At 36.7% G+C, this 72,089-nt stretch overlaps 1 protein-coding gene across 1 annotated transcript; it reads right to left on the minus strand.

Annotated features, from left to right (window-relative positions):
* Positions 1-12,946: 12,946 nt before the first annotated feature.
* LOC105036198 (transcription factor EGL1) lies at positions 12,947-31,556 on the minus strand. Its single transcript, XM_073245479.1, is given in 9 exon segments — positions 12,947-13,222; positions 13,316-13,756; positions 14,390-15,126; positions 15,129-15,366; positions 15,454-15,510; positions 27,314-27,328; positions 27,472-27,568; positions 29,338-29,592; positions 30,609-31,556. Coding segments are annotated over 9 exon segments (2,040 nt in total). The 5' UTR covers positions 30,737-31,556; the 3' UTR covers positions 12,947-13,150.
* Positions 31,557-72,089: the final 40,533 nt, after the last annotated feature.

A 72,089-nucleotide genomic window follows, 5' to 3' on the forward strand; every position in this document is an offset into this window, starting at 1 on the left:
CCATCCTCCAGTTTTCATTCTTCACTGCTTCTTCAAAAGAGATTACATCCTCATTAGCATATAAACAAATGAGATTAAGGGGACTCGTCACCTCATAGAGATCTTGAATGCTTCTTGTCTTTCTGGATTCTTCATTTGAAGATGGAGATCTCGTGCTAGGTGATGAAGGTAATGTGAGATCTTCAACTTGAGCCTTCACTTGTTCTTCTTCTTCTTGCACCTCTATCATGTTGGTGCCCCAATTCCAGATTTCTTCTTCATTGAATTTCACATCACAGCTTATGAGGATCTTCTTCGCCTTTGGATCATAAAGTTTGTATGCCTTGGATCTCTGATCATATCCTATAAAGATGCAAGGATAACTCTTGTCATCAAGCTTGCTTCTCCTTTGATCTGGGATGTGTGCATAGGCAATGCAACCAAATACTCTCAGATGAGATACATCTGGCCTATATCCATTCCATGCTTCTTGAGGGGTCTTTCCTTCAAGATTCTTTGTTGGGCAGCGGTTGAGAATGTATACCGCACAATTCACAGCTTCCGCCCAAAACTCTTTTGGCATTTCTTTCATCTTCAACATGCTTCTCACCATGTCAAGAATGGTCCGATTCTTCCTTTCTGCTATGCCGTTTTGCTGGGGTGAGTATGGTGCAGTCAAAGTCCTCCAAATACCTTGAGATTTGCAGAACTCCTCAAATGCCTTCGAGGTGAACTCTCCTCCTCGATCTGATCTCAAAGCTTTGATTTTGCACCCGGTTTGGTTCTCCACAAGAGCTTTGAACCTTTTGAATGTCTCCAGGGCCTCACGTTTCTCCTTCAAGAGATACACCCAAGTTTTTCTGCTAAAATCATCAATAAATGTTAGAAAATAATGACGACCTCCAAATAAGACCGGTGTGATGGGACCACAAATATCCGTATGGATGAGTTGCAAAGGTCTTCGGGCTTGATGAAATGACTCTTTTGGGAAGCTAGCTCTTGAGTATTTTCCAATAATACATCCTTCACATATTCCTTCAGGGGTATCCTCAATGAGAGGTAATCCCTTCACCATCGCCTTTGAAGATAAGAGTTTCAAGGAACCAGAGTTCACATGCCCGAACCTCAAGTGCCATAGCCATGTGTCATCCTTCATGCATGCACTCAAGCACTTTGTCATAACATACTTGATGTTCAATATAAACATTCGGTTCTTGGTCATAGGTACTTTTGCAATCAGCTGATCATGTTTTCTTAAGTAAAGATATCTACCTTCCATAACAACATCAAATTCTTTTTCTAATAATTGACCAAGACTTAAGATATTTGTTTTCATATTAGGCACATAGTAAACATTAGAAATAAACTGTTGAGAACCATTCTTGAGTTGAATTAGGATTTTACCTATCCCCTTCACTTGAACTTTTGAGGTATCACCGAAAGAAACATTGCCTTCCACTGTCTCATATAACTCTTTGAACATGTGTTTGTATCCGCACATATGATTGCTTGCGCCGGTATCCAAGTACCAAATATTTTCATTGGAAGCTTCTTCTCCCTTCTCTGCTAGTAGCAAGATACCATCTTCTCCTTCCTCCTTCTTTGCATAGTTGACCTTCTCATGCACTTGGTTATTCTCATTATGGTAACATTCTGAGGAGTAATGACCATATTTACCACAAGTATAATATTTAATTTTACTTTTGTCATACCTTCGTCCTCCTCTTGAGAAACCTCGTTGCCTTCTTCCGCCAAGGGACCTTGTGTGCTTTCTTCATTAGGTAAGACTCCTGTGCCTCCTCTTCCTCTGCCATGTCCAAAGGAACCTCGTCCTCGTCCACGGCCTCGTCCATGACCGTATCCGCGGGTATAACTATGACCGCGATTTATTTGACTGCTTTCGCTAGTTGGGCCATCCTTCTTCTCATTGATGGTGAGCTTGCACTTCAAGGGTTGCTCCAAGGATTCTTCTTTCCGCATCAAGATCCTTTGCTCATGGACTTGTAGAGAACCCATGAGTTCATCAACTGTCATAGTGTCCACATCTTTGGACTCTTCAATTGCAGCTACAACATAGTCAAACTTCTGATCCAAGGATCTTAGGATCTTCTCCACCACACGCTTATCCTCTACATTCTCACCATTTCTTTTCATTTGGTTTACATTAGAAAGAACCTTTGTGAAGTAATCCGAGATGGATTCTCCTTTCTTCATCTTCAAAGTCTCGAACTCGCCTCTCAACATTTGGAGGCGCACCTTCTTCACTTTCTCAACGCCCTTATGAGCGTTCTCAAGGATCTCCCAAGCTTGTTTTGAGTTGGTGGCACAAGCAACCTTCTCGAATCCGGCTTCATCTAGCCCTTGATAGATGAAATAAAGGGCCTTCTTGTCCTTTTTTCTTTGATCGACAAGCGTCGTTCTTTGTGCCGCCGTTTGTGCACGGTCATCTTGGGGTTCTTCATATCCCTTTTCAACAACCTCCCAAATATCTTGAGAGCCTAGCAATGCCTTCATTTGGATGCTCCAATTCTCATAATTGGTGGTGGTGAGTCGTGGAATGGGGAATTGCATGCTGTTGGACATATTTCCAACCTCCGGACTCTGATACCACTTTGATAGAATATGTAATGGTGGTGGAACATACAACAATAGTATGAGAAACTATATAAAACAATGGAGCAATACAACTTTTTCTATCATTTAGAGTCCTCTAATAAATTTATCATTTACACTCCCCTAAGAAATGACCTTTTGACTCCCCTAATAAATTTATCATTTAGACTTCCCATGTGACTCTTAGATTTTCCATGTGACTCTTGGCTTGTCCATGTGACTTTTGGTTTTTCCATGTGACTCTTGATTTTTTTCACTTCAATTAAGTTTACAAAATGACCTTTCGATTTCTTCAAATACATTTAATATTTGCTTTTTCCAACAGAAGCAAGGTCTTTCTGCAAATCCTAAGAGGCCTTTTGTATACCTCCATAGCTTGGACCCACTTCTCAACAGAAGCCATTGACCACTCATTGCTTTTTAGCCTTGATAATCTAGAGCCAAGCTACCTCATACTGGGTCTGGAAGCAATTTAGCTCCGTGGTGGTGGCCATTAGTTGGGCCTTTAGCTCATCCATTCTCTTCTTTGCCCGTCTCACTCCTGCTCCACCTACTAACATGTTGTTGGAGCTGATGATACCACTCATGAAATAGTGTAGTACAAATAGTCCTCTAGAAAAAAAAAGGTAGTTGTCAGTGATGAAATTGGTCAATAGAAAATTGATAGGACATAAGATGATGTTAACCTCAATAGCAACTTGGAAAGCCCCATCAAAAAGGCACTCTACATTCCCACCCTCTGGCTTCTTCCGATCAATGGGGAGAACGATCCCCTTAATCAGCTCCTAGGCCACCTTCAGTTTTGTCAAAGCTGAGGCATAAAATTTCATGATCCAGTCGGATGGTGGATCTCCTATTCATGAGCTGGACATGAAGGAGGTGTTGATGCCTTGAGAAGAATGGACCAACAAGTCCGACAAGATCTCCATATTGAGCTCCACTTGGGGGGCTCAAGATGGAGCATAACTAGCTTGAGAGGTCAGAGTAGTTGCAACTGCATCTATGCCCGACTAGGAGGCAAAGTCTTGTGTGGCCTCTTGGGGAATACTAACGAGCCACTCTCCATTATTGCCTTACGCTATGCGATGGTCACCTTCCTCACCAAAGATTTGTCCATCACGTATACAAAGATAAAAATAATATCAATAAAAGTTAGTAACAAGTTGAAGAATCGAAAATTAAAAAAACTCTTATCTTAAAGTTGAGTAGGGCTCAGACCAACATTAAGCAAGATTTGCTTGGCCAACAGCTCCCAAACAGAAGGAGCCTTGATGCTATACCAAGACTCCAAGATGTACCACTTAGCATTGGAGACGATCATCAATTTCTGGCCGTATTATAAATTTCTAGCCATCGGATCATCAATGAAACACTCAGATCTGTCCAAAATTCATCGTTTAAATCCTTATCAGGGTCAGAATCAATATTAGCCATTGGATCGCATCTCAGATGAGTTCTGGACCGTCGATCAGTGCCTTTTATCTCCTATTCAAAGTTGGGAAGAACCACAGCCGTCGGATCGGATGATAGATTGAATTTCGGCCATTTAATCATGCATTTTTTTCTACCTCACCCATAGACCGTGCTTATGGACCGTGAAACTATTTTATGAACCATACTCTTGCTTCTATGGACTGAGCGGTCGGTCCATCGTGCATCGAAAGTAATAAAATTTATTTTTTAAGATATTTTTGCTCGATTTTTGCTTCAATTTTTGTCTGAAAAATTTTAAAAAAATATGTATTAAATTTTTTAAAAATTTTTCATTATTTTGATGCTTAAATTACTCAATTAAATCAACATCTATTTTCATAAAATATATTCTAATTTTATATTTTTTAAAATTATTTATTTTTATAAAAAAAATTAATTTATTTATGAAATTAGATTTTTTAGAAGATGTTAGCATCATAAATTATCAAAAATATATAAAATAAATATAAAAATATGTCACTTATCACACCTTCCAACTTGAACTTTGCTCATCCTCGAATAAAGAAAGAATTTAGAATTAAGTACCGTTTAACTTAAAGTTTTGAATTTTACCAAATAATTTTTAAAAAGATCACTGATGACCAATAGAGCATGAGTGAGGTATGTTATTAGGATATTAATATTAATCAATGTGGGAGTTAAGCTAAAAATACTAAATTTTTTCTGAACTTTTTAAATTATTCCTATCTTTATCTCCAAATCATTAACCTTCATATGAATAAGTATATTGTTACTTCCATTCTTTATTTATTGATTATTTTTTTTTAACATTGTACTGCTATTGAGTGTCTTAACCCCTTAAGCTTTCTATTTGACCTATGTAGCAAGTTTTCAACCAATGACTCTCGAACCAGATAGCTTTAGGGTACTAAGTATAGAATATCTCTCGGATTTACTTGTTTGAATCAAACAGGCTACGAGTTAAAACTAGCTTTACAACAAGCTTTTTTATCCTTCATATCTTTTGACGTGAAACTCAATGCTTGCTTAGATAAAGAGGCCCAGTTACTCAATATGAAGTACTTGAAAACTCTCCTTTTTTTATATATATATGAAGAAATGTATAATTACCCTACACAAGTCCATAAGAAGTAAACTCTTCTTTGATGCTGATAGAAAAATTTAGAAATATTCAAAGAAAACTGTTTAAGTTCTAAACTTAACTCTTTATTGAGTTTTCTTAATACTTGATCCTTCGATATCTCACAAACTCTCTAATCTGTATATTAATTTTTTTTTAAATACTTGGTTTAACCCGATTTTTAAGTGTAATTAAGTGCTTAAATACTAAATACTAACTTGAGGACTTAAAAATTTTTATATTATTCTCTTCTCCTAACTTAATCGACATTGTCCTCAATGGAGTAGAAAAAATGAAGGATGCATATAAAGAGAAAGAAAAAGGAGAGATGCTACCTGATCAAGATATTTTTTTAAAATTGGTTCTCCCCCCAACTTAGCCAATATTGTCTTCAGATCCCTACAAAAGATACTAAGTAAGACTCGATTAATCTAAACAAAATACGAAAGATAACAAAAAACTAAAAATTAAAAACTGGATTGCCTTCCAGGAAGCATTAAGTTTACCATCTTCAGCCAGACCATGTCGATTCTTTCACCTACCCCATGTCAAATATTGGATTGACAAATTTCAATAGTTTTGGATTGCCAAGCTCAGGAAGATGGTCTATGATAAATTTTAGTATTTTATTATCAATCTTCAGAAAGTATTTTACATCTCTGTTCTTAATTTTAGAAAGATAATTCACAAACCCATTCACAGACCCTTGTTTGTTGAGAATTTTTTCTATTTATTCTTCTAAAATGCTCATGAATTGAGTTTTTGGATTAGGAGTTGAGTTTGAAGCACTGGGTGCTGAAAAGATATCACTTGATTTTAAATATATATACTTAGATGTGATCAAAGATGATTTCAGTTCTGGAGGAGGTGATGATTCTAGAGAAGAAGAATCGACTTTTAGGACTGAAAAAAATGGACTCTTGGTGAATTAGGTTAGGGTTAATGCAGGATGCTGGTTGGTTATTTTTGGGCTAAGGAAAGGTGATGAAATCTCCACCTTATCTTGTTATGGGTGTTGCCTTTAAATTGATTTGAGATAAATATACACAACCAATTTCAAATAAGGGGTTCTATGCAACTAAATTAGATGCATGAAATTAATGAAACTTGAAAGCTTACCTTGTCTCCAACGATTATAAAAAAAATCTAAAATGATGAATGCTTCTAACAATTAAGTTTCTACTCTTATCATGCAATTTTTATTAAGTTTATGTGGGTGAATTTTAGGTTAATTTGAAAAAAAAATAATAATTAATACTAAAAAAAATAGTTAGGGTTAGGGTTAGGATTGATCTCACCAAGCAAAAGTGAAAATTTGTATCTCTTTTTTTTTAATTTTTTTCTATAAAAAAAATCAAAAAGTTAGTAAGCTATATTTACAAGAAAATCAAAGAAATCAAACATTAAAATTGATGCCTTCCCGATAATGGCATCAAAAATTGATATGATCGCGATGTTGTCATTAGGACACTATGATTATCAATCTAATTCTGACTTCGATAAAAATTAAAAATATGTAGAAAATAGTGAGTCGATTGAATCCACAAAGAAAGCAGAATTTTGATTTGAAATCTTTGATTTTATAAAAATAAAATAAAATTTTGATGAAAGTAATTTAAGTCAAAAATAGAAATTAAAAGTGTAAAAAATAAATCTAGTACTAAGATCTACTATTTAGATCCTAACTTTTACTTGTAACAAAAATAAATAAAAAAATTTAAAATGCATAAAATAAATTGATACTAAGATCTACTAATTAGATCCTAGTATCTACTTGCAATAAAAATAAAATACAAGAATTTAAAGTGCAAAAAAATAAATTTTATATTAATTAAAATTAAAATTTAAGTATAAAAAATTTAATAAAATAAAAATAAAACTATAACAAAGATCTGAAGTTAATCAGTCTAGCCTCGTCGGAAAGATGGTTGATGATCTCTCCGCCTTCTTCGTACTCTGTAAAGCAACCGACTTTTCTTCTTCTTCCCTTTGGATTTTTAAAACTATATTATTTTTTCTTCTAATTTTTTCTTGCATTCTACTATTTTTTCTTCTCTTTAGATTTATTTTCGGATCTCCTATTTATAGATAAATTTTTACCTTTTTTTGGTAGCAAAACAAGTCCTAAACCCCTTAGAAAATGTATTATACTCGTATCATAAATTCTTGACGTCGAATCATCAATAAACCACTCAGATCAGCCCAAAATTCACCGTTTAAATCCTTATTAGGGTCGAAATCAATGCTGGCCATTGGATCGCACCTCGAATGAGATCTGGACCATCGATCAGTGCCCTTCATCTCCTATTCAAAGTCGAGAACCACCACAGCCATTGGATCGGATGATAGATTGAATTTGATCGTCCGATCGCATATTTTTCTTCCACCTCGCCCGTAGACCGCGCCTGTGGACTGGAAACTATTCTGTGGACTATGCTCTTGCTTCTGTGGACCGAGCGGTCGGTCCACCGTGCACCGAAGGTAATAAAAATTATTTTTTAAAATATTTTCGCTCGATTTTTACTTCGATTTTTGTCTAAAAAATTAAAAAAAATATGCATTAAATTTTTTAAATTTTTTTATTATTTTGATACTTAAATATATTCTAATTTCATATTTTTTAAATTATTTATTTTTACAAGAAAATCTAATTTTTTTTATGAAATTAAGTTTTTTAGAAGATGTTAGCACCATAAATTATCAAAAATATTTAAAATAAATATAAAAATATGTCACTTATCAAAGTCTTAACCTAGTAAGTCTTCTCATGAAGGCTAACTTGAATAGAATGACAAATATTTGCTCTCTCCTCTACCCAAGGCAGTCTCAAGAAAAAATCGATAGGAATATGACAGCATACCTGGAATTCGTCTAAATCATTTTAGTTCAAGACATATTTCTTAGCACTGAAATACTTCTTGAACCAAAGGTCACTAGCTCAGCACCACCAAAGCCATCAAAATGCTGGGATTATGCTACCAAAGTTAATCGATTGGTAGGGAGTTCTCCAATGATGCAGCCATGGTAGCCAAGGGAGATAGAGAAGAAAAGAAAGGGAAAGTGCTAAACTATGGAGGTTCACTAGAAAGAGCGATTAATGAAAGGAGGCTAGAGAAAGCAAGAAGAAGAGAGCCGAAGCTTCCGCCATGTGGAGAACCTCAAAAGATAGAGAAGCACTCACCAAATAGAGCAATTTGACTCAGGCTTCCACCCCTTGTATAGAGCTCTGAGCAGTGGTGATCACATTGCCTATTCAATTATCTGTCCATCAGCCACTGTATGTACATTTAGCATTTGGCGGTTAGGATACAATTATGAGAAGAAATGATTGTAGTGGCAAGAATCCTGCCTGTACACGTGATGCTTCGAAAACAGAACCAACTCTATGAAAACTTGTCAATTATTAAATGCAGCTTCTAGAAACATTGAGAGCTGATCTGATAGCTTGAATTTAGCTCGATTGGTTCACCAATGAGTAATGGCTATTTTCTTCGTCCAAGCCGAGCTAGCAAGCTCGAGCTCAAAAATAGAGGACAAATGATATATAGCTCGAATTAATCATCCGTAAAATCTTGGCTAGCTACTTAGCTTGCCAACTAGACAATGACATATGTCCTACAAAATTAACAGCTAATCAAATCTTTAAACAATCAATGCAAGTGATTACTGCTCAATGTGATCTTAATGTGCTCAAAAAGGAATACGTAACCGACCAAATCAGTAGATATGGAAAGTACCCAATCTTGGCATACCTAAACAAAATATCTTAACCACTTTGATCTATAGATAAGAAAAGAGCTCAACTATTCATCCACAAATGTATGATCCTAACTGCATAGATTTGCACCCTCTTTTCTATAAATACCGGATACGAAGATCCCCAAGTATGATAAGAAATTCTAAATGTCATACTATCATACTTCAATCTCTCTTTCATCTTTTCTGTTTTATCTCGAAAGTTTGCCTGAAGGATCCTTAATTGGACATGTTTCAATGACACTCTGATCATTTTCTATGATTGCATATTGCATATCAATCCAGCACTATACAATGCTCTTCCAACCCAACCGAGTAGGGCAGCCTCACTCATCAGCTCGTCCACCAATCACATTGGATTTTGAGCGGTAACAACGTTCATTTTTAAATTATACCTACTTTGATCAGCACTAAGCTCTTCGATGAGGCCAACCTATCTGTCTGATCAATGGCTGTTAATGAGCTGAATCCTTGTCCCCCTGTTTGATCGGTGGCTGATCATCACTACATTTTTGTCCAAGGCTTGTTGTTAGCCGCCTGGTCATCTAGATGGTACCAGCAAGTGGCTAATTCAGCCAGTGGAATCCTCACATGAGCCCACTGTTTGACTGGAATCCCAGGCTGGCATGGAAGACAAACATTTAGTCTATGCCTGTATGGTGGGGTGCCTTCTTAAAATATCTTCATTTAAGCTTGATGATAATAGAAGCCAATCATGTAGAGGAAGAATCCAGGAGCTCTGCATTGATGGCAATGAAGACTTCCAATGCACCACAAAATTATTTGTAGACCAAGTTAATTAAGCCACAGACTGTTTATAGGCCAATGCAACTTGTCCCATCAACATGATATTTCAGTATTAAATTTCATTTCTAGGAGCCAGACTGAGGAAAATTCCATGATCATGCCTTTCCTTCCCGTGGTAAGTTAGAAATGTTCAAATGGTTTGCTCACATGGACTAAATGTGTTTAACGAGGCATTAAGAATAGTTAATATATGAGGGGTTGGTTAGTTGCATAAATACTTGATGCCTTGTTGGTCAAGTTGAGGCATCCTTGCATTTGAAGGCACAAAGTTGAATTTTTTGGGAGCCCATGTGAGGAGCGGGCATGCATGTGTGAGTCCCTAGGTAAGAATGTTGACAAGGTTGTTTTCAGCTTTCAGCTCATGGGACCAATAAAGTAGGAAGCTTGGCAACTTGGTACTAGAGTTTTGAAGTCAAGGGCTGTTTGGTTGTCAACTTTCATCAAAAATAGGTTTACATGAAACCTAAATTAGTTCAGTGTTATGAAGATGCTTCTTTTGTTGATTTTCCCAAAAAAAAAGGTATTGAAAATCTGATCAGTCGTAAAATCAGAAAAATGAGTATTATGAATAACAAATATCTCCATTTCCTGGTTAAGCATGTTTTGTGTAAAGTCAATTTTAAGATTATCTATTAATACAATTCACATTCTTTTTGATACAATTGATATCATTCACATTACAAATTAGTCATGGACAAAGCTTTGCTCCTCAGGCAGGTGCCAAACCACACTAAAAGTTGTCAAAACCAAGCAAGTTATGTGCCTTCAAAAGAAGAATAGCTCAGGCATTTCACAGAGTTATTTGCATCCATAGCTAACCTAGTTAGGATGTCATGTGGCTTATAGTCCATGGCACTTAATTTTGGAAGTGTTGTGTCGATAATATTTTTTTAATTAAATTCCTGAGATCAGTTACCAAGTCCATTTGGCTGACATCATCTGATGGTTAATGGAACAGGCAAACAAATTAATTGCCTATTTCAAGGAGCACTTGTAAGGAGTTTATCTATAGCACCCTTTCCTTCTCACACTATAAGCCCTCAAGCTACTTTACATTGACTGAAACAAAGAGAGGAGAAGATTTAGTTTGGTAGTGTCTTGCATATCCATCATCAGATTGTCATTTCCTCTACGATAGCTATCGAGTTACACATGCCCACCGCATCAGATGTTCTATTTCCTTTTCATCTTTTTATATGTATAAAGAATTTGAGTTCCTTTCTCATGTAACTGAATAATCCAATTTCAAAATGCTAGCATCATCGGTCTAGCTGTTCAAATATGGGTGCTTAGAATTTTAATTAATTTTATCACAAGTTTTGTGAGGAACAAGTGGTGTGTTTGCTACTGCTAAGGTATGACAGTCAACATCTTTCATGCAAAGAGGGACACCAACTTATTGTCAATCAGAAAACTAGTCAAAAGATTATGTGATGTAAATCCTAAGCTGTCTCTAGCATTTACATCAGGCATGGATGTAAATCCTGATTTGATTATGATTTTTTTAATTTACTGATTTAATTTGAAATCTTGATGTGATTAAAATTTTCTTAGTTTGCTGATTTGATTTCATTTAATTTTTTTTATTTATAGAATTTTATATTTATTTTAGATATTTTCTTATTTTGTTGAGATATATTGCTTAATTTTACTACTTTCTAATTGTAAAGCTATAAGTCTATAAATACAAGCTTATAAGATATTATTGACATGTTTTGATTGATGAAAAATTAAATTAATTTTATAAAATTTTCTATCTAACTTCTCTCATCGCTTGTCCCTAATTTCTTCTCTTACCTATGTTCTCCCATCTATCTTCTTTCTCTTCTTCTTATGTTCTGGTTCGGCATCATTATGCCACCATATTATCCCTTTCCATTCTTTAAATCATGCTAATGGAGAGGAATTAAATATGCATTTAATTATATAATATGAATAGTTTGTTTTGCAAAGAGAATTGGATGTACCTTAAGATGCCGGTACAAGAATCTCCTTTACATGCTTATTTGTATGAGTGTGTAATTCTAGTATGTACATGTATGTTATAAAATATAAATGAATTTGATTGTGCATAGAAAGTTAGAGCATGTTGGCGTGTTCCATTAATAAAGCTGAGACTTGTAATTTGGTTTCAATGCCAAATTGAGGATACTTGGCAAGAATGTCTCCTATTGTTGAAACTTTTTGAACCATTCTGCCATGAATTTGTTGGAAAAAATCATGTTTGACAATCACTTCCAACAGCAATAATTGACTTCAATTTAAGCAGATGAACATGGAGTATTATTGGTTACTTGGGAATCAGTCATCAATAGATAATTAATGTGAATAAATCTCTGGGTTCTTAGAGAAGGAAAGCAAGCCAAATAATGACTGACCTGACATTAACATCTTGTGCACTCTCAAAAGAACTCTTTCAAGCTTTATTTATCTTTTTCTCAATAACAATTATTGAAGCACTTCTCTTTCAGTGGAAAAATACAAAGAAGGCAAGAGCAATGCAACAACCTAAACATTTGCTTCAGAATGTTTGAAACAGAACACTAACATTACCCCCCATGAGTCCACAAATTTGATAGAGTTAATAAGAACTAATATGCCAATGAGCAATAAACAGGTTATGCATGCCATTAGCACAATATTTCCAATTTAGCAAAATTCTTTGTGCACCGCATGCGGTGTAGGTTGGATCATGCGCCGGGCTGAGAGACGACAGGAAAAAAGGAAAAAAAAAAAAAAAAAAAAGGAGGCCAGGCCCCATGCATGATCCAATTACTGCGGTCTTCTGCACCGCGCATGGTGCACAAAGAATTGCTCTTCCAATTTAAAGCTGTCACAATTTTGGCATAAGTTTCACAAAGTTCCCTTCACTCGGTACAATTTTGTGAGAACCTAGTTGTCGGTCTGAAAATGGCCTACAGTGGTACACTGCCTCGCAAGCAATAAAGATATTCTTACAGATAACAGATTTCATAATCACAAACGTACACTGAGACATGAATCAAATTTGTCAGTGACAAGGCCCTGGGAAGTTTAGACTATGGATTACTTTGAAATTCTTATAGGTTGGGCCTGGATTAGTTATTCTGGCCCTTTCAAAGCCAGAGGAGTTTGGAACTATACTGCATGCTGATGATTATGGCTAGTTCTGCAAGCAGTGAGATAAGGATCAGATCAAACCGAACACCATGTTGAGAACACATGATAACCGTTACAGGTGTCCAGGCAAATATAGCTAAAATCATCAATAGAGGAGCAGAGATTAGTTACTGACAAAACAGCTGGAAGAGATTGCACAAAGTCCCATACATGTTAGCCAGAGAATGTTCTCACGGCTCACCATAAATTTAAATGTATTCTACAAGCTCAAGATTAGCTTACCTTGGTGATTAGTATATGGCCTACCAAAATAAACTATCCTCAACTTTTACCTACAACTCTCTGAAGTGTCCACTTGATCATTCCTGGCGATGCTACAACTGAACCCTTAAACTGCAGCCAATTTTGAAAGCAAGAATGCAAATTAGTAACCCCAGAGAGAGAGAGAGAACAATCCATCATGAAATACTGTCAAGTGATCCAAACCTTGGCTTTTATTGTCACTGCAAGATTGTTATCAACAGTGGATGACTGCACAGAGAGAGGATCTAAATGGAGGTTGCTTATCGCATCAACTATCTCAAGAAGCAAACATTCCCTCCATGGACACTGCAGCTCTAGGAGAACCTCTTTCTCAATCACAGTAACAATAACATCAACTGGACCATCCTTTGATAAGACACAATGACGTTCGACCTCTGCTTCATCGATGTCGCGAACCTTCCTCTTGTTTGCACAAGGCCATGTGCCATTTGCAATCTTCTTGTTGCCATAATTATCAGATGTCCTCTCTGCAATATCAGGATGCGTCCTTCTTCCTCTAGGTTCCGGCTCCCCTAACTCCCTGCAAGATTCCAATTCCTCTACCCTTCTCTCAAGTTCTTTCAGATACTGTATTGTGTCACCAAGGATGGATGCTTTGTCAACCTGAAAGAAACAGGTAGCCCTATGAAGAATTACAATGATTCAACATTTCTTTCTTTGAGAAAAAATAGTTTAGCATTAAGGTAGAGAAGTAGGAGAGAAAAAAGAACAACCACAGGAACAACAGTTCCAACTTTCACTCAAATAAAGAAAAAAGAAAGTTGAAAGAAGGAAAATAGAAGACCAATATTCCCGAAATAAAACACAAAAGAACTCATGGCTTCATTACAATCTTTCTGAAGTTTTGATATCTTTGTGTAAGAGTGTCACATTTCCTAAACTCAGGTGTACAAATATGACAAGCTTCACTGACAATTACCAAATATTAATATTCAGATTATTGTCAAAAATCAATTTTTCAAACAAGATTCTAGTTAGTCTTTATATAAATGATGAGAAAATGAATTTCATTTTAAATTCAAGAAATCACATCTGGTGACTCAATTGTTATACTAACACAACATCAAAGTTATATTTTATAGAACTATGCAATTCTAGTTGCCATCTCCAATGGAGAACTTAAAGAAGGCCTTTCCAGATTCTCCAAGTAAATAATTTTTTTGAGGATGTAATGTTACATCATTCTGCCATGACGATGGCAATAGCCCTGACAGCTAAAACTGCAAATCCTGTTACCTTGCTAATGAAAGGAACCAGTGATCTGAGTGCAAGGAACTTCTCATTTAGCTTTTCTCGTCTCCTTCTTTCTGACAACACATGACTTGCACTAGCATCATCTCCTTCTGATTTCCACACTTTGTGGCAGAACCCATCTTCTTCTTGGGGTTTCAGTGGCTGGCCACCATGCATCCACACAGTATCGACCAAAATTTGCTTCAACAACCTCTGTGAAATGGTGTAGAGTGGTTTTGGAGTGTTCAAACTTCTCCTCCAAACCACAAAACTGGATTCACGTGCACCACTAGGAAAGCATGGTATTGATGTCGGCTGCTTGGAGTTCATTAAGATGGCAGCAAGTGTCTTTACATAGTGTGACTCTTCACCATCAAGATCCAGTGAGATGAGCTTCGTGTAATCTCCTTCCTGTAGGCTATCAAGGACATGATTCTTTATTCGCTCACCTGCTGGACAGGAGAGGAACCTTCGAGGATTCACAAAGGACTGAGATATACAGTCATTTGAGTTCAAAGAACCATGTAAACCATTGCTGATGTCATCATCCATCAACCACCCATTCTGCACTTGAGATGTGCCATTCAGTCCCTCAATTCTAAATGAATCATTAGTTTGTTGATTGGCACAACACTCATTTGAACTGTCATCAGGAGAACCTATTTTAAGTTCTTTGCAGATATTTGTGTGTGGTTCCTCAACCTTATCCTGGATTAAATCATTCTCTTTGTCAGGCCATAAGAATGAATACCAAAAGGGATAGCTGCTGTCCCACTCTCCAAAGGGACCAAACAGTCAGCCATTAAGTGATGATCCTCCAAAGTCGTATCAACAATGTCATGATCAAGATTAGGGCACAAGATATCTTCATCCTTTTCTGCCAGTGGAGGACTGGATATAGATTGCTCAGAGCAAACAGAGATAGGCAGTTCCCAGAAGGAAGTCGTGATTTGCTGTAGGAGTGCAGGATCCTCCAAAATCTTAAAATGATTTAAACAAGATTCAAAACCTTTCACAGTATAAATGATTTGATTTATATCCATACATATGAATGATAACGAACTTACCAACTCAGTTGTACCTAGCTCTAGCACACCACCGATATATGGAATGCCCACCACAGTCTGCATTTATTAGTAGTAAGCATGAATGCTGTAGATTTTTAAGCTACTATTTCACCTTGACATACAAAGAGGATGTTGAGATTCAAGTAAAATTCAGCCAAGGAAAAAGTTCATAATTTAGCCAAAAAAAAGGAAAACAAATAATAAATGTTAGATATGTTTGATGTTGAATTTAATGCAATGCACACTCTTCCATAGCCACTCACAATCAAACAGAGAAAAATTGATGAATAGCTTAAGAATCTCTTCATGACTCAATAGACTGTGAATGTGTGCTCCAATTATGGGATGTGTTATCTTTATTTTTGGAGGGGAAAAAAACTATGTACTCTACCATCCCTAAAATAATAATCAAATAAAATAATAAACAAATTGAATGACTCTTTTAGGTTCTATCCAAATCAGATAAGGGATTGGTGGTGTCCATTTTGAGATGTCTTCTTGATCGCTTTTTTGTGATTAGCTACTTCCTTTTGTTAGTTTGGTCAATAAACAATGGAATTTTCTAGATTAAGAATGTATAGAAACTCTCATATGATTATTTAGTGTAAATAGCTTAGAGTTTCATGTACCTTATTTAGGGACTTCTAAGTAAAATGTAATGATAACCAGGAGAAGAAAGCATTACCTAACCTGAGAAATGACAAAAGCTCCTCTTTCTGTAAGCCTTAGCCTTCATTTTTGTAGACTATTGTTTTATGGCAGTCATTTTCTTATACTTAATCTAGAAATTGTACTAAAATTCTCAACAATAGACCTTTTAATAAATACCTTCCGTGATCTCCAACTTTACTGTTCTAACATCAGTTGTCTATTCAAGTTACATAATCACTTAAAAGATATTGTGCATATGTAATTGGTTTCACTTACTTTCAAATTTCAAATTTATCCTTATTCATTTTTTTCATTTTTGAGAGAAGGAAGGGAGATCCACCTGCACTGTAATTACCTTGGTCCAGATTTTTTGAGATGCATCATCCAAGAACCACATACCCAGAACCTCTAGTTGTTATGGTTTTTTGCTTTTGGTAAAACAGAAAGATTAAACCATATATTATAAATACACCTCTGAAAACAGAATATTCAAAAATTGAGTTGGAAGATCAATTGTGGAATCCCATAATATAGTACCAATATGGTTGACCACATAAGCTGCCATCCAGTTAGCTGCACTATTAGCTTCCCTATAAATATGCGAAGCTTGAAAAGAGAGAAATATGCATATCATTCGCCAGCAATCCTATAGAAGGAGATGGGTTTTGGCCGTAGTAGATGGTGAATCTATAGTTGTTATGGTCTTTTAAATGACAGAATAAATTTAGATTACCAAGTACTTTAGTTGAGAGCTTTTGTATTGTACTTAAAATATACTAGCTTGCCTTTCCAGGCAATTATGCATGGTATTATGAAATAAGAGGGTTCTACATCATACTCAAGTTTTCCCTCAAAAAAAAATTGTTGGATGTATGCCCTAGAAGCCAATCTTGGCTGACACATTTCATATCTCTAGGACATAATTTTATACTTATTGGCCAGTTATATTACCATTCATGTCTACATGTCCATGAATCATCCAAAAAATTAACAAGATGATGACACATATTTTCAAAGAATTGAGAATTTGAAGCATGTATCATTGATGGTTGATTCCTAAATTACTCCTGATCATAGGATCATCATGGGGATGGTGATTGATCCGGATAGACCAGTGCACGGATCGCTTCCTTTAGACAGATGGATATTGAGTCTGCAGTATAGAGATATTAAAGCGAGAGTGCAGGTGGTTGTTAGAGAACAACTAGCACTGAGCGTGAGCAACACGAGAAGCACATGGATGTCTGCTCACTCGTTAGTGACTTTCTCGATGCTGCAGTTGTATGACTGGTCCTTTGACCTGAGATGACACTACTGCTCGCAGTGAAGCTGCTGGAGTTTGACTGACACATCAACATGGATCTCTAGGAGCCCTTGTAGTGGATGTTGGCAAACAATTAATCCACTGTAGGAGTGGGGTGTGCATCAAGATGGGATCTATCGATCCTAACAGAAGGGAGTAGTCCTGTGGGATTTAAGAGGCTGAGTCCTTAAGTCTGGCTATAGCAGTGTGATTGATGGAAAAGAGTTTTCATAGAATCACATATGGACTTAAGCTGATTAAATCTATCACATGACCGATGTTAAGGTTTGACGATTTATCCATGACCTGCCATCTAGTCGGGACTCACAATAGAGGGACTGAATCATACGTTAACTACACCTAGAGATTCATTTCATTCTACTGGGTTGCCACTACATACTGCTAGGTACCACTAGTGGATTGTGAGAGCTCACTAGGATTGTTCTAGATCGACAATCCTTGTTGAGTTAGAGTAAAATTATTCCGACCCATTGAAAAGAGTTTCAATGATACGATGATACAGATCATTGTATGTTTCACTACCAGATAGAATTGAACCTATGAAGTCACACAATTAAGGGATTAGGTCTGAAATAAGTAATTGAGCTTATTAGTGTCAATTGGATTTAGAAAAGCCTATTGGATTCATGGTAATCTTGCTAGTACATGGTTGGACCCAATTCCTCTTTCCGTTGGGATTACTTATTTGATAAGATAATTCTAACTTAATTACCTGCTAATAACCTACATAATTAAGATTCATGAGACTCTAATTATTGGATGTCTAAGATTATGGATCACATAAATTAAGGGTGCAAGTCCCTTATGAATCTCCTTGATAGTTATTATGGGGCGCCACCTTGATTTGATCAATTTGGACGTGTCCATTGATTAGAGGGCCTTTTATTTTCATATAGGGCATCTCTTGGGTGTGTTTTGGGATATCTAATTATGGGTGCAAGGGCTCCAATTATTGGCGCCTGATGGGCTTCTTAATGTAAGTTGGATAACTTAAGTTAATAAGAATCCTAATACAAGTAGGACTTGTATTATGAGATTGAATAGGATTCAATCCTTATGCCTATTTAAAGGGACCTCTCCTAAGGTCCCTAGAATATAAAAACCAGTAGCCCCTCACACCCAAAGGCTCTCCCCACGCCCTCTCTTCCTCTCCCTTTCTCTCCTCTTGGGTGTTCTATATATCCTTTCTTTGGGACGTGCGTCCCAAGGAGTTCCATGCCCAAAAGAGTTTGGGTGCCTCTTCCTTGCTGGTTTCTAACATCTGATAGCAGCACATAGCAAGGAGAAACTCTAGAGAAGAGGAGAAGAAGAAGATCAAGGACTGTTCCAGGCTGATCCCGAATGGATACTCATAAAGGTCGAACACTTATGCGGCTAACAGAGAGCCTCATCTCTTCTAGATCCAGATTTGAAGAAAGAGATTGCGAAACAGGTATGTGATTTGATCACAATGTAAATTTCAGCATATATCAATTTCAGCATATGAAATAGATCCATGTGATTTTATATTTTTATGCATGCAAAATTCAGATTAAAAGTGTTTTAATCTTATTCTCCGCTGCGGTATTTAGAAATAAAAATTTTGAAACACATATGCATACACCAAACCCCGAATTCCAATAATGATATCAGAGCCACGGGTTTTCATATGCTGAATTTTAATATACATATTTTTGAAAAGGTTTCAAAATCATTTTTTTCTTGATACATGAGATGTATCGATGGATCTTCAAATCTGGAATTTGATTTTAGATTTAATTCTAGAATATATAGTTGATATGTTGATGCGTGCATAGATCTGAAAATTGATCTAGAAAGAATTCTAGTTCATGTGAAATAGATGCATGCATGAAACCTGAATTTTTTTGTGATCTAAATTTTAACTCATATGTATGATATATGAGTGCATATTTAGATCATATATTTGACTTTAATCTGATCTATGATTAGTATGTGAGATATATGATATCATGTTTAGATCTGAAATTTTATTTAGCTCTGATTTTACATGCATATATGTGATATATGTTTATATGTTAGAACTTAAAAATTATTTTCATGTTTTAATACTTACTTTCATGCAAATAATTTAGATCTAAAATATGATTTTAGAATCTGAAATTTGTGTTTATGCATGAGAATTTTGGTCATGAAAAAATCAAAATTAAATCGTGTAATAGAATTACATCTAAGATTTTTGATGTGAGTCATATGGGTCTAATTCGATTTAGTAATTGGTTAAACCAAATCAAATGTTGAATTGAGTTAGATCCATTAAGTTAATGATCATACAATTGTTGATCAAATCGATTAAGTCCCATATGTAGAATCGATTAACCTAAGGACCTAATTTGGCTTGTTGATTTAAGCCCGATTCACCTGAGCTAACAAATTCTGATCAATTGTCCAATTGGTGTCTAAGACAAGTAATTGAAAGGTGGTTATTTAATTGGTTCCGTTCGCTTACCTGATCAATTTATTGGTGTCTAAGAAAAGTAACGGGAGACTCCACCAATTTTCACTTATCTGGCCAATTTGAAAGATTGAGTCACAAATATGATTACTTGAAGGTTTGATTTAGTCCATATCAATTACATCAGTCATGTGATGACTGATTAGATGAAACCTAAATCCAAATCTTATGACTGATTAGATGAGACCTAAACCCAAATCTCTCCACAAAATATTAAGTCCAAAGTCTTCCACCGTTGTAGATGTGCTACTGACGTTGATTGTTCTCGGCTGGTCACAGTGGTTCAGTTGCATTAAGAACACGCAACCACTCTATTAGCAAAGAGTTGCCGCGGGATAAAGATGGAGTTAGGCCCAATAACTGTTAGGTGAGGAACCCAATGACGGCTTTGCACCTGTTTGTGAATGGTGGGTCTGGTTTAACTAAGAAGTGCGGACAATAACTGTTAGGTAAGCCCACATGACTTAGAGACCAAATGACTGCAATATGCTTAGAGAAGCATCTGAACAAATAGTTGTCCATGCATTGGTGTTTATTCATGTTACCAATAACTGTTAGATAAGGTGCACGGCATCGGTGGGACCGCAGCACCCACTAGAAATCCAATTGTCGCGTTAGGATTTTTGTTTCTCCACTCGGAGAGTGTGGGAGTTCTGATAAAATAGTGAGTCTTTTTTTGCATCTAAAAGTCCCTAGAGTAAAATTATAAAATAAATACAAACATCCAATTAGAATCTTTGCTCTCTACTATTTATTGTGTCAGCTTCCAATCTTCTAGTTTGAATCTTAAATATCAACTGATTAACCAAAATCGAGTACATAAACTGGCTTACAAACTTAAAAATTACTCTTAATTTTAGAAAATTAAGTAATATTTTCTACCAGATTATTCTAATGTTAACAACCCATCCAACCCATAGTCAACGAGCTATACTTGACGAGTGGATGGACAATAACAATAAAGATAGGTTCTATGCATGAGTATATGTACACTGCCAACGATATGTTGATTCATCCACAAGTGTTGTGAGGTGATCAGAGTCGCACAGCGCATGTGATACATGATGGACAGTCAGTCTATAATTTTATTTGATAATAATCGAGGACATTAAAGAGCTTAAAAGGCTCGACATGACCATGCATAAGAAATTGCTTATGGATTTGATCCTGCGATCCCTAATTAGTTTATATAGATAATTTATGATAAACTACCATATGAACGACCATCATGACACTTTATCTGAATTGATCAAAGTGTTGATAACAAAAGAATCTTGAAAGAGTTCAGAGGTAAATACCTGAAGAGCCTAAAAAAATAAAGACATACCTAGAGTAGGTATGTCGAAATTGCTCAATACTGTCCTTATGATTTTCTCTTCTCCTAGTTAAGCTATGGACTCTAGTGTAGAGTTGATGGGAAGATAGAGGGATGAGGAAGTAACCCTTGAATTGACTATAGGGCAATAGTTGCTGCTGCGGCTATGGGTATCTATCCTTCGCGATCATCGTTTGGATTTAGTTTTTAAAGACAGTCTCTATCATTTGCATGGTGATACATATGTGAACTTAATTGAGCAATCAGTGAATGCCATTGATCTGAGAGATCCAAAATTGAGATAAAATTTAAAGTATATGTGGAACCTATGGCTAAGTCATATTGGAGAAGAAATGATTAACAAACTGAAGAAATATGGGCTTTTAGGCCCATTGACTGTTAAGTCAAATCTAGTTTGTATATCATCTCTTTGAGAAAATATGACCAAGCTACTCTTGTGGGACAAGAGGAAAAAGACCACTGAGATACTTATCCTTGTACACATTTGATATGTGTAGCTCATGTGATGTGCTAATCAAGGAGTTGTCTCTACTTTGCATATGAGATACAAATCTGAAATTTTTGAAAGGTTCAAAGAATTCAGATATAAGTAGAGAAACAAATCGAAAATTTCTAAAGATACTTCAATCAGATCGAGGATGCAATACCAATAAAAAAAATTCTCAGTTATCTCATAAAATAGCATTGTTTCATATTGGATCCCTCTTAGTAAATCTCAGCTCAACGAGATAAGAAAAGTCAAGGGACTATATGAGATATGATCTGATCCATGATGAACATCACTGATTTATACTTCTTTAGGAACATGCTTTATTTCTATGGAATTGGGTTCTCTCTAAACCTGTTCCTACCACACCATATGAGATATAACATGATGAGAACTGAATCTTGGTTATTCTGAGATTCAGGGATGTCCAGCCTGTGTTTAGCACAGTAGGTGGATATGTTAAAGATAGGTCTATAAAGCTCATCCTAAAAGATTTTGAGATATTACTTTCTGATGGGATTACAATGTGATTATGACTCAATGCTATTTTCTTGAAAAACTGTTTAACCAAGATGAAGTAGTGGGAGGAAAGTTAAGCTCTAAGAGAGTGTCTCTGAAGAGCAAGGAGCCTTGGGACCTTAAGAACATATTAATCATGAGCCAGTAGACGTGTATTCCTCCTCCACTTCGTACATATAGTAGGATCTCCAATCCTTTCGAAAGGTACTTGAGTATGCTTAACAGAGGATGCAGGAAAAATCGTTTCTCATGGGAGATAGGGAACATAGAGATGATCCCAGAACCTACAACGAGGTGATATGAGACATCAACTCTATGAAAGGATGTGAAATAGCTTTCCTGAGTAGAGATCTTTTGAAGATTTCTATATGGAATAGCCTATAGATTTCATTTCTTGTGATAGGTGATCACAAAAACCACAATATCCTTAGAGTTGGAACATTCATTTCAATGATATGATCAAATTATTTGATCAGATATGAGGAATTATGAATTTCAAAAGGGTCAGTAGGAGTGTCTAATACTGACATCGGTTAAAATATGCTTGAATATAGATTTCTCCATGAAAGACATAAAGTGAACATCCTAAAGATCTATAGAGATAGATGCAATTGGATGCTTGTATTTTCACAGATAAAGTACAGAGACCGGATGCTGAAAGCATTCAGCATAGAAATCTCGAAGAGGGAGCTGTTACCCTCTCGGACATAGTCGTATGCCATAACGTACTTGAACTGATTATACTGTGATTGTCACAAGTAGATATCAATTGTATCCAGGCTGTGAGCGCTAGATTGCTGTAAAAACATCCTTAAGCTCTTAAGAAGAACTGAGGACATGTTCGGAGAAAGATCAAAACTAGGAGTGGGAGGATACACCAATTCAGACTTTATATCTGATGTTGATGGTAAAATGTCTACATCATAGATGTATTCCTATGTCGATATCTTGAAAGGATTCCAAATAATCGATCAATGGAAGCTGAGTACACGTAGATGTATAAAATTTTGATTGTAATATTAGTTGCAGAATTAGTTGTCATACCATCAGATGCCGTGACACTATACTGCAAAGACAATGGCACCATAGCCCTTACTAAGGAGCCTAGGTCTCACCAGATATCCAAACACATAGAACAGCAGAACACGCGACTACCTCGAGTAGAAATATATAGAGGTGCAGAGAGCAAACTCCACATGTGATGTGGATGACCCACTGATAAATCACTTGGCTAGCCTAAGACTATAGCCTGTCTTGTGAAGATAGGACTTGGTACATGATAGATTGGCTTTAGCGCAAATGGGAGATTATTGGATGTATGCCCTAGAAGTCAATCTTGACTGACACATTTCATATCTCTAAGAATCATCCAAGAGATTAACAAGATGATGACACATATTCTCAAAGAGTTGAAAATTTGAAGCATATGTCATTGATGGTTGATTCCTAAATTGCTTCTGGTCATAGGATCATCATGGGGATGGTGATTGATCCGGATAGATCAATGCACGGATCGCTTCTTTTGGACAGATGGATCTCGAGTCTGCAGTGTAGAGACATTAAAGTGAGAGTGCAGGTGGTTGTTAGAGAACAACTAACACTGAGCGTGACCAACACGAGAAGTCACATGGATGTCTACTCACTCGTTAGTGACTTTCTCGATGCTGTAGTTGTATGACTGGTCCTTTGACCTGAGATGACACTACTGCTCGCAGTGAAGCTGCTGGAATTTGACTGACACATCAACATGGGTCTCAAGGAGCCCTTGTAGTGGATGTTGGCAAACAATTAGTCCACTGTAGGAGTGGGGTGTGCATCAAGATGGGATCTATCGATCCTAGCAGAAGGGAGTAGTCCTGTGGGATTTAAGAGACTGAGTCCTTAAGTCTATGACCATAGCAGTGTGATTGATGGAAAAAAATTTTCATAGAATCACATATGGACTTAAACTGATTGAATCTATTATATGACCGATGTTGAGGTTTGATGATTTATCCATTACCTGCCATCTAGTCGGAACTCACAATAGAGGAACTGAATCATACGTTAACTATACCTAGAGGTTCATTTCAGTTCTACTGGATTGCCATACATACTGCTAAGTATCACTAGTAGATTGTGAGAGCTCACTAGAGTTGTTCTATATCGACAATCCTTGTTGAGTTAGAGTGAAATTATTCCGATCCATTAAAAAGAGTTTCAATGATACAATGATAGAGATCATTGTATGTCTCACTACCAGATAGAATTGAACCTATGAGGTCACACAACAAAGAGATTAGGCCTGGAATAAGTAATTGAGCTTATGAAGTGTCCATTGGGTTTAGAGAAATCCATTGGGTTCATGGTAACCTTGCTAGCACATGATTGGACCAAATTTCTCTTTCCGTTGAGATTACTTATTTGATAAGATAATTCTAACTTAATTACCTACTAATAACCTACATGAATAAGAGTCATAAAACTCTAATTATTGGGAGTCTAAGATTATGCATCACATAAATTAAGGGTGCAAGTCCCTTATGAATCTCCTTGATAGTTATTATAAGGCGCCACCTTGATTTGATCAATTTGGGTGTGTCCATTGATTAGAAGGCCTTTTGTTTTCATATAGGGCATCTCTTGGGTGTGTTTTGAGATGTCTAATTATAGGTGCAAGGGCTCCAATTATTGGCACCTAATGGGCTTCCTAATGTAAGTTGGATAACTTAAGTTAATAGAAATTCTAATGTAAGTAAGACTTGTATTATGAGATTGAATAGGATTCAATCCTTATACCTATTTAAAAGGACCTTTCCTAAGGTCCCTAGAGAATAAAAATCAGCAGCTCCTCACACCCAAAGGCTCTCCCATGCCCTCTCTTCTCTCCCTTTCTCTCTTGGGTGTTCTATACACCCTTTCCTTGGGACGCACGTCCCAAGGAGTTCTATGCCCAAAGGAGTTTGGGTGCCTCTTCTTTGCTAGTTTCTAACATCTGGTAGCAGCACATAATAAGGAGAAACTCCAAAGAAGAGGAGAAGAAGATCAAGAAGAAAGATCAAGTGTTCATCGCGATCCAGGCTTCATTCAGATTCAGCAGGCTGAATTTTGGTGAACCAAAATTCAGATTAAAGAGGATTGTTCCAGGCTGATCCCGAGTGGATACTCGTAGAGGCCGGACACTTGTACGGCTAATAGAGAGCCTCATCTTTTCTAGATCCAGATTTGAAGAAAGGGATTGCGAAACAAGTATGTGATTTGACCACAATCTAAATTTCAGCATATATCAATTTCAGCATATGAAATAAATCCATGTGGTTTTATGTTTTTATGCATGCAAAATTCAGATTAAAAGTATTTTAATCTTATTCTCCATTGCGGTATTTAGAAAATAAAAGTTTTGAAACACATATGCATGCACCAAATCCCGAATTCCAACAAAAATAACTAAGGTAAAACCACATTGGATCAAGGATCGACAAACATCTTGAACTAGGTGGTTCCTAATGTACCAAACTGGACTAATTGGTTACCAGGGTGGTTCAGCCGATCAATCCGGTTCAACTGAAACCTTTTTCTATAAATCATACTCCCCTCCCTATCCTCTCCCTCTCAATTCTTCTCTCTCTTTCTCTCTCTCCCATTCTCTCAATCACGATTCTCCTCTCCTCTCTCTTGATTCTCCTCCTGACCTTCCTCTCCAAAATGATGACAATGTAATGACATGATAACATCGACTCCATAATAACGACTAGCTAGGGTTAGGATTATATTGCACAATAACAACAACTAGTACATCTCTCCCCCTCTCCTTCTCCCCCTCTCCCTCCCTCTCCTTCTCCCTCTCCCACTCTCCCCCTCTCTTTCGGTCTCTCAATCTCAAGTCTCTCCAAGATCTCTCCCTAGGATGACGACAATGCTGGCTAGGGTTGGGGTTCCATTTCAAGACAATGACCACTAGTATGCCCCCCCCCCTCTCTCTCTCTCTCCATCCCTCTCCTTCCCCTGGTTCTGATACACCTTGGCTCGGCATGGCACATACTAAGACTGTACCAAATTGGTCACCGGCTAGTAAAACCCCTTATACCAGTTCAACAAACCTTGAATTGGATCTTATTTTATCAAATGCAAAACAAAAAGGCCCTTGTCAAGTGAGATCACTACGTCAGAACAAAATAAGACTACAACAGAGTAAAACAATCAAGTGCACTAACACCTGAAGCACAAATTATCAGATCCCAGCCTACAAAATTTTTGTTCAATAGAATAAACATGATTCCTTAAATAGACATACTCAGTCCCAAACAACTGCAAGAAAGTGAGCAAGAGGGAGATAGGTTCCATTTAAAATGGAAGTGTTAAATTCCCAAAATGATCAAGACAATTGCACTCCGACATGGAAAGTTCAGAATATGAACCCTTTCCTCACTAATTTCCTTCAAGTCAAATGTTCTTGCAAAGGAATTTTGACCAAATGGGCATTCTCTTCTATACCTCTCCAAAACATTCCAACTGAAGGTATATTCAATGACTTCAGCAAATTCCAGTGTCATGATCATACCAGGTTGACTTGTCCAATGTAAGTGCCATTCTTTATATAGGTAATTAACAAAATGGAGACTAACTGTGATATATCCATCAAGAACAATGTATTTTGAGCTCCAACAGGAAGGTTTTGGATATAGCTAGAAAGAAATTGATGAATATTACAGAACAAATCAGCCAACATGACCGAAGTATGTTTTTAGTCTATCTTCTCCTGTCTGACTGGTTTGATGTTGCTTTGACTGGTATCGACCTCAATGATTGCATATAGCTATGTTCCCTTGAACTTCTTGCTGTTCCTGCTAAATTCCCCTCCCTTGTGAGGGTAAACTAGTAGATTTCTGAATTTAATAATATTTAGGTGTGTTCTACTGTCCTTCCCAAAAGAAAAAGAGAAGAAAATTCATAAAAAAAAATATTTATAGGGATAGTAAGGTATCATGGCTTGCTATTTCAAAGTAGAATTACTACTAAAAATGTTAACATGATTTATGCTCAAATATTATGGACATATCATGGCTTCTGGAATAACAGATAAAATTGTACCTGGATAGATGCACTCTGAGATGATGTGTGATGCAATCCATCCAATGAAGAGAAATTCACAAGTTGGAAGAGAGAGTAAAAGAATTAGTTCATACATTGTATTGACATAATAATAGCACAAAGACATCTGTAGAAGAAACATGGTCAATCCATCCAACCTTCGCTAAAAGAGAGCGTGAGAAAAGTTTACTATCTGCAAACTGAGCATTGCTTAACCAGATCTGCTGATTGCTTGCTAAGGCTTTACCTGGCAACCTGGTTAGCAAATGAAACAGAATAAATACTAATTTGAAAAGAACATTTTGCTCAGATCAGCAGGGAAGCATGGCAACAAAGCAAGTTAAAATGGGCTCAAAGAACTCAATGGAGTGATGTCAAATATAATGTTAAAGAAAGTTTCACACATAGAACATCTGTGAGGAAAAAATTAGCAACAACAGTAGGCATCAACTCGTGTGTCAAATTATAAGAGAGAGCAAGGATCTCACAAGTAGGATCTGATACCAAATTCTATTGATGCAAAATGCATAGTGCATGATCAGAAATTTAATTTTGAATTAACATCACTAATATCACTAACCTCAAAAAAAAAAAAAATCAAATAAAGAATCAATATCACTAATTTAATTTTGAAACTTCATTAACCTCAAAAAAGTTTTGAATCAATATCACTAACATGACAAATGACATGAAAGATGTTGAAAAGAAAAATCAAATGTTTCATAGGTTAATGAACTTTGCATTTGGAAGCTTGAAATAGAAAAATAAGGTGATTTGATTTTTGGTTGAAGTTTTAAAGATGTTGACTAAATTTTAATTCATAGTCTGCTATAACTGTAGATAATAAATGATCTATGTGCTCCACTACACATTTGGCACTTGATTCTACATTTGCTCTCCATTGTGTGCCTGCTCAATTCCAAAGTAACATAAAAAACAATCAATTGTAGGTCCAAAGGAGTTTTTAAATCACTATGGATCTACAAAAGATTGTCGATCATGTATGTTGCACTGAGAAATAGAAAATGAGTAGCTTTCCAGAACTTTCCTTCTTTTCTGCTTTTATTGCCCACCTTTCAACGACATGGCAACTTACAAAAATTACTCTATAGAAAGGGCTTAGAATTTGAGCTGTTTCAGTTTATGTTCTTATAAATTTGCTGATCAGCTACACTATTTGGTTCTCTCTGTTCATGCTTGAATAAGACATGTTCCACTAGTATTTCTTATTCATGACAGCATTCAACTATTGTTGTGATCACTGAAGGATTGGATCTCTTATATTATGGTATCCTGAGCAGGGTAAAGCAATTGCACCATTTTCAATTAGTTGGTAGCAGTTAAGTTTGAAGCTTTAAAGCATAACCTGGATTGGGGCTCCAGTCCTTAGGAAGTTAGGATCGTATAGGCAAGATGAGAACACTAAGAAAAGCAACCTATATGAGGTCATATAATATGAGAAATAATAGCATCTCCATCAAGGACTTTGAATAAGAGAAATTTAAACTAGATGGTTTCACACTGGTTGAGAATGAGATAAACATACACTATCTACAGTTGCTATCAGTTCTGTCCCAAAGATCAACAAGCATGCTTTGCATAATATATTAAATATGACATTTTTTTAAAATGAGTATCAAGCATTGCTTACAGTGATGTGCTTACTTTACCTTTAATATTAGCTTTTGCATCATCACGCAAAATAGTTTGGTCAACTATAAGAAGTTAGAATAGATTTGGGCTAAATAATGGATCTTCTATGATTTTATTTTAAAATTTTGACAAGCAATATATGTTTCAAGCGAATATATAATAAATACACAGCCCGAAGTATTGATGCTGTCAATGAAGATGAATTATAAGCCAAATTCAGTTATAATTGCAAATATTATGCATGAGTCAATATTTCCTATAACAAACTGAAAAAATCCAATAACTGGATTAAAATCAGTAAGAAAATAGAAAAACAGCTTAAAGCATGATGTTGTAGAAAATGTAGCTTAAGGCTTTCAGAGATAAGGTACCCTTGGCCTGGACTGAAGGTGAAAGACATGCAAACCAAGTAATACCACTCCGTGCCTGTCAGATCTTCAGGTGATAGTGATGCAGAAGGTCTTGTGCTCTGCTGTTCGTTGTCACCTGCTAAAAGAGACTCGTATAGCTCTCTCAATTGCTCACTTCTCTGTAGAGCAATTTGATCAGCTTTAAACTCCATTGGTTGAGTAGTCTTTCTTGTCTTTATATCACCATTATAGTACCCATCACTCCATGCTAAGAGACTGGAAACCAACAAGATAAAGGAAAGGAGATACCAAAAATGAAAGACAACTCAAATCCATGTAAAAACAAACGAATGATAGTCCTATGAAAATTGCACCTTCATGACACAGAGAATAAGCCTAAAACATAAATAAAATACATGATCAAGATACAAAGACATCTCTATATGAAACAAAACCACAAGAAAGAGATTCTATCATGCTAATGGTAATTATCAAAAGCAGTATTCTACAAAGAGAAATATAGCATACACGTCCTTAAGCATTGCATATCAGCAGGATTATATGATAAAATTACCTTTGATGCTCATAGATCATCTGATGAATTGGGTCCACCTTAAGTGGTGAGCATTTCCATAGAGATAAGGCAGTGTATTTGAAAGTAAACAGGTAGAGAATTTTGCTATACATATCTAATGCTAATTATCAAAAACACAGTACCCTACAAGGAGAAATACAGCAAACACTTCCTTATTCCTTGCATGTCAACAGGACTATATTGTAAAAATTACATTTGATGCTCATCTAGTGTCATCTGACGAATTGGGCCTATCTCAAGTGGTGAGCGTTTCTATGGAGATAAGACAGTTCGTTTGGAAGTAAACAGCTAGAGAATTTACTAGATATCAATTTCTGCTTTTGCATAGTTCCATAGAAAATTTTTAACAGACTGGAAATCCACCTGGATTCATGCAAAGTTAAAATGTCAAAAATAACAAGAAAGAGAACTTGTATGCCTTATATATTTTCGAAGTCCTTTGGTTCCTTAGATGACAAGCTAATATTTGTATAATTATACGAGGAAGAAAATTCATTAGTAGAGATGTGACTGGATTGGCTAATTTCATCTTAAGGTATCTTAATTTGGATAGCAAACACAGACAGAAAACACAACCAGACAGCAAAAGAAAGGGATTAGTTTGATAACTAGAAAAACAGAATATTTACCCACAAAAAGAGAGAAAGCAAAAAAAAGAAAAAAGAATGAAAAATTGAATTTTGGAGGCCTTCCATACCCTTGGTGTCTTGTTGAGATAGACCAAAAGATTGCATAGCTCCACTGTATGTTCCTAACAGCAGCAGCAAGCTGCTTCCTCAGGTGCTTCTTAGGCAACTCTTCCGGGTTACCAGCGGCTGCCTCCATTGCTTGACAGATAACCTTGATCTCTACTCAGAACTCACAAGAAATCCCACCCACCTCCCACCTTATTGCACCAGTAAAAGCATTGTAAAATTTCCCAATAAGAGGCCCTAAGAATTTCACGGAAGCACAAACAAATCTCGGACTACAAAATCCAGTGGAGAGGGCAGAAGCTGGGCAGCTATCTTAACGGACAGGTCCCATTGCTGAGAAAAATAGCAAGCATAGAGAATGCTGGTTGCTTCTTTTTCAGACAAAACAGAGTCTCTGTCCTCCGAAAATGGAGAATTTGCTTGCCGCTTTTTCTTCTAGGAATGTTGAGATGACACCCTTCTCTTCCTCATAACATAGTCTGGCTCAAAGATTTGACTACAAAACTAGAAGACAAATAAAGTAGAGTGACAACATAGAATAGTCTAGCACAAGGATTAAAGAAAAAGAAATTATAGACAAACAGGTTCCTGAACTTGGGAAGGAGCTTGGAGCACTACAACTAGCAGGAGAAGGATAAATTTGCTGGTGCTCAAGAGCAGTTCAAGACCCAAAGTTGGACTGGGCACTTTTGCTTCTAAAACTTGAAGACTTCAATCAAATGCTCTCTCTCTCTCTCTCTCTCTCTCTCTCTGAATCAAAAGGGAAACAAAAGCTCACAGCATCGCTTTCATTACAAAGCAAGGGCATAGGAAGAAGAAATGAACAATTCAGTAGTGGTTGGAGCACATGGACAAGAAATTCAAGTCATACTATTCGAAGAGTTGCCTTAGTATCCTCTCTCTCTCTCTCTCTCCTTCTTCTTCCACGTTTGGAAATAACACTCTTAGTTACCAACCTTTCCAAAAGAAGCAATGGAGCTCAAATTAACAACCTTCAGCGGCAGGCATTGATGGCTATATGATATTGGGTCCCAAAGCAAGACTACGACAGCAATGCTTGTCCTTCTACCTCTTCCCTTTCCCTCATACCTGGCAATGGGGAAAAGGCCAAGAGACGGTAAAGGAAGGCAAGGGTGAGGATAGCCAAACAATGCATTTCCACCCCACCTCCCTAAGTATCTAGTGGGGCAGCGTTCAAGATTCCAAAACTTGTCAGTTGTCAAAGTGGACAGGCTTTCATCTGGTACTCTAATATTTTTTAAAGCTGATCACGGAAAGCCATATGATTGAGGTATTTCTTGGAGTACCTTTTCAGTTTAGAAAGTAAAAATTTACTATTGACGGAGCCAATTTCTTTTGCTTTTCGTTAAAAAAAAAAAAAAAAAAAAAAAAAAAAAAAAAAAAAAAAAAAAAAAAAAAAAAAAAAAAAAAGAAGAAGAAGGAGAAAAAAAAAAAAAAGAAAGAAAGGCTAGACCAGTGATTTGGAATCTCTATCCAGCCAACAATGGTTTATTGAAGCAAAAGCAATATAGCTTGAATAAATAAAATTATCGATTTTTTTAAGTGTTAATTTAATATATAATTACTGAGACATATGTAATGGTTAATGTGCATCAAGATGTATCATACGACACGATATTTATATCAGCTAGGATGCAACCCTTGTCCGCTAAATTAATTTTTATAAAGGAGCTTATCCACCACATCAATGTTAGAAATAAATTTTTATAGTCGAATCGATTATGAAAAAATTATGATCGGATCGTCATCGTCTGTCACGTGCATATATTTGGATATCCATAAAAAAAATAGACGATTATATGATATTTATCTAAACTGTTCAAATATCTTTAGAATTTATCCATTCTTTTTTTCTTAGTATTTTAACATGCGCACGGCTATTATTTTTGATGGATGTTTTCGAAATATGTCTGATCATAATTCTTTCCATAATCAATCTGATTATAAAAATTTTATCTCCATTGTTACGATAGTAGTTGCATAAAGGCTAGCTATATATGTATGTAACCAGAATTTTGGCTAAGATTCTCTTCTTGGTGGTACATTGGTCTCGAGTGGGTAAGACAAAATTGTAAGACCTTTGAACCAAGAGACATGTAGTGTTCAAAAAGCCTTTTGATTATATAACTAAAAATTTATAAGTTTCTACCAGAAAAAGGCATTTTGATTGCATCTAATCAAAAATTTGGATGAATAAAATTATATATTCTGTAGTTATTATATTTTTTTTGATTGTATGATAACACTTGTTTTTTTTTATATTTTTTTTGTTATCTATAAATTGTTGGTGCACTTGTATTAAAAGAAAGCATGATTTGACTAGATGCATGTGAGGATCCTATGCAATCAGGTATTTAGTCCTATACTAATTATGCACGAGATAGATCTTGAGTATTATATAAGATCAACAAATCTATATAATATTTTTTTCTAGCTTTTTTGGATGAAACCCTATCTTTTTGCAAATGGTATCCCAACAAATCCAGTTCATGACTTATGTAAATTATGGACATGGCAGCATGGACCCATTTGGACTAACTATGAGCTTCTGATATTTGCGATTGAATTTATGGTACTTGCAATTAGATTTGAATTAATTTGGATTTTTAGTTTAGTGAGGATACTAAAACTTTAATAAAGAAAGAGAAGTATAAGAGGACCAATGCAGGTATATATTTAATCCATATCGGCTATATACTGAGTATATCTTAAATATTTATACAAATCTAAGAAACTTAAAGATACTTTTTAGCTAGTTTTTTTAATGACATCCTAAATTATTATAGTGCATTGAGAGATAAATACAATTTTAACATAATTTTAGATAAATTTAACAATAACTACCCATTGGATGTATCTACATTAAATTAAATTATGAATGTGAATTATTAATCAAAGATGAAACAGGTTTAATTATTTGCATCCAAACATATTTAGAGAAGAGAAAACTTGTATATGGAGGAATTCTTGGCTATACACAATATATTTTATTGCTGCTTAAATCGGTCGGAGTTAGAAGACAAACACCCGAAAGCCTCGAGTAGAGATGCTAGTGCTGGAATCACCTGTAAAACAAGTCCCAAACCGAAGGTTGTTGCTTTGGCAAGGACCCTCTGAAGCTCAAGTCAGAAAAACAGAGAACAAAAAAGCAGCAATGAATTCTCTGAGAGAGGTTCAATTGAACTTACTTTGTTAAAAAATGTATTTCAAAATCAATCATCAGCCTATTGACGATTGTGCTTGCAATTGTAATTGTATATGAACTTTTATTAATAAAAGTTATTTGACTTTTTCATCATAATTTATCGATCTAATTTGAACTCCTGTATTATGATGAAATTTTTGAGACTATATTTAATCGATAAAGAAGATTTTGTTAGGATTTGACATCTCGAGATTCAGCCCACATTGATCCACAGCAAGGTTCGCGAAAAAAACGAAGTCCAACGAGATCAAGATCACCCGAAACGGAGCTCGGATGGAGGAGATACGAGCTTTTGAAGTTGGCACGAGATTCGAGGTGGCGGAGGACCGCCGGGACTGGCGGCGGGCGGCAGCGGCGCCGCACAGGCGGCGACGCGTGGGACGCACGACCCACGCGGCGGCGGCCCAGGCTAGCGCGTGGCCCAGCGGCAGCGGCCCAGCGAGCACCGCCAGGCGCGCCGCGCGGAGCGGGCCGGCCGCAGGCCCTTTGGATGGCCGCCCGTGGCCGGCACCAGTCCACGGTTGGGCCTGTGGACCGCATGGGCGTTTCCAGTGTTTCACGCGGTCCACGGCACTATTCCATGGACCGATCGCGATCGGACGGCCCAGGGAGTTTCCGGTGACGATCCGATGGTTCAGGAGGTTGATTTGGCTTGTTTAGGACTCTTAAACCTAATCTAATTAGGTTTAAACCCTGTTTTAACCCTTTAAAAGGCCTGTGGACAAACATAAAGGGTGTGGATCATTTTTTCGCATCGTACGAAGCCCATACGGAACCCAAAGAAGAAAGAGGCGGAACCGCTGAGAGAGAAGGAGCAGGAGACTTCTGGACACGGTCGCCAGGCACTTCAGGGGTTCAGGGGGGTCTTCAAGAGAGAGAGAGCTTTTGTGAGGGAAACTTTAGTGAGAGAGAATTGGGTGTACAAGGGTTGAGGGTGAGGTCTCCTCTTGTAAAATTTTTTTTCATAGTGAAATTTGCATGCCCGTGGAGGCGAGCCCTTTTGTGGCTGATCCACGTATTTTGATTGTTTTTCTTTTATTTTGTTTCTTCTTTCTTCCTGCTGCATCACGTGGTACTGAAAAGATCTTGGGAGATGGTGTCCTGGCCAGACATCCACCCAACAAGTGGTATTAGAGCAAGGCGGTACAAGGATGCAGATTGCGCGGTGGTGAGCAAGATTGAAGATGGAGAAGATAGGAACAATCAAGATGGAGATCAACAAGTTCGATGGTAAGAGAATTTCTCCTTGTGGCAGGCAAGGGTGAAGGACGTGCTCATCCAACAGGGGTTGATCGATGCTCTCTTGTACGATAGAAGCCGACCACCATAGAGGTGCGGGATTGGAAACGGCTACAAATGTAAGTGGTGAGTACCATCCGCATGTACCTGATGGATGAGTGGTGATTCATGTGCTGAGCGAGACTTCCCCACGGTGCTGTGGTCGAAGCTCGAGGAGTTGTACATGGCGAAGTCTCTCACCAACACACTTTTCCTTGGAGGCAGTTTTACCAACTACGGATGACTGAGGGACAGAGCGTGCAGGAGTATTTGAGCCACTTCCAGAAGATCCTCACCGACCTCCTTAGCATTGGCAAGAATGTTGAGGAGAAGACCAGGGTGCTGGTTTTGCTGGCGTCGCTTCCCCCTTCGTACGAGTCCTCGGTGACTGCTCTTCTAGTGGGGAAGAGCACTATAAGATGGACGAGGTCACCACGGTGATACTCCAGAACGAGGTTCTCAGGAGGAGAACCCAGCTTCGAGCTCAGGTGGCGGTAGCTCAGCTTTGGTGGCTTCTGGAAGAGAAGGAGGCGGTAGACGGAGCGACAGGAGATCGCAACGAGGGCGGTCTAAGTCCAGGAGGGACTTGAGCAAAATCAGGTATTACCAGTGTGAGGAGTTGGGGCATCTAGTCAGAGATTGCTCTCAACTTAAAAATCAACGGTGGCTGTTGTAGCGACGCCGGCAGCGATTTAGATGAAGATGTCCTGGAATATCTGACGAGGTATCTACTTCTTCAGCAGTGGATATTAGATTCTACATGCCCTTATCATGTATGTTGCAGAGAGGAGCAATTTGATCCCTAGAGAACAGTGAGGGCACTGTATATCTGCGGATGGATCGAGCTGTGCGATCAGAGGCATTGGGACGGTCAGTTGGAGGACACATGAGGTGCAGTGAGGAGATTGGGGGAGGTCCGATACATACCCAATTTCAATAAATCTTATCTCACTTAGCAGACTGGATTCGAGAGGCTACAGGACAGTAGCTGGTGGAGGAATCTGAGGGTGTTACGTGGCGATAGGATTGTGCTGGAGAGAAAGAAGGGGAGCAGAGGACATTATTACTGCAGGGAGCCCAGTATGAGGTGGAGCTTCGGGAGCCAGGCGGAGCCCAGAGTGAGGTGGAGCTCCAGGAGGCGATCGGGCACGAGATAGGAGACTCGGAGGATGAGAGGCGACGTCGCAAGGTGAGATTCCTATTGCCGTAGGATGATGCCCCGAGCAGGTCTCAGGTAGGAGGAGCACAGCATACGATGGAGATGGGATCGAGCAGCCTGGCTCGACTCCCATGTTTGCCATCCATGATCAGCAGACGATTGCCCAGGGTATGGGGCGAGGAGATCCAAAGCTCTCGGAGTTTGGAGGAGGCCGAATATCGAGTCGAGTGGAGATTGTTAGGATTTGACATTCGAGATTTAGCCACATTGATCCCACAGTAAGTTTGCGGCAAAAAATGGAGTCCAACGAGATAAGATCACCCGAAACGGAGCTCGGATGGAGGAGATACGAGCTTTTGAAGTTGGCATGAGATTCGAGGCGGCGTTGGACCACCGGCGACCGATGGCGGACGGCAGCAACACGGCCGCATGCGGCAGTGCTCGGGACGCGTGACCCACGGGCGGGCGGCCCAGGTTGGCACCGGCCCAGGCGGGCCGCGGCCCAGGCGAGCGCACGGCCCAGCCTGGCACGCGGCCCAGGCGGCGCGCGGCCCAGCCGGGTGCGCGGGAGCGGGCCGGCCCTACTGCCCTTTGCATCGGTCCATCGTGGACTGGGCGGTCCACGTTGGGCTGTGGATCGCGTGGGCATTTCCCACTGTTTCACGCGGTCCACGATACTATTCTGTGGATAGGTTGCGATCGGACGGCCCAGGGAGTTTCCGGTGACGATCCACGGTTCAGGAGGTTGATTTGGCTTGTTTAGGACTCTTAAACCTAATCTAATTAGGTTTAAACCCTGTTTTAACCCTTTAAAAGGCCTGTGGACGAACAGTAAAGGGTGTGGATCAGTTTTTTTCATGCCGTACGAAGCCTGTATGAAACCCAAGAGAAGAGAGAGGTGGAAGCGCTGAAGAGAAGGAGCAGGAGACTCTGGACAGCGATCGTCAGGCACTTCAGGGTTCAGGGGGGTCTTCAAGAGAGAGAGAGCTTTTGTGAGGAAAACTTTAGTGAGAGAAATTGGGTGTACAAGGGTTGAGGGTGAGGTCTCCTCTTGTAAAATTTTTTTTCATAGTGAAGTTTGCATGCCCCGTGGAGGCGAGCCCTTTTGTGGCTGATCACATATTTTGATTTTTTTTTTTTTTTTTTCTTCTTTCTTCCTGCTGCATCGTGTGGTACTGAAAAGATCTTGGGAGGTGGTGTCCTGGTCAGACATCCACCCAATAGATTTATCATTTAGTTCTTAAAATATGTTCGCGACCAAATGATATGCTGTTAATAGGACGATAGCAATATCGAGTATAGGTCATTGTATGTCATATAGATTGGTTATCCTCTTAATCAGGAGTGTAAAGACACTGATATGGCATACAGATAGAATGTAGGAGTACATTCACATCGAACGTGATCATTTACGGAGTACTCTACTGTCAAGAGTAGCTCATGAAGGGTATGAATATAAGTATCCTTTAGATCTAAGATCACCACAGTGACTTGTAAGTAACTCACTGTACTTTAGTACCGGACCATCTGAGTTTCTAATTCAGTGATGAAAAATTATTGGATACAGTTAAGTACTTATCAAGTCGGTGTGTAAATCAAGATAGAATTGACTCCTCTGAATTAGTAGGAGAATGTATTAGTGTATTTCAATTTAATAAAATCTTGACTAGGATAATCCATGTAATGGATTTGAAAGGTTAAATACAATGTGATCGACTAAATTAGGGTTGATAGTGAAATCCTAGGTTACCTTGAGCATTAAAATTAAAAGGATGAATTATACGGTAACCTACGCCAATAGGTTCTAGAATGTTGCTTTGTAATTTTTTGACCTATCCGAACATCGGGTCCCATTACTAGATGGTTACATCGATTGGTATAAAAAATTATTCTTATAGTATCAGTTTAGGTTCGAACCTATAAGGTCACATACATTAGAAGATTCGTTAGATCTGATAGCTGAAGAGTTTGGTGAGGAGTCCCACTAGGATTGGGACTCTAGAGGAGAGTCCCACTGGACTGAGACTCTACTATTAATGAAGAATTAATTAGTAATTAATTGCTAATTAACTCAATTTAATTGAGCAAAGAGCTTTAGATCAAGTCTAATTGAATTAGATTTAGTTTGACTTGGATTGGATTTGATTTGATCAAACTTGATTACAAGAAAAATTTGATCCTTATTCGATAAGGATTGGACTCAACTAATTCCTAATTGAGTTAGAAATTTATTGAGTTGATTGAATTTTAATTAGATTAGATTCATTTCTAACATTGGGTTCAAACCAGATTTGATTTGGTTTAGACTTAATTTGGAAATGAAGAGTCCAGTTGGTAGGGACTCTATCCCTTTATCCTTGTGCCACCCCTGGACCCATGCCCTAATCTTAATGCCCAACTGGATTTGGCTTGAGATTTTTGGCATGATGAGAGTGGGCCCAGTAAGGATGGGTGGCAAAGCATGGTGAGTCATGATCTTATCTCCTGCCTAATTCGAATGCGATCTGAATTAGAAATAAGAGATAAGAAGGAAAAAGATTTTTCAAACAAGGAAAGAAGGGAGGTGCCAATTAATTTTTTTCTCTTTTTCTTTGGAGAGTTTTTGGGTATGAGAGATACCTGATCTTCTTCCCCACACCAACTCTTATTTATGAAATTTTTTAGGACACCAAAAGGTGTTTGGCGTGGACTCTTTGGCGCTCTCTCCCTTGGATCAAAACCCTAGTCCTTGTCTATTTAAAGGGGGCTCCAATGTTGGATGCCCCATCTTGTTTCCTCTAGCTGATTTTATTTTTTCTCCAAACTCCTTCTCCTCTTCTCTTCCTCCTCCAGATCTTCTCTTCATTTGGAGCATCCAAGGCTTTTGAAGAAGAAGAAAGAATCAGTCTCAAAGATTATTGCAAGCTAGCACTTTCAAGAAGCTGATCTGCATCGATCTTCATGTGAACATTCTATAGAGGCCAGACAACTTCGTGTGCTGTAGCAACCTGAAGGAGAACTGATCCAAGTGTTGGACTAGTAGAGATCAAGATTTTTAGTTTGGTAATGGTTTCTAAACTCCCTCGATCATTTTTGTTAGATCTAAAATTACAGCATCGATTAGATCGATGCAGATTTATGTTTTCAAATCTAAAGTGCATATTAGATCATATTATAGATCTTAGCATGGTAGTCTAGATTAGATCTTATGCATGTAAATTAGGTTAAAATTATTAATCTAATACTTTCATGTATAAAAATTTTGAAATTACATGCATAGCACTATCTATGTTTCCTTCAATTGGTATCAAAGTCATGCTCTTCTATGATATGATTTAATATACTTTTAGATCTGATAATATATCTTTAGATCTGATTATTTGCTATTTAAATTAGATCTAAATATATTTTATTTTTAGATCTGATTTTTTATATGTTAGATTGGATGATCTGAGTAGCCAAATACTCGGATTGGATAATCACCGGGCCGTCCGATTATAGGAGCAAGTAGGTTACATGACCCTCTCCTCTCATTCAATAGGGAGCTCTTATGGCATGTAGGGTACCACTGTGAGGTCCCATAAAGAAGAAAGCAAAAAAAAAAAACTTACTTTCTTGCAAAATCTTAGATCTTGAAATTCTAAGATTTGTTGCATATGATGCAAGTTGCAAAGAAAATTAGTTACATCTAATCTTCATAATCAAAATTATTTTGATTTAAAATTATAAAAATTAGATATAATCTAAAAAAATTCATGATTTAATGTAAAAATTTATATAAAAAATATTTCAAAACTTAAACCATGTTGATACTAAACTTAATTAAGAATTAAGTGTTGAATCGATTAGATCTAAAATTATGATTTAAGATCTAATAATATTGCATAAAACATGAGGCATGAGTTAGCTCAAATCAGATCCTTTTAATTGGGTTAGACCTAAGGTTAGAATCAAAAAATTAATTGACCATATAGAGAAATTGATTAAGTCTAACCAAATGTTGAATTAGATTAAATCAAAATTTTTTTAATACAATAGTTGTAGATGATCAAGTCATGTCTTTAATTAGACCAAATAGACCTTGATTGTGGCTTAGTAGTTTGAATCCAAATTATTAGGTTGGTCAAATCAAAACTAATTAATCAATTAGTATCTAAGGTGAGTTTGACATTTCAACTAATGGTTTTTAATTGAGAGTGGCTTACCTAGCCATTTCGATAGTATCTAAGGCAAGCTTAGTAGACCCTCCTATCGATCTCACTTACCTAGCTAATTTGGTAAATTATATTTTGATTAGATCGCTAAGTGATTCGAGTTAACCCATACCATTAAGGTTGATTAGTGTGACTGATCTAGGTGTCAGTCGATCAGCATGATCCTAATCCAATTCAATGATTTGGTGAAATTAATGGGAGGATTGTAGTCTACTGATTGATCTCTTCTCTCTTTTTTTAATTCACAAATTAAATTCTCTAAATTATTGGTTCCTAAAATGAAATAGTTATGGTAATAACTAAATTATAGCCTCCTATTAAGTTGGATGATAATGGTCCATTAGTATGATGATTATTGGAGGCCCAAAGGTCTGGTGTTCATCTACTATTGAAATTATTATTCATAATATGATGACTTAGTCGAGTCTCTCTAACTTGTGTTAGGTTAGCCGGTCAAAATCGAGCCTGATCATTTGATACTAGATTCATAAGTATGATCATATTAATGGTTGGACCTAACCAAAGTTGCAGAAAAGATCAAAGTCAACTGAAAAGTTATTTGGGGCTGAACCAAATACTAAAAATTATTTGATAAATAATTGGTTAATGAACCTACCTATGGATGCACATGGGTGAGCCAGCCAAAGTCGGACTCATGTGCAGTCTGTATGGATTCTAGTACCACTAAGAATTAAAGTAATTCTTCTAGTTGGAGGTAGAGGCTATCAATTCGTATAAGATAGTGAGAGAACCTTTAGACTAAAGTTCATGTCTTTAGGCTTAATTAATTCATATACTGATTAGTTTTGATTTTTTTTTGTACAAATATGGCCTCAAACTTGTTGCTCCGATCACTGTTAGATAGTGAAAGTTGACGGGATCCAATTTCGATAGCTGGTATCGAAAACTCAAAATTATTCTGAAGCATGAACAGATCTTGTATGTTATTATAGATTCGTATCTGAGGAGTCTGCTCCCAAACCCATGGTGTGGTTGAGACACTTATTTGAAGTGGCTCAACGACTGCACTATGATTCGTTGCATAATGTGGGCTTCAATGAATGATGAATTTAGTCAAAAATTCGAAGAGACTCAGCTAGAGGATATGCTCAAAGTGTTGAGAGAGTCCTTTAATACTCCTGACGATATTGAGCGCACAAGACTAGTTGCACTATTTTCAATGCTTGGATGAGAGAGGATGCATCGATCACCGATCATGTATTATACATGATCGAACAGATCGAGCGACTGAGTAAGCTCGGTTTCCCTTGCACGAACAGCTGGAGAAAGATGTGATCCTGAATTTTCTATCCAAATCTACTTGCCATTTCTCAATCATTTTAGAATGACAAGTCTGTAGTCAACTATCACGGTCTGTTGGAGTTGCTACAGACTTTGAGAAGGATCACCAGCTCCACAAGAAGATGGTGAACATAGTGAGAGGATCTTCTTCGGGTGGACATCATCCCTTTAAGAAAGAAAAAAGAAGAAAAATAAAAAGATGCAAAGAGCTAAGAGTCAGACCCAAAAGTTAAGTTCAAGACCGATCAGAGTCAGACAGAGTGCTTCTATTATAAGAAGCAGAGTCATTGAAAGAGAAATTATCCTCAATATATAGCTTTTCTTGACCCAAACAAGCCATAGAAGAAGAAGCAATCGGTACTGGACAAGATACTTATATGATAGCACCTTGTAACTTCTCTATTTTTTATACAATGACCTGGATATTGGATACTTGTAGCCCTATTAATATTTGTAATTCATTACAGGATCTTCAGGTCAGTAGAGATTTGAGACGGTGAGAGATTCCTGAAGTTAGAGATGGAAGATCAGTTTCAGTTCTAGCTTTAGAAATTATCAAGCTTGCATTCGAGTCTCATTTTATTATTCTAAATGAATGTCATTACTATCTAAGTTTTTTTTAAATATTATTTTTGTAGATCTTTTGACCAAATCAAATTATAAAATATCAATAAAGAAAAGTTTTTGTGATATCATTTTGAATGGTGTTACTATAATGCATGGATAATTGAATAATGATATTTATATTGTATCTAGACCTAATGTAATATATACTTCTAATAAACACCCTAGGATAGTTGATGTCACGGATGCTTACCTTTGGCATTATAGACTAAATCATATCAACAAGAATAGGATGAACGATTAGCTTAAAAAGAGATTCTTGATAAAAATGATTATGAATCGTTGCCTATCTGTGAGTTTTATCTACTTGAAAAGATGACAGTCAGCTTTTATTGAAAAAAGTGAATGAGCCAGTGGTGTTCTGAGTCTGATATATACTGATGTATATGGACCCATGAGCACTAGTGCCAAAGGAGGTATTACTATTTATTACTTCACAGACGACCTATCTAGGTATAGATACGTTTACTTGATGAAACACAAGTCCGAATCGTTTGAAATATTCAAACGGTTCTGTAATGAAGTAGAGAAATAAACTAGAAAGAATAGTAAAACTCTTCGATCAGATCGAGGAGGAGAATATCTTTTAATAAATTTCTGACATACCTTGAAGAGACTGGTATTCTCTCTCAATAGATACCTCCTGAAATGCCACAAACAATGGTGTGTCAAAAAAAAAATCGAACCCTATTAGATATGGTTCGGTCCATGATGGGCTTTTCTAGTCTGTCGATATCCTTTTGGGGATATACACTCGAGTTGGCTTTTATGTGCTTAATAGGATTCTAGTAAATCTATAAGTAAAACATCATATAAGATATAGACAGGACGTAAGCCAGGACTTTCTCACGTAGGGTTCAAGGATGACTGGCTTATGTCAAATATTTGAAAATAGACAAACTTGGAGCCAGATCTGATAGATGTAATTTTATAAGATATCCTAAGAAACTAAGGGGTATTACTTCTACTTGCTGATGAACAAAAGATGTTTGTCAGCCTTAGGATAGTCTTTTAGAGAAAAAATTTCTTGAGGAAGGGATTAATGCCTTTAAGGTTGAACTTGAGGAAGTTCAACAGATAGAACCGATACAGTCTAGTGAACCCATAGAATTGGATTTGACGATGTCAAATTCGAAACCTATTGTAGAGGTACCATTCAGAGATCCGATAGAGTATCACTCAACCGACAGATACTATGATTTCTTGATCCGAACAGAGATCCTGTTGAACTTGAAGAGAACAATGAGGACCCGATCACCTATATGGATGCAAAGCAAAGTTTGACTCTGATAAATGGCTTGAAGCCATGAAATCCGAAATAAAATCCATGAAAGTCAATAATGTATGGATATTAGTTAACTCACCTGAAGGGGTTAAATCCATAGGATATTAGTGGGTCTTCAAAAGGAAGAGGGGTGCAGATGGAAAGGTGGAGACCTATAAAATTATTTGGTTGTCAAGGATTATCGTCAGCATTATGATATTGACTATGATGAGATATTTTTCCTGTGGTAATGCTCAAATCCATTTGGACTATGCTTGCGATAACGGCACACATGGACTATGAAATTTGGCAAATAGATGTGAAAATAGCTTTTCTAAATGAAAACTGAAAGAAGAGGTGTATATGATACAGCTGAGGGTTTCACATCCACAGATGAGTCCAAAGTGTGCAAGCTTCAAAATTTTATTTATGGATTGAAGCAGGTATTTAGGAGTTGGAACACGTGTTTTGATAAGGTTATCAAAACATATGGCTTCATTAAGAACAGAGAAGAGTCCTGTATTTACAAATGAATAAATGACTCTGTAATTGTATTCCTCATACTGTATGTGGATGACATTCTCTTAATGAAAATGACATTCCTGCATTACAAGGAATAAAAGTCTGATTATCGTCTCAGTTCTTTATGAAGGATTTGGGAGAAGCATCCTATATCCTTGGGATGAAGATCTATAGAGATAGATCGAAAAGACTGCTAGATTGTCCAGTCCACATATATAGACACCATGCTAAGCGATTCAGCATGAAAAATTTCAAAAAGGCTATCTCTCGATAGGCCATGAAATTTCTCTCTCAAGAGAGATTATTGACAACTCTTCAAGAGAGAGCATATGAGTAGATTTCATATGCTTCAACAGTGGTTCTATAATATACGCCATGATAGGTATAAGATCAGACATGCATACTCATAAGGGGTAGGGAGCAAATACCAGTCTGATCCAGGAAAGAACCACTAAAAGTCATAAAGATCATTCTTAAGTATATAAGAAATACTAAAGATCAGTGGCTTATTTATAGTGAAACTGACTTAAAATTGGTGGGGTTCACTGACTCCAATTTTCAATCAGAACATGATGATAGCAAGAGTGTGTCAGGTTATATTTTTACCCTGAATGGTGGAGCAATTTGTTGGAAAAGTTCTAAGCAGCATACAGTGGCTGACTCAATTTGTAAGGTGGAGTATATCGCGGTATCTGATGCTGTGAAGGAAGTTGTATGGTTACGAAAGTTCATCGGTGAGCTCGGAGTGACACCCTCCGTCGATGGCCCCGTCCTGTTATACTGTGATAGCACTAACATCATTACTCAAGCCAAGGATCCGAAGTCCCATCAGTGCATCAAGCATATTCTGCACTACTACCACCTTATCCGAGAGATCGTGGATCGAGGTGATGTCGACCTTCAAAATATCGATGGAAGGAAGAATCTAGCTGATCCATTTACTAAAACTCTCGAAATCAAGGAGTTTGATGATCACACGTCAAAGATGAATATACGATACTATATCGATTGGCTTTAGTCCAAGTGAAAGTTGTGAAAAAATATGTCCAAAAATCAATCGTCAGCCTGTTGACGATTGTGCTTACAATTGTAATTGTATATGAATTTTTATTAATAAAAGTTATTTGGTTTTTTTATCCTAGTTTATCTATCTTGTTTGAACTCCTGTATTTTGATGAAGTCCTTAGGACTATATTTAATCGATAAAGGAGGATTTATCGTTTAGCCTTTAAAACATGTTCGCGACCAAATAATATGCTGTTAATAGGATGATAGCAATATCGAGTATAGATTGTTGTGTGCTATATAGGTTGGTTGTCCTCTTAATCAAAGAGTGTGGAGATACTGATATGGCATACAAGTAGAGTGTAGGAGTACATTCGCATCAAATATGATCATTTACCGAGTACTCTGCTATCAAGAGTAGCTCATGAAGGATATGGGTATAAGTATCCCTCAGATCTGAGATCACCATAATTACTTGTAAGTAACTCACTGTACTTTAGTATCAGACCATCTGAGTTTCTAATTCAGTGACGAAAAATTATTGGATGCAGTCAAGTACTTATCAAATCGATATGTGAGTCAAGATGGAATTGATCCCTCTGAATTAGTAGGAGATATACATCAGTTTATTTCAATTTAGTAAAATCTTGACCAGGATAATCCATGTGATGGATTTGAAAGGTTGAAATATAATGTGGTCGACTTAATTAGGGTTGACAGTCAAACTCTAGGTCACCGTGAGCATTAGGATCAAAGAGATGAATTATACGGTAACCATACGCCAATAGGTTCTAGAATGTTGCTTTACAATTCTTCGATCTATTCGGATGTCGGGTTCCATTGCTAGATAGTTATATCAATTGGTATAGAAAATTATTCCTATGCTACTGACTTAAGTTCGAACCTATGGGATCATACACATTAGGAGATTCAGTCAGATCTGATGGCTGAAGAGTCCAAATGGATTGTGACTTTGGTGAGGAGTCCCACTGAGATTGAGACTTCGGAGGAGAGTCCACTAGACTGAGATTCTACTATTAATAGAGAATTAATTAATATAGATTGTTAATTGACTCAATTTGATTGAGCAAAGAGTTTTGGATCAAGTCTAATTGAATTAGATTTAGTTTGACTTAGATTGGTTTGATTTGATCAAGCCTGATTGCAAGAGAAATTTGATCCTAATTCAATCAGAATTTGGACTCAACTAATTTTTAATTAGGTTAAAAATTTATTGAGTTGATTGGGTTTCTAATTAGATTAGGTTCATTTCTAACAATGGATTCAAACCAGATTTGATTTGGTTTAAAATTAATTTGGAAATGAAGAGTCCCAATCGGCAAGGACTCTATCCCTTTATCCTTGCACCACCCCTGGACCCATGCCCTAATCTCAATGCCCAATTAGATTTGACTTAAGATTTTTGGCATGATGAGAGTGGGCCCAGTAAGGGTGGATAGTAAAGCATGGTGAGTTATGATCTTATCTCATGCCTAATTCGAATGCGATCTGAATTAGAAATAAGAAGATAAGAAGAAAAGAAAATTTTCAAACAAGGAAAGAAGGGAGGCACCAATTAATTTTGTCCTCTTTTTCTTTGAAGAGTTTTTGGGTGTGAGAGATACTTGATCTCCTTCCCATGCCAACTCTCATTTATGTAATTTTTTGGGATGCCAAAGGTGTTTGGCATGGACTCTTTGGCACTCTCTCCCATGGATTAAAACCCTAGTCCTTGTCTATTTTAAGGGGCTCCAATCTTGGATGCCCCATCTTATTTTCTCTTGCTGATTTTATTTTTTCTCTAGAGCTCTTTCTCCTCTCCTCTTCCTCTTCCAGATCTTCTCTTCATTTGGAGCATCCAAGGCTTTTGAGGAAGAAAGAAGAAATCAGCCTCAAAGATCCTTGCAAGCTAGCACTTTCAAGGAGCTGATCTGCATCGATCTTTGTGTGGATATTTTGTAGAGATCGGACGACTTCGTGTGGCTATGAGCTATTGGGTTTCGATGGCACAGCAGAAGGGTTAGGTGTTTAAAATTTTTATTTAAAATACCCTATGCACCGGAAGCCCTTATGCCAAGAAACTCTTGACTATAATAATCAAAGCATAATAAATATAAATTAGGATAAGAAGAATATCTATAGTGCTAATCTCAATTTCCATAAGGCATCCAAATATCCACCCTTCAATGGTGATCCACATAGAAATTGAACCAAAGACAGCGCTCCTTCTTCACCTTGTTTCAAGAGTTCTAGCCCCTAGAACTCGACTAGCCTCGTACCGATCAAGTTTCTTCAAGAACCTGACCTCACCCTCTTAGAACCTCCTCTGGACTTCTGATTCTTCTTGTTTAGGACTATTACAACCTTGTTAGGATCAGATAAGGCTTTGTCTTAAATCCCAAAGCCTTGTCCTAAAACTAAGATAGGTTGTAAGAAAGAAAGGAGAGCAACAGGAGAGAAATTGGAAACCCCTTTTAGATTCATCGGATACCCAATGCCCCAACCTATTTATAGCCACCAGAGGGATGCTAAAAGAGAGAGACATGCCTTATCTAAAAGGCATATCTAATCTGATTATCAGAGATAAGAGTTCCTTCAAGCAGAAGGACTCTTATCCATGATACGTCGATCAGCACCTGGTCTGCGCGCATGCAACCAAAGAAGGGATGTTTTCACATCCCTTCTCAAATCAAAAAAATCCTCAAAAATTCATGTGGATTGGAGATTCAATCTAGATTCTAGAAAATAAAAAATAGTAATAAAATTCTCATAGAAGGATGCTATCCTCATACCTATTCATGCAAGTTTTGATCACCACGCATGCAGGCATCAGGACCGACTTATGGCATCCATTTGGCATCCAAATAAGTCTGAAAAATTTCAAAAAAATATCAAAAATATTGTATCAAGAAAAAATGTTATCACTAAAAATTATTCAAATCTAAAAGCATTTGATTAGGATAAGGACTCTCCAAATCATGGAGAGATGCGATGCTTCTGTGCACGCGCGCAAGATATCTTCTTTTTCTAATTTTTTCTCTACCCCATAAATTTCAGAAAAAATATATCTCATACTTTAAGATGTGCATCAGAGGATGAAGGGTGATTTAAGCTACCACACATAATTTGATCCCATAAAAAAATAAATTTTTTCTTCTACCCATGCCAACACTTGTAGGCAAAACCTATTTTACACCAAGGGTCTACCACAACTTGGACTCTTCATATTTGGTGTTAACATAGGATGTGGTGCCCCAATTTGGGCTGCTTTCAGGTATCATGACCTAACTCAAATGTCTACCAAATTGGGCTAGCTAATTAGCAAGGGATGGGACCAAATTGGTCTCCAAAGGAGTAAGGATTTTCACACATGCTAGCATGCTTACTGGAACCCTGATTGAATCCAAAATTTTAATCAACCTTTTCCAAAAGGTCCTAGGCAATTTCTATATGTGTGTGATCCATTGAATTCTACATCTAACCAATAGTAGGTTCGGATATAAGTTGACCAAATTTGATTAGATTTCAATCTAATTGATTTAGGTCCAATCGAGCTAACCCGAGTTCAACAATTAGAATCCTTTCTAATTGGTGATCAAATTAAACTCTTTAATTCAATCAAAAATTTGCAAGTCAAGATTGATATCTAGTAATGTATCATGACTACTCAGAAGATGTAAAATTTGATAAAAATATCAAATATACCTTCAGTGGTAAATTACGTGCAATTCAATCCTTGGATCATCCTTGCACCCTGAATATGTTCATGAGTATGAAATCATGTCAAACTCAAACACATATTTATATCGATTCTCAATTAACCAATGATGACTCCAATGAAGAAGCATTAGAAACTCTTTCTAATCTCCTTCTGCTTTTGGCCAAAAGACTTTTCTCGAGTCATCTAGGATTGAGAATACACAGGATGCGATCTTCTCTTACTAGGAGTGATTGATTCCATGTTGACCTACTCACAACCTCCATACACACTCTACCATATCCAGAATACCCATACATATCTTAATGCCATGCCTGGGTATGAACCAAAATATGGGTTCATGTGCACAAGATTTCATAGTGGTCTCAGGTCTAAGGATCACTTGCACAACTCCCACTTAGAGAACTATCTTTGACATGCAAATAAAGCTTCCATAAGATGTTCTCTTTCATCGAGTCAATTCAGTAGACTCATTTTTCAAATGAGCACCCACATCATTGTATTAGTATCTCACACAAGTGGCTAGTGAGATCTGTCACCCTCTCCATTGAGCATACATAAGATGTACCAGTCTATCCGAAATATTGATCTCCGACTCAATACTCCTACGATCAAAATATTTAATATTAGGATTTTAAGATTTTAGGTCTCACTAGCATGATCAATTCATGTCTCCTAAAATCATTATCCTAATCTTTGGGTTCATCATAATCTTAGACATAATAAGATGCAGTTAATATGATGAATCAATACCTCAAATAATATTAAATATTATTTTATGAGTTGAAAAATTGTAAAGAAAGTCCCATTGCAACACACTTGCAATTGGCTTATAGGGTACTTGTCTTTCAATCTCCTACTTGCACTAAAGTCAATCGCTTTGTATCTCATACAATCATGATGATAATCATATAGCTGCTGTGGTATGGCCTTAGTGAATGGGTCTGCTGTATTGTTCTTTTGTCTACTCGTTTAAGGATAACATCTTATCTCTAACGAGATGGAAAGTTTGAGGATGTGCTTGGACTATAATGAGACCTAGATTTCTTATCTTGAATAACGGCCCCAGTGTTATTACTCTAGAGTGACACCGGTCCTTCAATCTTAGGAATGACTCTTAAATCCATGATGAGTTTCTTCATCCAGACAGCTTCCTTAATGGCTTCACTAGCAGCAACATACTCTGGCTCAGTAGTTGAGTCAGCTACTATCTACTGCTTGAACTCTTTCAACTCACTATCCCATCATTTAGGATAAATACATATCCTGATATTGACTTGCTATCATCTGCTTTTCAATGATCCTTCCTTGGATCAGTCTGAAATCTACTAGCTATGCCCAAAGTATAAGCTACAACAGGCTTGGTACATAGCATGGCATATATAATTGATCTCACAGCTGAAGCATAAGAGATTTCATTCATCCTTTTCCTCTCTTCTGGTGTCTTAGGACACATTCTCTTAGAGAGACATATACCATGACTTGCAGGTAGGTAACTCTTACTTGCCTCCATATTAAATCTCTTTAATATGAGATCTATGTACCATGATTGGGATAAGCTTAACATCCTTTTAGATTTATCTCTATAGATCTTTATATCCAATATATAGGATGCTTCACCCAAGTCTTTCATGAAAAACTTATTCGATAGCTAAGTCTTAATCGATTGCATCATTGAAATATCATTCCCAATGAGCAATATATCACCAACATACAGAACTAAGAAGATAATAACACTCCCACTTGTCTTATTGTATACACATGGTTCATCCGTATTTTTGATAAAGCCAAACTCTTTGACTGTCATATCAAATCGGATATTCTAGCTCCTCAAAATCTACTTCGATCCATAGATAGATCTCATTAGCTTGCATACTTGATTTGCTCTCCCACTTGAAACAAATTCCTCTGACTGAGTCATATAGACCATGTTGCCCAGCTATGCAACCCAAGAGGGAAGAGATGAATTGGATTTTTTAAAAAAAATTTAAAAATTAACTTACAACTATGAGGATTATTTATCAATGAGCAGGATAAATGTGGAGAGTGAAATTTATACAAGGTGTAGAAGTTGGATGCAAGAAGATAAGGAAATTTAAAAGAAGAGCAAGTAAGCACAACACAAACAAAAAGATTTATAGTGGTTCGGTGCTAACCTTGCACCTACATCCACTCCCCAAGCTCCTACTTGAGAATTCAAATCCACTAAACCATATTCAAACCGAATACAATGTCAGAACCTCCGACTCTAGCTATTCCAAGCTAGAATACTTATTTTTCAGATACAAACCAACCCAATACAATCCGATTCAAGGTTCGGATCAATCTTTCACATTTTAGAACCCTTCCAAAATAAAAAATCAACTCAAAAATAGAGTGTAACAGTTAATCACATAGAAATACAGATGTAGCTCTTTAATAAGCAAATAAAGCTTTAAATACACTTTACACAATAAGAATGAAGCTCTTCTAATTTTTCTCAAGGTGGTTGAAGACTTGAATGAGCTCTTGAGGGGTTGGTGAACTTGAAATAAAAGCTTCTTGAGGGCTCTTGCTTGGGATTGAAATGAATGCTTGAAGAATCTTTTCAAAACCTTGTTAATTTCTCCTTTAAGTGCCTTTTATAACTTCAAATAATGGTGGAGAGTAATCTGGGCTGAAAAAGAGCCATTGGAGTACATTAAATGGGCATTAAATGCAGCCAAAACGAGCTAAAAACTAGTTGTTACAGAATTTTTCCATCACAGGGGTCGACTCATAGGGTCGACTCATGCTCATGAGTCGACTCATGGGGTCGACTTCTGTGGCACAGAACAGAAAATGACTATTCTGTAATTTTGACCTACACAGCAGCAGAGGTTGACTCATAGGATCGACTCATGCTCAGGGGTCGACTCACAGAGTGTGCCAGTCAAAGAATTCAGCATGCCGTTCAGCCCCTTTTGTCATGAGTTGACTCATGGGGTCGACTCAAATATATAAATATGATTTTCTTTCAAAATATATATTCAAAAATATTAAAATTGCCTCCAATAGATTATAAATCTTGTGTTCTTGTCTTGAGGCTTCCGAATCAAAACTTGATAAAATTATGATTTTGCCCTTGAAATACAATAAATCTTTTTTCAAGCCAAAATCATTAGTAACCCCCTCAAATACTTTGTAATCATCAAAATCAATTCAAGGAGCAACAATCTCTCCCTTTTTGATGATGACAAAATACTTGAGCAAAAGCATATATAAAGCATTGAATATGAATTTAAATTTATGAAGATGCATCACTTCAATATCATAGTCAAGTATTTGAACGAAATGCATCATAAGCAGTTTGAAGATCAATTTAAAATTACTTATAAGTTATTTGCTTTGAAAATTAGAGAAAAAAAGAGTTGATGATTTTGGTTCTTTGACACATTTGCTTAACAATTTTGCTTATTACTAATTTCTTTATTGCTTATTGCTCATTTCTTTATTGCTTATTGCTCAAATTTGATTTGATTCTCTACTCTCCTTTTTGACAGCATCAATTAAGATTCTCTACTCCTCCTTTTAAGGGATCTTAAAGGATAAATTTTCTTTACTCCCCTTTTTGATAGCATCAATTAAGATCTTAAGGGATTTTAAGGATAGAGAAAAGAAAAAAAAGATGACAAAAAGGATATATTTTCTTTACTCCCCTTTTTGATACCATATTTTACTTCTTTAGCCCCTTTTTGATTGCTTATTTCTCTACTCCCTCTCAACATAGCAAACATAAAGGATATATCAATTTGCTCATCTAGAAGATATTACAATTCATAATATTTCTCAGCACTAATATGAGTTATTTTTCATATCTCATAATTAAAACAATTCAATTTGATATATTCATAGCATTCATTGAAAGTCAAAGCACATATATATATATATTCAAAAGTGACTGAATACAAAAGGTGTCCTAATACACATGAGTCAACTCAAAATACAAAAGTCATGGATAGAAACTATCCAAGAGTTAATTAGCCAATAAATACAAGGCCCATAAGATAGATCCTAGACATAGAAGACAAACTAATCTAGATCTAATAGATGTCATGGCTAAAGGGATCAGAATCTGAAGAATCAGAGATAGGGTGAGGAGATGTAGGATCAAGTCCACGAGCACGACCTTGACCACATCTGTTTGGCCACGAGTAGAGGTACCAGCACGAGTAGAGGGGTGAGAGGATCTTGGAGCCTAAGAAGCTACGACTGTGCAATAAGGGAAAGTCTAATCTTGTCCAAAAGATTCAAGGCTCTCGATACAGACTGCATCAGGGCACTGAACTGAGTAGAAGCATTTTCACTGGAGCCCCTGATCTCTCTCTTAAGAAGTCAAAGCCACTCTCTAAAACTCCTCGAAGTCTAGCCACCTCTGTAGATAGGTCTGAGACTTCTGTGATATCCTCATGCGGCTGGAGATAGGCTAAAACAAATACTTATCCCTGCAAGTCTAATACTCTGCCTGTCAATCTCAAAATACATCCCTCAAGCTGCTCAATGCGTACCGACTGATCAGTAAGTATCTGAAAAATAGTAGAAATATGAGAGATCAGAGTCTGGTCTGAGTCACCTTGGGATGTCGATCTCTGAGCAAAAATTGAAGTGGCAAACTGCTGAGATAGAATGGAGGCAACACGCTGGACATCATCTCAATCTGATCATCTACTAGTCTGAACTCTGAAGGATGTGCCCTGCTCTCTGATGTGGAATGAAGCATGCCTCCTCACAGACTCTGAAGGACCAACCTCGTGATAGATATAACTGAATATCTGGAGATGCTTTATGATCAGAAGAGGTGAAGATGGTCCTCCTCCTCTGCTCTATCCTCTACTCTCTTCTCAACACCCTTTGTCCAACTGCCATCAGTTTAGAGAAACCCATGCGATGCAGTGTGTGGCGGTTGATGGTGTCAGAATGAGATAGTCTAGCAACTATCTCCCCTCAAAACTGATTCGGAATCTTCTAAAAACTAAGGTGAGTGCCATACCAAAAGGCAAGTGAGCCTTGGACCTATTCAGGTTTTCCTCATGGCCTCAAACATCAATGCTGGAAGGTTCAGAGGAGTTTGGGTGATCACATGGTACATAATGCAAATGTCCTATCAGATAGAAGGTCATGTCTACCACTCCTAGGGACAAACAGTTTGGTTACCAAGTGATGTAACAGCTTCATCTCAACAGAAAGAATTTTTGCTTCCAATTTATTTAAACTTCCAGTATAAGTTCTCCCTAAGATAACATTAATTCCTTCTTCTTTAATAGGGAGCTCCATATTGGTATAACCTTTATAGGGAAATACAGTATCTGTCCCAAATATACTGGATCAAGAATAACATTAATACCTTTTACTGTAGATTTCACTGTTCCATTGCTATAGCTCAAATTTAAGTAAAATTCTCTGACTAGATCGACATAAGTATTTTCCTTTAAAGAGTAATAAAATTTCATCCTTGATACTTAATCTTCGATCCAATAGTGAACCCTTCTTTTTCAAAAACTTGAAATCAATATTTTTTTCGGGTTTCACTTTTCGGTCAGAGAGAGGTACCTTGCTTGGGCTGATTGGGGACTGAGTGGAGGCTGAAGCAGGACTGGAGCAGGATTAGGAGAGGGCTCGGTTACTAATCTCTTTCTGCACGCACTCTCTTCCAATTGCGAACAGATTTTCTCCTCTGTGGAAGCTTCATTTTAGGAGCCATTTGCACAAGAAGGACTTGCACAAAGCTTTGGAGACTAAATGTGAGGGAGAGAGGAAAAGATTCTAGTGGAAAGGCAAAGATTTTGGAGAGGGGATGTGCTGATTTGGAGAAGACGGGTAGAGTCTAGGGCAAGCTCGAACCGCCCCAAATGAGGAAGGGAGAGGAGAGGAACTTGGTTCCTAAACGGACGATTTGAAGAGTGAAAATCGATGGGAGGAGATATTTGAGAGAAATCTTTGGTTTGAGGGAGAAGAGATGGAGAGCTTTTGGTTCGGTGGGAGGAAGAAGATGAAGGGCTAAGTTGGCTCAAAAAAAATTCTCAACCAAAAGAGAGCGCCCGAAGGATTTTGACAGAATTACAAGTTTACCCTAGGGTCGACCCTGGGGGTCGACTTATGGCACAGAAAAATTCAAAAGAATGATGGGACAATTTTGAAAAAATTTAAAACTCTGAGAGAAGGATGTTTACCCAAATATTGATCATGTGAATGATAGTTTTGAGCTTTTGAGCTCTTAAGAAAAAAGAGAATTGAGCTCAAAAGATTTGGTTCAATGAATTTTTGACATTAAGAATTTGGAATCAGAGAGATACTTAAGCTGATGGATCAAGGATTCCTTGTTCTCTCCTAATTTCATAAAATCTATCTTCACTTAAGCCTTGGTAAAGATGTCAGCCAATTATTTTTTAGTACAAAAAAATCAAGAATTATATCTTTATTTTGGATATGTTCTCTTATGAAATGATGCCTAATTTCAATATGTTTTGATCTAGAATGCTGAATTGATTTTTAGTTAGATTTATAGCACTGGTGTTATCACATCTTATGGAAGTTTCTTTGAGTTTGATATCAAATTTTCAAGTTGTTGCTTAATCCATAAGATTTGAGCACAACAACTTTCGACTGCAATGTATTCGGCCTTGGCCATAGACAGTGCTACCGAGTTTTGCTTCTTGCTAAACCAAGAGATTAAGTTAACTCCAAGAAATTGACAAGTTCCACTAGTACTTTTTCTATCTAATCTACATCCAGCAAAATCGACATCTGAATATCCTATCAAGTCAATTGATAAGTCCTTAGAATACCATAGTCCTAGAGTTTGTGTACTATTTAAATATCTAAGGATTCTTTTAACTACATTCAAGTGAGATTCTTTCGGATTTGATTGAAAGCGAGCATAAAGACAAACACTAAACATAATATCTGGTATACTAGCAGTTAAATATAATAGAGAATCAATCATGCCTCTATAAAATTTTAAGTCTACATTTTTACCTCCTTCATCCTTGTCAAGCTTACATGATGGGCTCATGGGTGTACCAATTGCTTTGGAGTTCTCCATTCCAAATCTTTTGAGTAGTTCTCTTGTGTACTTGCTTTGGGTGATGGAGATTTCTTCTTTGTTTGTTTGATTTGGAATCGAGGAAGAATGTAAGTTCTCCCATCATGCTCATCTCGAACTCCCCCTGCATAAGCTTAGCAAAATCTTGACAAAGAGTTTCATTAGTAGATCCAAAAATAATGTCATCAACATATATTTGTATAACTAATATATCATTTTGATTTTTTTAATGAAAAAGGTTGTGTCTACATTTCTCTTGAAAAATATTATTAAGCAGAAATTTGCTTAGCCTTTCATACAAGCCCTAGGTGCTTGTTTCAAACCATATAATGCTTTGTTTAATTTAAAAATATGATTAGAAAAAGTATGATTTTCAAAACTGAAGGTTGTTCTACATAAACTTCTTTAGTAATATATTCATTTAGAAAAGCACTTTTGACATCCATTTGGAATAAGTTAAAATTCATAAAGCAAGCATATGCAAGTAGAAGTCTAATTGCTTCTAATTTAGCAACAGGTGCAAAGGTCTCATCAAAATTAATTCTTTCTTTTTGATTATAACCTTTTGCAACTAATCTCACTTTATTTCTTATCACATTTCCATGTTCATCCAATTTATTCCTGTATATCCATTTTGTGCCAATTATTGAATAATTTTTAGGTCTTGAAACTAAAGTTCATACATTATTTTTTTCAAATTGATTAAGTTCTTCTTGCATTATATTTATCCAATTATAATCTTTTTCAGCTTCATCTATGATTTTAGGTTCAAGATGAAAGACCAAAGCAAAATGATTGAATGCATCTCTAAGTGAAGAGCGAGTTCTTACATTATATGTAGGATCACCAATGATTAGTTTCTTGGGGTGATTGTGATCATACCTCTATTCTTTGGGTAGATCATTTATACCTAGAGGTTGTTCTTGTTGTTCTTCACCTTCCTCATCCTGTTTGTCTTCATGTTCTTCATCATCTTGAATAGTTGAGTCTTTTAGAGTGATCTCCTTATCCCTTCTATAAGAGGATCTGCATCATTAATACCTTCATTCTTCTTAAAAGAAGATCGTTAGTTTCATAAAAAAAACATGTATTGACTCTTCTACTATTAAAGTTCTTTTGTTAAAAACTCTAAAAGCTTTGCTAGAAGAGGAGTAACCAAGAAAAATTACTTCATCAGATTTTGCATTAAATTTTTCTAGTCTTTCTTTACCATTGTTCAAAATAAAAATCAACAACCAAAAATATGAAAATAGCAATGTTTGATTTTCTTTCTTTCCAAAGCTCATAAGGAGTTTTCTTTAAAATTGATCTAATTAAAGCATGGTTTAATATGTAACATGCGTGTTAATTGCTTCTGTCCAAAAATATCTTGAAAGGTTGCTTTTACATAGTATGGTACGGGCCATTTCTTCAAGAGTTTATTTTTTCTTTCTACTATCCCATTTTGTTGGAGTGCCTAGGTGTTGAAAAATTATAGTCAATACCTTTTTCATCACAAAATTTTTCAAAATCTTGATTTTTAAATTCGATTTCATGATCACTTCGAATATTTTGAATTAAAATTTTTTTTTATTTATGACTTTTCGATAAAATTTTGAAAAATATGAAAAGTTTCATCCTTATGTGCTAAGAAGAAGATCTATATAAAATGAGAGAAATCATCAATAATCACAAAACCATATCGTTTTCTACCTAGACTAATAGTTCTAGTGGGTCCAAATAAATCCATGTACAATAGTTCTAATGGTCTAAAAGTTGAAACAATATTTTTAGATTTGAATGAGACTCGTGTTTGTTTACCTATTTGGTATACGTCACAAATTCTATCCTTTTCAAAATTTAATTTGGATAAGCCGATAATCAATTCTTTTTTAATAAATTTTGAGAGTGAATGCATGCTAATATGTACAAGCCTACGATGCTAAAGCCAACTAGCTCATTAATCTTGACATTCAAGCTACTAGGCATTGCATGTTTATTTTGAAAAGATCATTCAAATCTACCATATAAATATTACCATATCTATGCCCAACAAATTTAATACCTTCATTAATAGGATAGTTACAATGCAAACTGAAGATTCAAAAATGACTTTGTATCTTTTATCACAAAATTGACTGATGCTTAATAAATTATGTTTTAAACCATCTACTAATAAAATATTTTCAATATACTTGGAGGAATGATACCAATGTTACCTATACCGATGATCTTTCCTTTACCATTGTCTCCAAAGGTGACCATCCCTTCATTTTTAGCATCAAGTATGATGAATTGGGATTCATCACCAGTCATGTATCTTGAGCACCCACTATCAAGATACCATCTCCGGTTTGCTCCTTGGGATGCAAGACACACCTATACACAAGAATCAAGTTTTGACTTTAGATACCCAAGTTTTCTTGGATCCTTTTTGGTTAGTCATAATAGTTCCTTTTGGAACCCATATTTTTTTTACATTAAAATTTTTAGATTTGTTAGAAAAAATGAATAGGATTTATGTCCTATTCTACCACATTTAAAGCAGTTATATTTGAAAACTTATTGTATGATGAGTTTACAAAGATATTTTTCAAAATTTTTTTTCTTTAAAGGGTTATATCCAAGACCGCTTTATCATAAATGGCCTTTTGATTGTCAAGTATCATGTGAAGTTTATTTGAACTTAAAGAAAACTTTTCAACCATTAGTTTTAACTTGGCAATCTCATTTTTTAAGTTCAAATTTTTTTGAGACAGGATTGATTTTTTATTTAAAATACTTTCATTTTCTTTTAGTAAAATTGATTCTTTGATTTTAATTCTTTGTTCTTTACCCCTAGCTTCTTTAGTTCATCAATTAGGTCATAAAAGCTTCATGAAGTTCTTCAAAGGTAAGTTAATAGGAGTTCAATATTTACCTCATTTTGATGTGCCATAAGGCACAAGTTGGCTTGTTCATTTGAGTTTCTTCTTCGGAACTTGACTCATCACTTTCGCTCCATGTAGCCATTATGACCTTCTTCTTATACTTCTTGGGACCCTTCTTCAGTTGTGGGCATTCAGACTTAAAGTGTCTCGATGTCTTGTATTCATAACAAATAAGGAGTTGCTCCTTATCCTTCTCTTTGCTATGTTCTCCTTTTGTAGGTGGCCTCTTCCTCATTTCTTGTCTTCTTTTCTTTAAAAACTTCTTAAACCTTCTAGTAATGAGGGCCATTTCTTCATCCTGCTCTTTATTTTCTATATCATCGGATTCTTCATCAGGTTGAGCAGTGGATTTGATTGCATTATCCTCTTCTTTTTGACATCTTCTTCTTGGTGTTGTTTCATGCTTAGCTCGTGAGTCATCAGTGATCCTAGAAGCTCCTCCAAGGATAAGATATTCAGATCTTTGGCTTCTTGGATTGCGGTTACTTTGGCCTTCCAAGTCTTTGGTAAAGACCTAAGAATTTTTCTTACGAGATCACTATTAGAATAAGAATTATCAAGATTTTTAGACCATTAATAATATCAGTAAAATGAGTAAACATCTCAGTTATTGATTCATCATGCTCCATTTTAAAAAGTTCATATTTATGTATAAGCATGTTGATTTTTGATTCCTTCACTTGATTAGTTCCTTCATGAGTTACTTCTAATCTATCCCATATTTCTTAGCTGACATGCATGTTGAAATACGATTAAATTCATTAGCATCTAGAGCACAATACAAAATATTCATGGCTTTAGCATTTAGTTGAGCCATTTTCTTATCAACCTCATTTATTCTTTTTCAGATTTGGTTGATTCCACATTATCAATTATTTTAGTGGTATGTGTGGTCCATTTACTATGATACTCACATATCATAATCAAGTGCTTGAATAAAAATTTTCATCTGAGCTTTTCAATAGGTATAATTTGACCCATTGAAAAGTGAAGGTCGGTTTGTGGACTGTCCTCGGCTAATGAAGTGCCAACTTGAGTTGCCATAGATTTTAGCTCTTTGATAGTTAAATCAAAGTAGGGCTAGAGCACCGAGCTCTGATACCATTTGTTGCCCAGCTATGCAACCCAAGAGGGGGGGTGAATTGAATTTTTTTAAAAAAAATTTAAAAATTAACTTACAACTATGAGGATTATTTATCAATGAGCAGGATAAATGTGGAGAGTGAAATTTATGCAAGGTGTAGAAGTTGGATGCAAGAATGCAAGAAGATAAAAAAATTTAAAAGGAGAGCAAGTAAGCACAACACAAAAAAAAGATTTATAGTGGTTCGGTACCAACCTTACACCTATATCCACTCTCCAAGCTCCTACTTGAGAATTCAAATCCATTAAATCATATTCAAATCAAATACAATATCGAAACCTTCGACTCTAGCTATTCCAAGCTAGAATATTATTTTTGGATACAAGCCAACCCAATACAATCCGATTCAAGGTTCGGATCAACCTTTTCACATTTTGGAACCCTTCCAAAATAAAAAATAACTCAAAAATAGAGTATAATAGTTAATCACACAGAAATACAATATAACTCTTTAATGAGCAAATAAAGCTTTTATATTTTACATAATAAGAACGAAGTTCTTCTGATTTTTCTCAAGTGGTTGAAGACTTGAATAAGCTCTTGAGGGTTGGTGAACTTGAAATAAAAGCTTCTTGAACTTTTAAGAGGGCTCTTGCTTAGGGTTGAAATGAATGCTTGAAGAACCTTTTCAAAACCTTATTGATTCCTCCTTTAAATGCCTTTTATAACTTCAAATAATGATGGAGAGTAATCTGGACTGAAATAGAGCCATTGGAGCAAATTAAATGGGTATTAAATGCAGCCAAAATGAGCTGAAAACTAGTCGTTGTGAAATTTTTTCATCACAGGGGTCAACTCATAGGGTGACTCATGCTCATGAGTCGACTCATGGGATCGACTTCTGTGGTACAGAACAGAAAATAACTGTTCTATAATTTTGGCCTACACAGCAGCAGAGGTCGATCATAGGGTCGACTCATGCTCAGGGATCGACTCATAGAGTATGTCAGTCAAAGAATTCAGCTGCTGTTCAGTCACTTTTGCCATGAGTCGACTCATGGGGTCGACTCAAATATATAAACATAATTTTTTTTCAAAATACATATTCAAAAATTTAAAATTACCTCCAATAGATTATAAATCTTGTGTTCTTGCTCTTGAGACTTCTGAATCTGAACTTGATAAAATTATGATTTTGCCCCTGAAATATAATAAATCTTTTTTCAAGCCAAAATTATTAGTAACCCCCTCAAATGCTTTGTAATCATCAAAATTAATTCAAGAAGCAATAGACCACTTCCTCTAGATTACTATTGAAAATTTGTCTTGACATCCATCTGTCAGATTTCAATATCGTAGTATGCTGCTATAGCAAGCAAAATCCGGACGGACTTGAGTATAGCCACTGGTGAGAAGATTTCATCATAGTCAATTCTCTGCCTTTGACTAAAATCCTTCGCTACTAACCTAGCTTTGTAGGTTTCTCTTTGGCCATCTACTCGATCTTCCTTTTGAAGATCCACTTCACCCTATTGGGGTCACACCCTTAGATGCATCAACCAAGGTCTACACTTTGTTGGTATTCATCGAATCTATCTCAGATTTCATAGCTTCCAGCCATCTGTCTGAGTCTCTACTCATGACAGCTTCCAAATAGGTCACTGGATCAACATCCTGAATGATATTGATCGAATTGTCATTCTCAATGATAAAATTATATCTCAGAGATGCTTGACACACTCTATCTGACCTTCGAAGAGGAGGTGTGTATTGTGGATGTACCTCATCCTTGGGTACTTTTGATTGAGGATCTTCTTGTGGTCCAACCACTGATATTTTTGGATCAGTTTGTAGATCATGAACTTTCATAAGTTCAATATTCCTCCCACTACCTCCTTCTTGGATAAATTCATGTTTCAAGAAAGTGCGTGCCTACTAACAAACACCTTTTGTTCAGTAGGGTGGTAGAAATAATATCCATTAATTTTCTTAAGATACTCTATAAACCTACACTTGTCTGATCTACACTAAGCTTATGTCCAAAAAAATATTTTTGACATAAGTAGGACAGCCCCAAGTCTTAAAATATTTAAGATTAGGCTTCTTTCCATTCCATATCTTATATGGAGTGCTTGCAAAGACTTTGAAGGCATTCTGTTTAATATATATATGACAGTCTCTAAGGCATTATCCCTAGAAAGATATTGGAAGATGGTGAAGCATATCATAGACCGCACCATATCCATTAAAGTGCAATTCCTCATTTCTGCTACACCATTTAACTGAGGTGTATAAGGAGGAGTCCATTCAGAGAGAATACCTTTACTTTTAAGATGATTAAAAAATTCACTAGATAAGTACTCTCCTCTTCAATCAGATCAAAGAACTTTGATACTTTTTCAATTTTTTCTCACCATACCTTGATACTCTTTGAACTTATCAAAAGCTTCGAATTTATGTTTCATAAGATATACATATCCAAACCTTAATAAATTATCTATAAAGGTAATATAATAGGAGTATCTTCTTCTGACCTGAGTTGTTATCAGTCTATATACATCTATATGTACTAGAGCTAACAACTCACTTGTCCTCTCTTCATATTAAGAAAATGGAGTCTTGGTCATCTTACCCATGAGACAAGATTTATAAGTCCTCAATGATTCATAATTATTTGGATCAAAGAATTCTTCTTTGTATCACTTATTTATCCTTGACTCACTAATATGACCAAGACGACAATGCCAGAGATATGTGATATTCATATTTTCTCTTTTTTTTTCATATTTTTTTAATATAAAAAATATTTTTATTGAGTGCAAGAATTAAAAGATTGTTATCAATATAACCACTGCCATAAAATTCATTAAAAAAAAAATGGAGCATCCATTTTCCATTAGCCTTATTTCATAACCTTGTTTTAACAATAAAGGTACAGAAATAATATTTTTAATGACCTTTGGCATATAATAATAATTTTTTAATTCTAAAGTTTTATCCGAAGGCAAATCAAGCATATAGGTTCTCACAGCCTTTGCGCTAATAGATTCTCCACTTGCACTATAAAGCTCGAGGTCACCTCTTTTCAGACCTTTGATATTCTATAGTCGCTATAATAAATTATAAATGTGCGATCCACAGATGGTATCCAATACCTAAATATCAGAGTTTGAATTACTTAATGAAAAATAGGTCTGTATCATATACATATCTTTTGGTGTTACACTTGCACCCTACTTCAATCTTGCAAGATAATTCTTGCAATTATACTCCAATGTCTAAATTTTTCATAAATAATATTCATACGGACATCATTACCTTCTCATTATTACTGACCAATCTAGGATCAGAAATATCTAAAATATCAAAGTTCTTTTTCGATATAAACCTAATTTGTAAGTTCGTCAACCAATCCACATAGTTGTATCGGTCAACATAGTTTTATTTATGGTATCATGTGATGAAAATAAAGAAGCCATAATATAGACTTAAATCTAAATAAAATAATTGTATAAGCAGACCATTCATGTTTGACATGCATAACTAGATGAGGACTTTTAAAACTAGTTATGTCTCTCATTATTTTATCAGATACCATAGCCCTCTCCTATGGTAAATGAGATATATTTTATATTTATCTTAGTGGGATTGAGACCCTAATTCTTCATAACGATCTTGTGTTAACACAACAAACCCTTATGAGTTCATAGATAGAAAACTCTTTTCAATTACATCTCACGCAATTTTCAATATTTTATCTTGACCTCTAAAATATTATTAGCCTTGTGTTAACACAACAAGCTATAATATTTTAGTTAAGTAAGATCCTTCATTTCAATATAGTCACAATCGAATATAATTGCCCTTGTGTTAGCACAACAAAGCAGTATATCCAAAATTACCGTAAGTATTTTTTATGCACCAGGATTATGTTATATCAATCTTTATGACAAGCCTTATGGTAACATAACAAACTAGCCATAGTTCATGATGTAACATTAACCTAATATGAAGGAAGGCCCTTAGTAGTGTTTAAAATACTAAGCTACCTTCATGCAAGATTCGAACTAATTTAATTAGCCAGAAAAGTATTAAGATTGGTGGGGTCCCCCATTACTTTTCTTAGACACCAATAAAATTAGCCAGGCCAGTAATAGAACCAATTAAATAACCACCGCACTTGAAACACTCCTTAGATACCAATTAATTAATCGATTCAAGAAAATAGGTCAGCTTTTGGTTTACAACACTACGACTTAATATAATTTTTATGAGGGCTTTCATCATCTCAAACATATCTTAATTCAATCTATCACAAGAATGCACTATAATAGTTGTATCTTAATAATCATAACAACTAATTATGGCATCTTATCATATCTCTAAGATATGAAAGTAGAATCATACAATATGATTATAACTAAACATCTCAAGCATATCATATATGTATGAAGTTTTAATAACATGCATGAATATAAAACTCTCTTTTCGTGGTTCTTCTTCTTGGAACATCACAGTGGCACCCCTACATGCCATAAGAGTACCCTATTGAATAGGAAGAGAGGGTTTCTAAACCCTACTTGTTCTTATGATCGGATGGCCTGGTGATGAACTCTAATTAGAGTACTAAGCTACTAAGAAAATTCTACACATACATCATATATTTTATATTTAAAACATATCTCTAAGACATGCTAGGATTTGAATGTTCAATCGGGTTCAACCCTTGACCCGACTTGAACCAAACCAAAAACTCATGCTTAATCACAATCAAGATAATAATTTAATTTTTGATTACATAAATCAAGATAGGCTTTGATATCATTATTAGATTTTGGTGATACAGCAGAAGGGTTAGGTGTTTAAAATTTTCATTCAAAATACCCAATGCACCGGAAGCCTTAATGCCCATAAACTCTTGACTATAATAATCAAAGCATCATAAATATATGTTAGCATAAGAAGAATACCTTTAGCGCTAATCTTAATTTTCACAAGGCATCCAAGTGTCCGCCCTCCAATGGTGATCCACATGAAAATTGAACCAAAGACAGCGCTCCTTCTTCACCTTGCTTCAAGAGTTTTAGCCCCTAGAACTCGACTAGCCTCGTACTGGTCAAGTTTCTTCAAGAACCTGATCTTATCCTCTTAGAACCTCCTCTGAACTTTTGATTCTCCTTCTTTAGGACTATTACAACTCTTGTTAGGATCAGATAAGGCTTTGTCTTAAATCCCAAAGCCTTATCCTAAAACTAAGATAGGTTGTAAGAAAGAAAGGAGAGCAATAGGAGAGAAATTGAAACCCCTCTTAGATTCATCGGATACCCAGTGCCCCAGCCTATTTATAGCCACCAGAGGGATGCCAACAGAGAGGGACATACCTTATCCAAAAGGTATATCTGATCTGATTATCAGAGATAAGAGTTTCTTCAAGCAGAAGGACTCTTATCCATGATACGTCGATCAGCACCCTGGTCTGCACGCGTGCAACCAAAGAAGGGATGTTTTCACATCCCTTCTTAAATCAAAAAAATCCTTAAAAATCCACATGGATTGTGAATTCAATCTAGATTCCAATGAATTAAAAATAGTGATAAAATTATCATGGAAGGATGCTATCCTCGCATCTCTTCATGTGAGTGCTGATCACCATGCATGCAGGCATTAGGACCGACTTATGGCATCTGTTTGGCATCCAGATAAGTCTGGAAAAATTCTAAAAAAATTATCAAAAATATCTTATCAAGTGTAGAATTTCATAACCAAAAATCATTCCAATATAAAAGTATTTGATTAGGATAAGGACTCTCCAAATCATGGAGAGATGCGATGCTTCTGCATGCATGCGTGAGACATCCTTCTTTTTCTAAGTTTTTCTCTACCCCATAAATTTTAGAAAAAATATATCTCATACTTTAAGATATGCATTAGAGGATGGAGGGTGATGTGAGCTATCACATATAATTTAATCTTACAAAAAAATAAATTTTTTCTTCTGCCCATGCCAACACTTGTAGGCAGAACCTGTTTTATACCAAGAGTCCACCACAACTTGAACTCTTCATATTTGGCTTTAACATGAGATGTGGTGCCCCAATTTGGGATGCTTCCAGGTATCATGACCTAACCCAAATGTATACCAAATTGGGCTAGCTAATTAGCAAGGGATGGGACCAAATTGGTCTCCAAAGGAGCAAGGGTTTCCACACGTGCTAGCATGCTTACTGGAACCCTGATTGAATCCAAAATTTCAATCAACTTTTTTCAAAAGGGTCCTTGGCCAATTTCTATATGTGTGTGACCCATTAGATTCTACATCTAGTCGGCAGTAAGTCTGGATATAAGTTGACCAAATTTGATTAGATTTCAATCTAATTGATTTAGGTCCAATGGAGCTAACCTGAGTTCAACAATTAGAATTCTTTTTAATTGGTGATCGAATTAAACTCTTTAATTCAATCAAAAATCTATAAATCAAGATTGATATCTAGTAATATATCATGGTAAATTTGATAAAAATACCAAATATATCCTTCAGTGATAAATTATCATGCAATTCAATCCTTCGATCATCCTTGCACCCTGAATATGTTCATGAGTATGGAATCATGTCAAATTCAAACACATATTCATATCGATTCTCAATTAACCAATGATGACTCCAATGAAGAAGCATTAGAAACTCTTTCTAATCTCCTTCCTGCTTTTGGCCAAAAGATTTTTCTCGAGTCATCTAGGATTGAGAATACACAGGATGCAATCTCCTCTTACTAGGAGTGATTGATTCCATGTTGACCTACTCACAACCTCCATACACACTCTACCATATCTAGAACACCCCGTACATATCTTAATGCCATACCTGGGTATGAACCAAAAATGGGTTCATGTGCACAAGATTCCATAGTGGTCTCAGATCTAAGGATTACTTGCACAACTCCCACTTAGAGAACCATCTTTGACATGCAAATAAGGCTTCCATAAGATGTTCTATTTCATCGAGTCAATTCAGTGGACTCATTTCTCAAATGAGCACCCACATCTTTGTATTAGTGTCTCACACAAGTGGCTAGTGAGATCTACCATCCTCTCTATTGAGCATACATAGGATGTACCAGTCTATCCAGAACATTGATCCCTGACTCAATGCTCCTACGATCAGAAATATTTAATATTAGAATTTTAGGATTTTAGATCTCACTAGCATGACCAATTCATGTCGCTTAAAATTATTATCCTAATCTTTGGGGTTCATCATAATCTTAGACATAATAAGATACAGCTAATATGATGAATCAATATCTCAAATAATATTAAATATCATTTCATGAGTTGAAAAATTGTAAAGAAAGTCCCATCGCAACACACTTGCGATTGGCTTATAGGGCACTTTTCTTTTATGAGCAACATGAAGAAAAACTCATTCAAGTGTTGGACCAGTAGAGATCAAGAGTTTTTTGTTTGATAATGGTTTCTAAACTCCCTTGATCATTTTTGTTATATCTAACGGTTAGATCTAGAATTGCAGCATCGATTAGATCGATGTAGATTTGTGTTTTTAGATCTAAAGTGCATGTTAGATCATATTATAGGTCTTGACATGGTAGTCTAGATTAGATCTTATGCACGTAAATTAGGTTAAAATTATTTACTATAATACTTTCACTGCATAAAAATTTTAAAATTACATGCATAGCACTACTTATGTTTCCTTCAACTTGGGTCTTCGGGGTTTTGGTTGTTTATATAGATAAATATCGGACAGCTGGATTGTTAGCTGTAAGATTGCACGATCTCAAAATTATCGGGCCATTGGACATGCCAAATTGGGTGAGATAATTTAGCCCTTAATCGCTCCCACGAGATCAGAGGAGATGGTTATGCTAAATATTATCTATTTGAAATAGACAGCTGTCGTGTACGTTGAAGAGATAAGTTAGCTGGATAGCTCATACATCGGTCAGACCTCGAAGATGCCTCAGCTCAGCATGGAGATGGACTCCTCAGCTCATACGGTGGTCAGCAATCATATTAATAACCTAATAACTTGACATCTGTTGTGATATAATGCTAATCTGAGGCATTCATAGTAACCACTGTAACACTACCCCCTACTCTTGAGTTTGAGGATCAGGCAAAAGGAGTACTCCAAAAAGTACCTTGAATCCAATGCCACATGCTTCTGCCTTCATGCTTGCTTCTGTTGTATTTAAAGTGGGTGACGTCAGCCTAATGTGACTAATGCAGATAGGCGAACTGATGGGACCACTCAGATGACAGTCTTTTCAAGATTTTAATCACTTTGCAGTGGCTTTTCATTTTCTTTCTCCTTTAAATTTGTACTTTGAAAGTATAGATATCCATAGATCTTTTTGTGTTGATTGTCCATTATAATTTCTTAGAGCAAGATGGATTCACAGCATGTGAAGAGACTTAAGCAAATTCTGGCTCGTAGGAGTAGGTCGTGGTTTCGATTGCTGAAACGAAATCCATGATCAGGGAAGAAGAACATGTCGCACCTACTATTGAACCCACAGCTCTACCATTGGAAGCCATGATGTAGGATTCTCCAGAGAAAGTTTCGATCAGTGGGGCACCGACGGAGACGGCATCGGAGATGAGCATCGAGGGACACTCTGAAAAAGATTCGACTGAGAAAGTATAAATGGAAGAGGCAGTCGACAACCCAGAGAAAAATCTGACCACGATGATGAAGACTGGGGGATCTCTGGAAATGATGATTCCTGATGGACACTTTCTTGCATCCACTGCTCATGCACCATCCATAGGAGAGATCCTTCAATCGACGGTGAAATACTTGAGGAACCTCCTACCGCCAGCCGAAAGGTTGTTCCTCAACAAACAAAGGAGTGAGAAACAATCTGCCGACGCTTTAAGATCCTTTGCACATGTAGGCCAATATCTGATGAGCCTCATTAGTTCCGACCCCGATGTTCCGACGATGGAGAAAGAAGAGATTGATTTGCTGAAGTACCAGTTAGAACATCTAGAGAGGGATAATCCTGAGCTAGCCAAAGAGCTCAGCCTTACAAAAGAGACTTTTCAGGAGGCCCAGGAGTCGATTCTCTATCGGGATGAAGAACTGCGATAGGTCGAAAGATGGATTGAGGCCCTCGAACAATAGAAATCTAAGGCCGATAGGAAGATTGAAGACCTCGAGGGGAGGATTAAAATCCTTAAGAGGTAGAGGTCTGAGGCTGAGAGAGACTATTGCCAGACCTATGATGATCTGGAGCACCTAAGGAGGACACCTGAAGCGAGAAGAGGTTCTCCGAGTCTTGAAACTCACCCTTAAAGAAGCTCCAGTGGTGGTCCATCCAAGAGGGCCAGAATCTCTGAAAAGATGAGTCGAAGAGGGAGAACTCCTTAAGGAGATGGGCGCTCCGCTTCCAAAGGAGTTCAGGCCTCTCCAGAGCTACTCTCAAGAGTTTAGGAGATTAGATTGAAGGTGGAGCACCTGAAGAATTGGTTGAAAGAGAGAAAGATAAATCATAAGCTTCTCTGGGACAAATTTATAGATTAGGAGATTTTACTCAAACATGCTGAAAGTAGAAGAAAGTAGTTGGAGAAAGAAAAAGCTAAGATCATAGCCCAAGCTTACAAAGTGGCATTCTTCATGGGCTTCGAGAAGTGTAAGTCCATTGCCCAGGTGCATCTTCCTTCTGACTTCATCCAGCATCTTTAAATTAATTATTTGGATAAAGATTTACAGGCGGTGTCATCGGATAACTGATCGAGATTTATAATGACATCACATTTTTTAGATGAGGTAGACAAGATCGACGTAGCCGTCCAGATTGAAAGCATCATCAGTGCCGAGGAATACCAACCCGCAAACGATCGTCCCAGCAAACCCCCTGAGGAGTGATTTATGCCCTCTTCTTTCTTTTTTTTTTTGTGATCTGAGGCCTCTGGTTTGGTAGTAGAATCTCTACAGGAACAGATGTATTTCTCTTCTTTTGATGAATAAGAATCATACTTTTAAATATGTGTCAAAGTTTTTAACGTATGCTCGGCCCCTGACTGTAACTGCAAAACTTGATTAGAGTAATAGCCTAGGCGAATACTTGACCTGTGTTGTACTTCAAGAAGGCATGAGCCGAGCTAAAGTTAGGATGAAAATTCAAGCTGGCTCCAGCTGGCTTTAGATGCAGTTAGAATTGTAAGTGTAATGGAGATTATAATTCTCATTCCGATCCAAAGCAAAATCTCATATCTGTTGTATAGATTTTAAAAAGATTGGAATTCGAATTGCATCCGTGTGGGAGGAATTGGAGAACGTCTACACACATTCCTCCAAAAGTAGCATAAAGTGTGATTCACCTGCCATCGACATTAACTATCATATCAACGGTAATAATCATATCCATTCATAGTTCTATATATCATACGTATGTCAGTCTTCTGTCAATACACGTCTCCTGAAATTAATGCACTGATGGGAGGCGACATTTGGAGGTCTCGTTGAGTTTTGAGTTTATTTAAAATTTTTAGATAGAATGAGATGCGGACCTTGCAAGGTTCTAGTTTTCTCCTTTCACCATGAGTTCTCCTCTTCTTCATCCTTTCGTGGCTTTCTTGCATGAGAGAAAGAAAGATGGCCACCATGGAGCCTAACTTTGCGTTGCTGGACTTCGGATAAGAGTTGATGGAGTGGGACATAATCGTGCTGCACGAGCAATATCAAATACCTCCCAAGTTCTAACTTGAAGTCTCGGGACTGGGTGACCGAGTCTACCATCCATCTTCATGACGTATGGGCTTCTACGAGGAGTGCTTTCGAGTTGGGTTGAAACTTCCTCTCTATCCATTTTTTATGGTGCTTCTCCAATATTTTGAGATATCTGTTGGGAAAAGTGTCCCAAAGCCAATCGTCAGCCTATTGACGGTTGTGCTCATTTTTATATTTGTACATGAATTATGAATTAATAAAAATTATTTTGATATTTTTCATCACAAAATGTTTCATCTTCTAATGAACTCCTATGTTGTGGTGAAGTCCTTAGGACTATTTAGACTCGACAAAGGAGGATTTGTCATTTAGTCCTTAAATCTGTTCGCGACCAAATGATATGTTGTTACCAAGGATGACAACGTTTATCAAGCATAGGTCATTGTGTGCCATATAGGTTGGTTGTCCTCTTAACCAATGAGTGTGGAGACACTGGTATGGCATACAGGTGAGATATAAGGGTACATCTGCACTGAACGTGACCGACTCTGGAGCTATTTCTGCTGTCAAGATTTGCTCCGATGGAATATGGGTATAAATATCCCTCCGACCTGAGATCGCCATGGTGATTTGCAAGCAACTCACTGCACTTAGACACTGGACTACCTGAATTTTTAATTCAGTGATGGAAGGTTGCTTGGTGTAGTCAAGTACTTGACTTGTCGGTACGTGTGTCAAGATGGGATTGACCACTCCAGTTTAGGAGCTGTGTACAGTCATATTTCAATTTAGCAAAATCTTGGCCAGGGTAGTCCTTGTGAGGAGTCACAGGACTGTTTGAGTTGAGCACGATTCGGATGATCTGATCAGGGTTGACAGTTTAACCCTGAGTCGTCCTAAACACAGAAGTCAAAAAGATGAATTATATAGTAACCATATTCATGTAGGTTCTGAGTATTGTGATTGCGACTCTTCGATCTATCCGAACGTCGGGTACCATTGCTAGATGGTCACTTTGATTAGTACAGGAATTGGTTCCTGTGCTATCGGCTTAGGTTCGAACCTGCGGGGTCATACACATTAGAGGTTTCTATCTGATCTGATGGCTAATGTAGAATCCTACATGTTTGGGACTCGATGATCAAGAATCAGGATTCTCTGATCATGAGTTTCACATATTATGGGTACCGGGGTCAAGAGTCCCACTGGTTGGGACTTTTCGATCAGGGTTACATATCGATGAATTCTGATGCCCGATTGCCCATCAAATTTGGACTCAGTATTTATGAGAGGTTTAATTAGTGATTTGATTGCTAATTCACTCAATTTGATTGAGTAATTATTTTTGGATCAAGTCCAATTGAATTGGATTCAGTTTGGTTTGACCCGATTAGGTTAAGAGTTGACCTAATCGTCAAGATGGTTTGGTCCCTGATTTGATCAGGG

Source organism: Elaeis guineensis, chromosome 11 (genome assembly GCF_000442705.2).
Source record: "Elaeis guineensis isolate ETL-2024a chromosome 11, EG11, whole genome shotgun sequence".
In the NCBI taxonomy this organism is placed as follows: domain Eukaryota; kingdom Viridiplantae; phylum Streptophyta; class Magnoliopsida; order Arecales; family Arecaceae; genus Elaeis; species Elaeis guineensis.